Below are 57,500 nucleotides of genomic sequence, written 5' to 3'. Positions count from 1 at the left end.
ACACACACAGAGACACACACAGTGATACACACACACACAGAGACACACACACACAGAGACACACACACACAGAGACACACACAGAGACACACACACACAGAGACACACACAGTGATACACACAGCGACACACACACACAGAGATACACACACACAGAGACACACAGTCTCACACACACACAGTGACACACACACACACAGTGACACACACACACAGAGACACACACAGAGACACACACACACAGAGACACACACAGAGACACACACACACAGAGACACACACAGAGACACACACAGTGATACACACACACAGAGACACACACAGAGATACACACACACAGAGACACACACAGAGATACACACACACAGAGACACACAGTCTCACACACACACAGTGATACACACACACACAGTGACACACACACACACAGTGACACACACACAGTGACACACACACACAGTGACACACACACACAGTGACACACACACACAGTCACACACACACAGTGACACACACAGTGACACACACACACACAGTGACACACACACACAGTGACACACACAGTGACACACACACACACAGTGACACACACACACAGTGACACACACACACACAGTGACACACACACACAGTCACACACACACACACAGTGACACACACAGTGACACACACACACACACACAGTGACACACACACACAGTGACACACACACACACAGTGACACACACACACAGTGATACACACACACACAGTGACAGTCACACACACACAGTCACACACACACACACAGAGACACACACACACACAGAGACACACACACAGTCACACACACACAGAGACACACACACACAGACACACACAGTCACACACACACAGATACACACACACACAGAGACACACACACACAGAGACACACACACACAGACACAGTCACACACACACAGAGACACACACAGTGATACACACAGTCACACACACACACAGAGACAATCACACACACACACAGTGTCACACACACAGACACACACAGTCACACACACACAGAGACACACACACACAGAGACACACAGAGACACACACACACAGATACACACAGACAGAGATACACACAGAGACACAGTACGGCGAGAAGTCCCTATACCCCTGTCCAATGATATCCAATGTGATCACCCGTACACAGGGGTATACGGACTTCTCGACCACCACCAAAACGTTTAGTTTGTTTAACATTTTTCATACACAGGTCGGGCGAGAAGTCCCTATACCCCTGTCCAATGGCATCCAATAGACTTTTACATACACAGCGGTATACGGACTTCTCGACCACCACCAACACAACCGTTTAACATTTTTGATTTCCAGCGTGGGCGAGAAGTCCCTATACCCCTGTCCAATGGCATCCAATACTTTTACATACACAGCGGTATACGGACTTCCCGACCACCACCAACACAACCGTTTAACATTTTTGATTTCCAGCGTGGGCGAGAAGTCCCTATACCCGTGCCCAATGGCATCCAATAGACTTTTACATACACAGCGGTATACGGACTTCTCGACCACCACCAACACAACCGTTTAACATTTTTGATTTCCAGCGTGGGCGAGAAGTCCCTATACCCGTGCCCAATGGCATCCAATAGACTATTACATACACAGCGGTATACGGACTTCTCGACCACCACCAACACAACCGTTTAACATTTTTGATTTCCAGCGTGGGCGAGAAGTCCCTATACCCGTGCCCAATGGCATCCAATAGACTTTTACATACACAGCGGTATACGGACTTCTCGACCACCACCAACACAACCGTTTAACATTTTTGATTTCCAGCGTGGGCGAGAAGTCCCTATACCCGTGCCCAATGGCATCCAATAGACTTTTACATACACAGCGGTATACGGACTTCTCGACCACCACCAACACAACCGTTTAACATTTTTGATTTCCAGCGTGGGCGAGAAGTCCCTATACCCCTGCCCAATGGCATCCAATAGACTTTTACATACACAGCGGTATACGGACTTCTTCCCAGTGGCGACATCACCATCACCATCACCCTCACCACCATCACTCACCATCATCACCACCATCACTCACCACCACCACCCTCACCACTACCATCATCATCACCACCATCACCACCCTAACCACCACCACCCTCACCGCCGTCACCACCCCCCTCACCACCATCACTCACCACCATCACCACTCACCACTCACCATCATCACCACTCACCATCATCACCACCATCACCACTCACCACTCACCATCATCACCACCATTACTCACCATCATCACCACCATCACCACTCACCACCACTCACCATCATCACCACCATCACCACTCACCACCATCACCACTCACCACCACTCACCATCATCACCACCATCACCACTCACCATCATCACCACTCACCACCATCACCACTCACCATCATCACCACTCACCACCATCACCACTCACCACCACTCACCACCACTCACCATCATCACCACCATCACCACTCACCATCATCACCACTCACCACCATCACCACTCACCACCATCACCACCATCAACACCATCACCACTCACCACCATCACCACTCACCACCACTCACCACCACTCACCACCATCACCACCATCACCACTCACCACTCACCACCATCACCACCATCAACACCATCACCACTCACCACCATCACCACTCACCACCACTCACCACCACTCACCATCATCACCACTCACCATCATCACCACCATCACCACTCACCACCATCACCACCATCACCACTCACCACCATCACCACCATCAACACCATCACCACTCACCACCATCACCACTCACCACCACTCACCACCACTCACCATCATCACCACTCACCATCATCACCATCATCACCACCATCACCACTCACCACCATCACCACTCACCATCATCACCACCATCACCACTCACCACCATCACCACTCACCACCATCACCACCATCACCACTCACCACCATCACCACTCACCATCATCACCACTCACCACCATCACCACTCACCACCACTCACCACCACTCACCATCATCACCACCATCACCACTCACCATCATCACCACTCACCATCATCACCACCATCACCACTCACCACCATCACCACTCACCACCACTCACCACCACTCACCATCATCACCACTCACCACCATCACCATCATCACCACCATCACCACTCACCATCATCACCACCATCACCACTCACCACCATCACCACTCACCATCATCACCACCATCACCACTCACCATCATCACCACTCACCATCATCACCACCATCACCACTCACCACCATCACCACTCACCACCACTCACCATCATCACCACTCACCACCATCACCACCATCACCACTCACCACCATCACCACCATCAACACCATCACCACTCACCACCATCACCACTCACCACCACTCACCACCACTCACCACCATCACCACCATCACCACTCACCACTCACCACCATCACCACCATCAACACCATCACCACTCACCACCATCACCACTCACCACCACTCACCACCACTCACCACCATCACCACCATCACCACTCACCACTCACCACCATCACCACCATCAACACCATCACCACTCACCACCATCACCACTCACCACCACTCACCACCACTCACCATCATCACCACTCACCATCATCACCACCATCACCACTCACCACCATCACCACCATCACCACTCACCACCATCACCACCATCAACACCATCACCACTCACCACCATCACCACTCACCACCACTCACCACCACTCACCATCATCACCACTCACCATCATCACCACCATCACCACTCACCACCATCACCACTCACCATCATCACCACCATCACCACTCACCACCATCACCACCATCACCACTCACCACTCACCACCATCACCACCATCAACACCATCACCACTCACCACCATCACCACTCACCACCACTCACCATCATCACCACTCACCATCATCACCACCATCACCACTCACCACCATCACCACTCACCACCACTCACCATCATCACCACCATCACCACTCACCACCATCACCACTCACCACCACTCACCATCATCACCACCATCACCACTCACCACCACCCCCCACCTCCCCTCACCCCACTCACCACCACCCTCACCCCCCTCACCACCCCTCACCTCCACCACCCTCACCACCCCCCTCACCACCCCCTTCACCACCACCACCCTCACCACCCCTCACCACCACCACCCCTCACCACCCTCACCACCACCACCACCATCCCTCACCCCTCACCACCACCCCTCACCACCCTCACCCCTCACCACCCCTCACCACCACCCCTCACCACCACCCCTCACCACCACCCCTCACCCCCCTCACCACCACCACCACCCTCACCACCCCTCACCTCCACCCTCACCACCCCTCACCACCCTCACCACCACCACCACCCTCACCACCCTCACCACCCCTCACCACCACCCCTCACCACCACCCCTCACCCCCCTCACCACCACCACCACCCTCACCACCCCTCACCTCCACCCTCACCACCCCTCACCACCCTCACCACCCTCACCACCACCACCACCCTCACCACCCTCACCACCCTCACCACCACCACCATCATCACCACCATCACCACCCTCACCCTCACCATCATCACCACCATCACTCACCATCATCACCCTCACCACCATCATCACCACCATCACTCACCACCACTACCCTCACCACCACCCCCCCTCACCACCACCACTCACCATCATCACCACCACCACCCTAACCACCACCACCCCCCTCACCACCACCCCCTCACCACCACCCCCTCACCACCACCCCTCACCCCCCTCCTCACCACCCTCCTCACCACCACCCTCACCACCCCTCACCTCCACAACGACCTCACGCGGCTCGACGCTGAACCCGACGGCGGCGGCCGCGTTCGTCACCGCGGCGGCCGCCGTCACGGACCACCATCACTCACCCTCACCACCCCTCACCACCACCACCACCACCCTCACCACCCCTCACCACCACCACCCTCACCACCCCCTCACCACCACCCTCACCACCACCCCTCACCTCCACAACGACCTCACGCGGCTCGACGCTGAACCCGACGGCGGCGGCCGCGTTCGTCACCGCGGCGGCCGCCGTCACGGACCACGCGGACGGGTTCCTGAGGCGCAGCCGGAGCGAGAGGCGCTCGCGGGGCGAGCGGCAGCCGAAGTCGAGGACGGGCCGAGCCGCGAAGTGTGACAGGAGCAACTCGGCGGTCTCGTCCTCCTCCTCCTCGTCGTCGTCCTCGTAGTAGTCCACCATCTCGTCCACCACCACCATCGCGTCGTCCGCCATCGTCGTCATCGGAGGCGTTTGCGACCGTCCCCGTTGTGATCACGGCCGCGACTGGCGACCGTTTGACGTTGGCGCGAGACCCAACGTCGGGGGCCGTTGGCCAATCAGAGGGCGAGAAGGGGGGGGTGGGGTGGGGGGTGGATGAGTAGCCAATCGGAGGAGAGAGCGGGAGGAGGGGGTGGGGTGGAGAGTGGGTGGGTAGCCAATCGGAGGTGGAGGTCGGCTTGTATGTGGGTGGGGGGGGGGAGTTGGTGGCCAATCGGAGGGCGAGAAGCGGTTGGGGTGGGGGTGGGGTGGGGGGTGGATGGGTAGCCAATCGGAGGTGGAGGTCGGCTTGTGTGTGGGCGGGGGGGGGGTTGGGTGGCCAATCGGAAGAGAGAGCGGGAGGAGGGGGTAGATTGTTGATGATTTCAAATTTGGGGCGTTGGCCAATCACAGGGCGAGATCGGTTGGTGTGGGGGAGAGGGGGTGGGGGTGGGTGGTGGCCAATCGGAGGAGAGAGCTGGGAGGAGGGGGGCGTTGTTGATGAGTTCAAATTAGAGCGCATTGACCAATCAGAGGATGAGTCGGTTGGTGGGTGGCCAATCGGAGGGTGAGATCGGTTGGTGGGTGGGGGTGGTGGAGGGGGGTGGGGTGGTGGCCAATCAGAGGGCGAGAGTCGCTTGGTGGGTGGGGGTGGTGGGGGGGGGTGGTGGCCAATCAGAGGAGAGAGCGGGAGGGGGGAGAGAAGAGGTGGGGGGGGGCGAGGAGGTGGGGGGGGGATTGTTGCTGTATTTGAAATTGAGGGCGTTGACCAATCAGAGGAGAGCTCTGTGAGGATGTAGCCAATCAGAGGAGAGTAAGGGGGAGGGGCTAATAAAGGTGGCCAATCAGAGAAGAGCGGGGTGAGTGGGGGATTGTTGATTAATTCAAATTTGATTGGCCAATCAGAGGCGCCACGTGTTCCACAGACAAAGACAAAGATCCCCCGCGTAGCCTCAAGCAAAACAGCTAAAAAAATTAACAAGTAAAACAATTTTTTTTTTAACTATAAATCATTTATATGCGTGGCATCGGTTTTATTTTATTATTCATTTCTGTTTTTTTCTTGAGTAAGAGTTTCATTTTTATCACATTGGTATTTTAAATTAAATATGCAATAAAAAATATTTCCTAAAAAGTGTAATATTTTGGAAAAAAAATTTCACGAAAATCAATTGTCACGCACAACGAGTCTGCGTGCAAAACGTCAGCTCGATTGGATCACGGGAAGTGGGTTAAAAAAAACGAGCGAAAGATTTGCACGGTCGTAAGCGCGCAAGCAAGCGAACTTAATATAAAGGATTTTAAAAAAAGGTGTCAGTTTCAGTTTAAATTTATTCATAAACTCGCTTGTCTAACCCCGGCTTCTCCCGGGACTTGGACGCAGAGATACAGATAGACACGGCTAGAGAAAAAAAGATCCCCCAGGTAGCCTCTAGCAGGGCTGTAGGGGCAAGTGCTGTTCGTAGCACAAAGACAAAGACCCCCCCAGGTAGCCTCTAGCAGGGCTGTAGGGGCAAGTGCTGTTCGTAGCACAAAGACAAAGACCCCCCAGGTAGCCTCTAGCAGGGCTGTAGGGGCAAGTGCTGATAGTAGCACAAAGACAAAGACCCCCCAGGTAGCCTCCAGCAGGGCTGTAGGGGCAAGTGCTGATAGTAGCACAAAGACAAAGACCCCCCCAGGTAGCCTCTGGCAGGGCTGTAGGGGCAAGTGCTGATAGTAGCACAAAGACAAAGACCCCCCAGGTAGCCTCTAGCAGGGCTGTAGGGGCAAGTGCTGATAGTAGCACAAAGACAAAGACCCCCCAGGTAGCCTCTAGCAGGGCTGTAGGGGCAAGTGCTGATAGCAGCACAAAGACAAAGACCCCCCAGGTAGCCTCTAGCAGGGCTTTAGGGGCAAGTGCTGTTCGTAGCACAAAGACAAAGACCCCCCAGGTAGCCTCTAGCAGGGCTGTAGAGGCAAGTGCTAATAGTAGCACAAAGACAAAGACCCCCCAGGTAGCCTCTAGCAGGGCTGTAGGGGCAAGTGCTGATAGTAGCACAAAGACAAAGACCCCCCAGGTAGCCTCTAGCAGGGCTGTAGGGGCAAGTGCTGTTCGTAGCACAAAGACAAAGACCCCCCAGGTAGCCTCTAGCAGGGCTGTAGGGGCAAGTGCTGTTAGTAGCACAAAGACAAAGACCCCCCAGGTAGCCTCTAGCAGGGCTGTAGGGGCAAGTGCTGATAGTAGCACAAAGACAAAGACCCCCCAGGTAGCCTCTAGCAGGGCTGTAGGGGCAAGTGCTGATAGCAGCACAAAGACAAAGACCCCCCAGGTAGCCTCTAGCAGGGCTTTAGGGGCAAGTGCTGTTCGTAGCACAAAGACAAAGACCCCCCAGGTAGCCTCTAGCAGGGCTGTAGGGGCAAGTGCTGATAGTAGCACAAAGACAAAGACCCCCCAGGTAGCCTCTAGCAGGGCTGTAGGGGCAAGTGCTGATAGTAACACAAAGACAAAGACCCCCCAGGTAGCCTCTAGCAGGGCTGTAGGGGCAAGTGCTGTTCGTAGCACAAAGACAAAGACCCCCCAGGTAGCCTCTAGCAGGGCTGTAGGGGCAAGTGCTGTTAGTAGCACAAAGACAAAGACCCCCCAGGTAGCCTCTAGCAGGGCTGTAGGGGCAAGTGCTGATAGTAGCACAAAGACAAAGACCCCCCAGGTAGCCTCTAGCAGGGCTGTAGGGGCAAGTGCTGATAGCAGCACAAAGACAAAGACCCCCCAGGTAGCCTCTAGCAGGGCTTTAGGGGCAAGTGCTGTTAGTAGCACAAAGACAAAGACCCCCCAGGTAGCCTCTAGCAGGGCTGTAGGGGCAAGTGCTGTTCGTAGCACAAAGACAAAGACCCCCCAGGTAGCCTCTAGCAGGGCTGTAGGGGCAAGTGCTGATAGTAGCACAAAGACAAAGACCCCCCAGGTAGCCTCTAGCAGGGCTGTAGGGGCAAGTGCTGTTCGTAGCACAAAGACAAAGACCCCCCAGGTAGCCTCTAGCAGGGCTGTAGGGGCAAGTGCTGTTAGTAGCACAAAGACAAAGACCCCCCAGGTAGCCTCTAGCAGGGCTGTAGGGGCAAGTGCTGATAGTAGCACAAAGACAAAGACCCCCCAGGTAGCCTCTAGCAGGGCTGTAGGGGCAAGTGCTGATAGTAGCACAAAGACAAAAACCCCCCAGGTAGCCTCTAGCAGGGCTGTAGGGGCAAGTGCTGATAGTAACACAAAGACAAAGACCCCCCAGGTAGCCTCTATCAGGGCTGTAGGGGCAAGTGCTGTTCGTAGCACAAAGACAAAGACCCCCCAGGTAGCCTCTAGCAGGGCTGTAGGGGCAAGTGCTGATAGTAGCACAAAGACAAAGACCCCCCAGGTAGCCTCTAGCAGGGCTGTAGGGGCAAGTGCTGATAGCAGCACAAAGACAAAGACCCCCCAGGTAGCCTCTAGCAGGGCTTTAGGGGCAAGTGCTGTTAGTAGCACAAAGACAAAGACCCCCCAGGTAGCCTCTAGCAGGGCTGTAGGGGCAAGTGCTGTTCGTAGCACAAAGACAAAGACCCCCCAGGTAGCCTCTAGCAGGGCTGTAGGGGCAAGTGCTGATAGTAGCACAAAGACAAAGACCCCCCAGGTAGCCTCTAGCAGGGCTGTAGGGGCAAGTGCTGATAGTAGCACAAAGACAAAGACCCCCCAGGTAGCCTCTAGCAGGGCTGTAGGGGCAAGTGCTGATAGCAGCACAAAGACAAAGACCCCCCAGGTAGCCTCTAGCAGGGCTTTAGGGGCAAGTGCTGTTAGTAGCACAAAGACAAAGACCCCCCAGGTAGCCTCTAGCAGGGCTGTAGGGGCAAGTGCTGTTCGTAGCACAAAGACAAAGACCCCCCAGGTAGCCTCTAGCAGGGCTGTAGGGGCAAGTGCTGATAGCAGCACAAAGACAAAGACCCCCCAGGTAGCCTCTAGCAGGGCTGAGGGGCAAGTGCTGATAGTAGCACAAAGAAAAAGACCCCCCAGGTAGCATCTAGCAGGGCTGGAGGGGCAAGTGCTGTTACACACACACACACACAAAGATCCCCCAGGTAGCCTCTAGCAGGGCTGTAGGGGCAAGTGCTGTTCGTAGCACAAAGACAAAGACCCCCCAGGTAGCCTCTAGCAGGGCTGCAGGGGCAAGTGCTGTTAGTAGCAGCAGCGCCTATGAAGGCTACCGGCACTGTGGCTACACACACAGAGGGGCTGGGTGGCCAGCCCCACGCCCGGCCGCCTTTGTCTCCCCAGTGGCTAGCGATGTTCACACACCACAGCGCAGCAGTTACTCGTTTTGAGGCCGAGTCGACCTAGGGGAGGCCCAGGACCCGGTTGAAATAATCGTCACCGGGTGGTGGCCGGGTCTACAACGCGTCACGCTTTCACACGCGCGGGTCACGTGACAGATGTGACGTCACAGCTCACTAGCTGTGCAAAAAACATCAATGCGTTATTGAGCTCCCCCTTTACAGAAAAAAAGACAAAAGTGTATTTTTATAAAGTGTGCATGGTGCACAGTCTGGAAAGCAGCGGCGTTGCAAATTTCAAGTTTTTTGCATGTTGGGAAGTAAGCTAAACATTTTGAACAGACACACATATTACCACACACATCAGTACCACACACACACCACACACACCACACACACCACACACAGCACACACATACACCACACACACCACCACACACACCACACACACCACACACCACACACACACACACACACCACACACACCACACACACACCACACACACCACACACACGACCACACACACACCACACACACCACACACACGACCACACACACACCACACACACACACACCACACACACCACACACACACCACACACACACACACCACACACACCACACACACGACCACACACACACCACACACACCACACACACGACCACACACACACCACACACACACACACCACACACACCACACACACACACACGCACACCACACACACACCACACCCCCCACACACACACACACCACCACACACACCACACACACACACCACACACCACACACACAAACCACACACACACCACACACACACACCACACACACCACACACACTCCACCAGACACACCACACACACACACACCACACACACCAGTACCACACACACACCACCACACACACACCACACACACACACCACACACACACCACACACACACACCACACACACACACACCACACACACCACACACCACACACACACACCACACACACCACACACACCACCACACACACACCACACACACCACACACACACCACACACACCACACACACACACACCAGAACCACACACACACCACACACACACCACCACACATACCACACACACCACACACCACACACACACACACCACACACACCACACACACACCACACACACCACACACACCACACACACACACCACACACACCACCACACATACCACACACACCACACACCACACACACACACCACACACACCACACACACACCACACACACCACACACACCACACACACACACCACACACACCACCACACACCACACACACACCAGTACCACACACACACACCACACACACACCACACACACACACCACACACACACCACACACACACTACACACACACCAGTACCACACACACACACACACCACACAAACACACCACACACACACCACACACACACCACACACACACACACCAGTACCACACACACACCATACACACCACACACACACACCACACACACCAGTACCACACACACACACACACCACACACACCACACCACACACACACCACACACACCACACACACACAACACACACACCACACACACACCACACACACACCACACACACCACACACACACACCACCACACACCACCACACACACCACACACACACCACACACACACCACACACACACCACACACACACCACACACACACACACCAGTACCACACACACACCATACACACCACACACACACACCACACACACCAGTACCACACACACACCACACACACCACCACACACACACCACACACACACACCACACACACACCACACACACCACCACACACACACCACACACACCACACACACCACCACACACACCACACACACACCACACACACACCACACACACCACCACACACACCACACACACACCACACACACCACACACACCACACACATACACCACACACACCACACACACACACACCACACACACACACCACACACTTACACCACACACACACCACACACACCACACACACACCACACACACCACACACACACACCACACACACACACACCACACACCACACACACACACACCAGTACCACACACACACCACACACACACACCACACACACACCAGTACCACACACACCACACACATACACCACACACACCACACACACACACCACACACACCACACACACACACCACACACATCACACACACACACCACCACACACACCACACACACCACACACACCACACACACACACACCACACACCACACACCACCACACACCACCACACTAGGTTACTCATTTGAGGCTGAGTGGACGTAGGAGAGGGACCCGCTGTTTAAAGTGCACCTAGCCTGGCACAAAGCGCCGTGGTGCTGTGACCGCCACCTAGTGGCGGATGAGGGTTGATGCTGCGTGAGTGGGTGAGTGGGTGTGTGAGTGGGTGAGTGGGTGGATGGGTGAGTGGGTGAGTGAGTGGGTGAGTGGGTGAGTGAGTGGGTGAGTGGGTGAGTGAGTGGGTGGGTGGGTGGGTGAGTGGGTGAGTGGGTGGATGGGTGAGTGGGTGAGTGAGTGGGTGAGTGGGTGAGTGAGTGGGTGAGTGGGTGAGTGAGTGGGTGGGTGGGTGAGTGGGTGAGTGGGTGAGTGAGTGGGTGGGTGAGTGGGTGAGTGAGTGGGTGAGTGGGTGAGTCAGTGGGTGAGTGAGTGTGTGGGTGAGTGAGTGTGTGGGTGAGTGGGTGTGTGAGTGGGTGAGTGGGTGGATGGGTGAGTGGGTGAGTGAGTGGGTGAGTGGGTGAGTGAGTGGGTGAGTGTGTGAGTGAGTGGGTGAGTGAGTGGGTGAATGTGTGAGTGAGTGGGTGAGTGAGTGGGTGAGTGGGTGAGTAGGTGAGTGAGTGAGTGAGTGAGTGAGTGAGTGAGTAGGTGAGTAGGTGGGTGGATGGGTGAGTAGGTGAGTAGGTGGGTGGGTGGGTGAGTAGGTGAGTAGGTGGGTGAATGAGTGAGTGGGTGAGTGAGTGAGTGGGTTAGTGAGTGGGTGAGTGAGTATGTGAGTGAGTGAGTGGGTGAGTGAGTAGGTGAGTAGGTGGGTGAGTGGGTGAGTGGGTGGGTGGGTGGGTGAGTGAGTGAGTGAGTGGGTGGGTGGATGGGTGAGTAGGTGAGTAGGTGGGTGGGTGGGTGGGTGAGTGAGTAGGTGAGTAGGTGGGTGGATGAGTGAGTGGGTGAGTGAGTGAGTGGGTGAGTGAGTGGGTGAGTGAGTGTGTGAGTGAGTGAGTGGGTGAGTGAGTAGGAGAGTAGGTGGGTGAGTGGGTGAGTGGGTGGATGAGTGTGTTGGTGAGTGAGTAGGTGAGTAGGTGGGTGGATGGGTGAGTGGGTGAGTGAGTGAGTGAGTGGGTGAGTGAGTGTGTGAGTGAGTGTGTGAGTGGGTGAGTGGGTGAGTGTGTGAGTGGGTGAGTGAGTAGGTGAGTAGGTGGGTGGATGGGTGAGTGGGTGGGAGGATGGGTGAGTGAGTGAGTGGGTGAGTGAGTGGGTGAGTGAGTGTGTGAGTGAGTGTGTGAGTGAGTGAGTGTGTGGGTGAGTGAGTGGGTGAGTGAGTGAGTGAGTGTGTGAGTGGGTGAGTGGGTGAGTGAGTAGGTGAGTAGGTGGGTGGATGGGTGAGTGGGTGGGAGGATGGGTGAGTGAGTGGGTGGATGAGTGTGTGGGTGGGTGAGTGGGTGAGTGAGTGTGTGGTTGAGTGAGTGGGTGGGTGAGTGGCTGAGTGAGTGGGTGAGTAGGTGGGTGGATGGGTGAGTGGGTGGGAGGATGGGTGAGTGAGTGAGTGTGTGAGTGTGTGAGTGGGTGAGTGAGTAGGTGAGTAGGTGGGTGGATGGGTGAGTGGGTGGGAGGATGGGTGAGTGAGTGGGTGAGTGAGTGAGTGGGTGAGTGGGTGAGTGTGTGAGTTAGTGGGTGAGTGTGTGAGTGAGTGAGTGAGTGTGTGAGTGAGTGTGTGAGTGGGTGAGTGAGTGAGTGAGTGTGTGAGTGAGTTAGTGTGTGAGTGGGTGAGTGAGTGGGTGAGTGAGTGAGTGGGTGAGTGTGTGAGTGAGTAGGTGGGTGGGTGGGTGAGTGAGTAGGTGAGTAGGTGGGTGGATGGGTGAGTGGGTGGGAGGATGGTTGAGTGAGTGGGTGAGTGAGTGGGTGAATGAGTGAGTGAGTGGGTGGGTGAGTGAGTGAGTGAGTGAGTGGGTGAGTGAGTGTGTGAGTGAGTGGGTGGGTGGGTGGGTGAGTGGGTGAGTGAGTGGGTGAGTGAGTGAGTGAGTGTGTGAGTGGGTGAGTGAGTGAGTGAGTGGGTGAGTGAGTGGGTGAGTGAGTGAGTGAGTGGGTGAGTGAGTGAGTGAGTGTGTGAGTGAGTGAGTGTGTGAGTGTGTGTGTGAGTGGGTGAGTGAGTAGGTGAGTAGGTGGGTGGATGAGTGAGTGGGTGAGTGAGTGAGTGAGTGTGTGAGTGAGTGAGTGTGTGATTGAGTGAGTGTGTGAGTGGGTGAGTGAGTAGGTGGGTGGATGAGTGAGTGGGTGGGTGGATGAGTGAGTGGGTGAGTAAGTGAGTGAGTGGGTGAGTGAGTGAGTGGGTGGGTGAGTGAGTGAGTGTGTGAGTGAGTGAGTGGGTGGGTGAGTGAGTGAGTGTGTGAGTGAGTGAGTAACTGAGTAAGTGGGTGCCTGAATGGGTGGGTGAATGACTGCGTGTGTGAGTGAGTGGGTAGGTGGGTGTGTGAGTGACTGAGTGGGTGAGTGAGTGGGTGAGTGACTGAGTGAGTGACTGAGTGGTTGAGTGAGTGGGTAGGTGGGTGTGTGAGTGAGTGACTGAGTGGGTGAGTGAGTGGGTGAGTGAGTGACTGTGTGAGTGAGTGGGTGGGTGAGTGTGTGAGTGAGTGAGTAACTGAGTAAGTGTGTGCCTGAATGGGTGGGTGAATGACTGAGTGGGTGAGTGAGTGGGTGAGTGAGTGACTGAGTGGGTGAGTGAGTGGGTGAGTGACTGAGTGAGTGACTGAGTGGTTGAGTGAGTGGGTAGGTGGGTGTGTGAGTGACTGAGTGGGTGAGTGAGTGGGTGAGTGGGTGAGTGAGTGAGTGAGTGTGTGAGTGAGTGAGTGTGTGAGTGGGTGAGTGAGTAGGTTGGTAGGTGGGTGGATGAGTGAGTGGGTGAGTGAGTGAGTGGGTGAGTGAGTGAGTGAGTGGGTGAGTGAGTGGGTGAGTGAGTGGGTGAGTGAGTGGGTGAGTGACTGAGTGGGTGAGTGAGTGGGTGAGTGAGTGGGTGAGTGAGTGAGTGACTGAGTGGTTGAGTGAGTGGGTAGGTGCGTGTGTGAATGACTGAGTGGGTGAGTGAGTAGGTGAGTGAGTGAGTGAGTGGGTGAGTGGGTGACTGAGTGGTTGAGTGAGTGGGTAGGTGGGTGTGTGAGTGACTGAGTGGGTGAGTGAGTGGGTGAGTGAGTGAGTGAGTGACTGAGTGGGTGAGTGAGTGAGTGAGTGACTGAGTGGGTGAGTGAGTGAGTGAGTGACTGAGTGGGTGAGTGAGTGACTGAGTGGGTGAGTGAGTGAGTGACTGAGTGACTGAGTGGGTGAGTGAGTGGGTGAGTAGGTGTATTATTAACCTGTAATTACCCCATGTGACCACGACATCAATTAATGTGTCACTATACCCCGTGTCTCCTACGTCAATTAACCTGTCTCTGTGAGTCTCTGTGGGTCTCTGTGGATCTCTGTGGGTCTCTGTGGATCTCTGTGGGTCTCTGTGGGTCTCTATGAGTATATGTGGGTCTCTATGAGTATATGTGGGTCTCTATGAGTATATGTGGGTCTCTGTGAGTCTCTGTGTGTCTCTGTGGGTCTCTGTGGGTCTTTGTGGGTCTCTGTGCGTCTCTGTGGGTCTCTGTGAATCTCTGTGGGTCTCTGTGGGGCGCTGTGCATCTCTGTGGGTCTCTGTGGGTGTCTGTGGGTCTCTGTGAGTCTCTGTGGGTCTCTGTGAGTCTCTGTGGGTCTCTGTGAGTCTCTGTGGGTCTTTGTGGGTCTCTGTGAGTCTCTGTGGGTCTCTGTGGATATCTGTGGGTCTCTGTGAGTCTCTATGGGTCTCTGTGAGTCTCTGTGGGTCTCTGTGCATCTCTGTGCGTCTCTGTGGGTCTCTGTGAGTCTCTGTGGGTCTCTGTGCGTCTCTGTGGGTCTCTGTGGGTGTCTGTGGGTCTCTGTGAGTTTCTGTGGGTCTCTGTGGATCTCTGTGGATCTCTGTGGGTCTCTGTGCGTCTCTGAGTCTCTTTGGGTCTTTGTGGGTCTCTGTGAGTCTCTGTGGGTCTCTGTGAGTCTCTGTGGGTCTCTGTGAGTCTCTGTGGGTCTCTGTGGGTCTCTGTGAGTCTCTGTGGGTCTCTGTGAGTCTCTGTGGGTCTTTGTGGGTCTCTGTGGGTCTCTGTGAGTCTCTGTGGGTCTCTGTGTGTCTCTGTGCGTCTCTGTGGGTCTCTGTGCGTCTCTGTGTGTCTCTGTGGGTCTCTGTGAGTCTTTGTGTGTCTCTGTGTGTCTATGTGGGTCTCTGTGCGTCTATGTGCGTCTCTGTGCGTCTATGTGGGTCTCTGTGCGTCTCTGTGGGTCTCTGTGCGTCTCTGTGAGTCTCTGTGAGTCTCTGTGAGTCTATGTGGGTCTCTGTGGGTCTCTGTGAGTCTCTGTGGGTCTCTGTGGGTCTCTGTGAGTCTCTGTGAGTCTCTGTGAGTCTCTGTGAGTCTCTGTGGGTCTCTGTGGGTCTCTGTGAGTCTCTGTGGGTCTCTGTGAGTCTCTGTGAGTCTCTGTGTGTCTCTGTGGGTCTCTGTGAGTCTCTGTGGGTCTCTGTGAGTCTCTGTGGGTCTCTGTGTGTCTCTGTGGGTCTCTGTGTGTCTCTGTGGGTCTCTGTGAGTCTCTGTGGGTCTCTGTGTGTCTCTGTGGGTCTCTGTGTGTCTCTGTGGGTCTCTGTGGGTCTCTGTGAGTCTCTGTGGGTCTCTGTGAGTCTCTGTGGGTATCTGTGAGTCTCTGTGAGTCTCTGTGGGTCTCTGTGAGTCTCTGTGGGTCTCTGTGGGTCTCTGTGAGTCTCTGTGAGTCTCTGTGGGTCTCTGTGAGTCTCTGTGGATCTCTGTGAGTCTCTGTGGGTCTCTGTGAGTCTCTGTGAGTCTCTGTGGGTCTCTGTGGGTCTCTGTGAGTCTCTGTGGGTCTCTGTGGGTCTCTGTGGGTCTCTGTGGGTCTCTGTGAGTCTCTGTGGGTCTCTGTGGCTCTCTGTGGGTCTCTGTGAGTCTCTGTGGGTCTTTGTGGGTCTCTGTGAGTCTCTGTGGGTCTCTGTGAGTCTCTGTGAGTCTCTGTGAGTCTCTGTGGGTCTCTGTGAGTCTCTGTGGGTCTCTGTGAGTCTCTGTGAGTCTCTGTGGGTCTCTGTGGGTGTCTGTGGGTGTCTGTGGGTCTATGTGGGTCTCTGTGGGTCTCTGTGAGTCTCTGTGGGTCTCTGTGGGTCTCTGTGAGTCTCTGTGAGTCTCTGTGAGTCTTTGTGAGTCTCTGTGGGTCTCTGTGGGTCTCTGTGAGTCTCTGTGGGTCTCTGTGGGTCTCTGTGGGTCTCCGTGGGTCTTTGTGGGTCTCTGTGAGTCTCTGTGGGTCTCTGTGGGTCTCTGTGGGTGTCTGTGGGTGTCTGTGGATCTCTGTGAGTCTCTGTGAGTCTCTGTGGGTCTCTGTGAGTCTCTGTGGGTGTCTGTGCGTGTCTGTGGGTCTCTGTGAGTCTCTGTGGGTCTCTGTGGGTCTCTGTGGGTGTCTGTGCGTGTCTGTGGGTCTCTGTGGGTCTCTGTGGGTCTTTGTGGGTCTCTGTGAGTCTCTGTGGGTCTCTGTGAGTCTCTGTGGGTCTCTGTGAGTCTCTGTGGGTCTCTGTGAGTCTCTGTGGGTCTCTGTGAGTCTCTGTGGGTCTCTGTGAGTCTCTGTGGGTCTTTGTGAGTCTCTGTGGGTCTCTGTGAGTCTCTGTGGGTCTCTGTGGGTCTCTGTGGATCTCTGTGGGTCTCTGTGAGTCTCTGTGAGTCTCTGTGAGTCTCTGTGGGTCTCTGTGAGTCTCTGTGAGTCTCTGTGGGTCTCTGTGAGTCTATGTGGGTCTCTGTGAGTCTCTGTGGGTCTTTGTGGGTCTCTGTGAGTCTCTGTGAGTCTCTGTGAGTCTCTGTGGGTCTCTGTGGGTGTCTGTGGGTGTCTGTGGATCTCTGTGAGTATGTGGGTCTCTGTGGGTCTCTATGGGTGTCTGTGAGTCTCTGTGAGTCTATGTGGGTCTCTGTGAGTCTCTGTGGGTCTCTGTGAGTCTCTGTGGGTCTTTGTGAGTCTCTGTGGGTCTCTGTGGGTCTTTGTGGGTCTCTGTGAGTCTCTGTGTGTCTCTGTGGGTCTCTGTGCGTGTCTGTGGGTCTCTGTGAGTCTCTGTGGGTCTCTGTGGGTCTCTGTGGGTGTCTGTGCGTGTCTGTGGGTCTCTGTGGGTCTCTGTGGGTCTTTGTGGGTCTCTGTGAGTCTCTGTGGGTCTCTGTGAGTCTCTGTGGGTCTCTGTGAGTCTCTGTGGGTCTCTGTGAGTCTCTGTGGGTCTCTGTGAGTCTCTGTGGGTCTCTGTGAGTCTCTGTGGGTCTCTGTGGGTCTCTGTGGATCTCTGTGGGTCTCTGTGAGTCTCCGTGGGTCTCCGTGAGTCTCTGTGGGTCTCTGTGAGTCTCTGTGGGTCTCTGTGAGTCTCTGTGGGTCTCTGTGAGTCTCTGTGGGTCTCTGTGAGTCTCTGTGGGTCTCTGTGGGTCTCTGTGGATCTCTGTGTGTCTCTGTGAGTCTCTGTGAGTCTCTGTGGGTCTCTGTGAGTCTCTGTGAGTCTCTGTGGGTCTCTGTGAGTCTCTGTGGGTCTCTGTGAGTCTCTGTGGGTCTTTGTGGGTCTCTGTGAGTCTCTGTGAGTCTCTGTGAGTCTCTGTGGGTCTCTGTGGGTGTCTGTGGGTGTTTGTGGATCTCTGTGAGTATGTGGGTCTCTGTGGGTCTCTATGGGTGTCTGTGAGTCTCTGTGAGTCTATGTGGGTCTCTATGAGTCTCTGTGGGTCTCTGTGAGTCTCTGTGGGTCTTTGTGAGTCTCTGTGGGTCTCTGTGGGTCTTTGTGGGTCTCTGTGAGTCTCTGTGTGTCTCTGTGGGTCTCTGTGCGTGTCTGTGGGTCTCTGTGGGTCTCTGTGAGTCTCTGTGGGTCTTTGTGGGTCTCTGTGAGTCTCTGTGTGTCTCTGTGGGTCTCTGTGAGTCTCTGTGGGTCTCTGTGGGTCTCTGTGAGTCTCTGTGGGTCTTTGTGGGTCTCTGTGAGTCTCTGTGAGTCTCTGTGAGTCTCTGTGGGTCTCTGTGGGTGTCTGTGGGTGTCTGTGGATCTCTGTGAGTATGTGGGTCTCTGTGGGTCTCTATGGGTGTCTGTGAGTCTCTGTGGGTCTCTGCAGTCACGAAAACTTCAAATCAATAACTTTAATGGGAGCTTTCGTTTTTCAATGGAAAAAAAAGAACGGATGACGATAATAACAACTCTAAAGTGGTCACGAATGAAATGTCAACAGCTTCAACAAGTCAGCCGGTTGCACATTTCTCGAAAGTGTTAACACGTTATTATTATGATTATCAAAGTTGCTTCTTTGCTCTTTAGACGACTTGTGATGCGGTTATTGCAAACATGATGCCTTGAATAAAGATGTCAGTTTTGTACCAGTTTAAAAGGGTAACAGGACCCAGCGGGGTGGGCTGGTAGGAACGAATAACCAAAGAATAAAAACATAATGTATTATGACACTTGTTTAGCCAGGAAAGCCTCACTGAGTGTAAAGGTTTTTGTAGGGTCCTGCCAAGTGTTTGCAGTAGGGGGCGATGCTGCTACACCGAATCGGACGATACGAAGGGAGAGTTTGAGGCCTAGTTCTAGGCTTTAGGCCTAGCTGTAGGCTTTAGGCCGCTGTGAGTTAATATTTAATTTAAATGTTTTAATTATTAATGTAAAAGCTTTGAATGTAAATGTCTCCATTTAAAAACATCAGGGAATGTAACATTGTTAAACATTAACTCCCTTTCACACACGCGGGGGTACGATACGAAGGGAGAGTTTGAGGCCTAGTTCTAGGCTTTAGGCCTAGCTGTAGGCTTTAGGCCGCTGTGAGTTAATTTTTGATTTAAAAGTTTTAATTAAAAGCCATCTCAGGGGATTATAAGGGAATGTTTCACTTGTTTAGCCAGGAAAGCCTCACTGAGTCTAAGGGTTTTTGTAGGGTCCTGCCAAGTGTTTGCAGTAGGGGGCGATGTTTGTACACCTAATCGGACATCGGACGGACGATACAATCTATTATCGGCTGGTTCACTTCGTTCCCACCAGTATGAGAACGTAAACGGGTTTCGCTGCTGAGCTCTGGTCCAATCACACGGCCCGGGGTATTGGGGGTCGGAGCCTGGTATGGGGGGGGACGTGTGGGAGGGGCCGCCCTTCACCTCGGCTCCAATCGGAAGCGAGGCGAACGGGGGCGGAGCCAGCAGGGCATTATGGGAAGGCCGGATGTGACGATCCGGAAGGGGAGGAGTCAGGATCAGGTGGTGAAGGGGATATAGGTAGGAGCCTGGAAGGGCTCCTCCGGGTCAGTTGCCGGAGTGAAGAAGCTGAACCACGTTGGGTGGACGATCCGCGCCATCGGCCACGTAGCCGGAGGATCTTCGGCACACGCCGTCGGCTAGCTGTGTGCGGAGCGGGGAGAGCGGTAGGAGACGCTGGTCTGCTATCAGGACCAGCGGGGCGCGAGAAGGAAGCTAAATAAAAGAGCAACGGAGACCAGCAGTGTGCCAGACGAAGGTTTTTTTTTTATTACAAACGCATCGCCCGCAATCTTTTCGTTTTCGTTTGGAAGCGCCCTGCGTACCAGCCACACGTTCATCCGAAGGCACTTGGCATTGTCCTTGCACCATCCTCCGTTTTGACGCTGGCCTCTGAGTCTACTAATGTAGCCCTGGTGGTGGTGGTGGTGATGGTGGTGCTGGTGGTGATGGTGGTGGTGCTGGTGATGGTGGTGGTGGTGGTGATGGTGGTGGTGGTGCTGGTGATGGTGGTGGTGGTGGTGCTGGTGGTGGTGGTGATGGTGGTGCTGGTGGTGGTGGTGGTGGTGCTGGTGGTGGTGATGGTGGTGGTGGTGATGGTGGTGCTGGTGGTGGTGGTGGTGCTGGTGGTGATGGTGGTGGTGATGGTGGTGGTGGTGGTGGTGGTGCTGGTGGTGGTGGTGGTGGTGATGGTGGTGGTGGTGCTGGTGGTGATGGTGGTGGTGGTGGTGGTGATGGTGGTGGTGGTGCTGGTGATGGTGGTGGTGGTGGTGGTGCTGGTGGTGGTGGTGATGGTGGTGCTGGTGGTGGTGGTGGTGCTGGTGGTGATGGTGGTGGTGATGGTGGTGGTGGTGGTGCTGGTGGTGGTGCTGGAGTTCACGGGACTGACCCAGCAGGTGCCATGGGTTGCCTGCTGCTACTGTGCCAGGCTAGGTGCATGAGGAGGTCACGGGACAGACCCTGCAGGTGCCACGGGTCGACTGACTGACTGAGATGAATGGCCGATGCACCACCTGTACCCCCTACAGTGCCAGCTTATACGTCCACATATATACATCTAGAAATATCTCTATACACATTTGCTTCTTTGCAGAACTAATGGCACCTTTTTGGCTTGTGGGTCCCATACTGTGGGTGTCTCTGTGGGTGCCTCTGTGTGTGCCTCTGTGTGTGTCTCTGTGTGTGTCTCTGTGGGTCTCTCTGTGTGTCTCTGTGTGTCTCTGTGGGTCTCTCTGTGGGTCTCTGTGGGTCTCTGTGGGTGTCTCTGTGGGTGTCTCTGTGGGTGTCTCTGTGGGTCTCTGTGTGGGTCTCTGTGGGTGTCTCTGTGGGTCTCTGTGGGTGTCTCTGTGGGTGTCTCTGTGGGTCTCTGTGGGTGTCTGTGGGTCTCTCTGTGGGTCTCTCTGTGGGTCTCTCTGTGGGTCTCTCTGTGGGTGTCTTTGTGGGTCTCTGTGGGTGTCTTTGTGGGTCTCTGTGTGGGTCTCTGTGGGTCTCTCTGTGGGTCTCTCTGTGGGTCTCTGTGGGTGTCTTTGTGGGTCTCTGTGGGTGTCTTTGTGGGTCTCTGTGGGTCTGTCTGTGGGTCTCTCTGTGGGTCTCTGTGGGTGTCTCTGTGGGTGTCTCTGTGGGTCTCTCTGTGGGTCTCTCTGTGGGTCTCTCTGTGGGTCTCTCTGTGGGTGTCTTTGTGGGTCTCTGTGGGTGTCTTTGTGGGTCTCTGTGTGGGTCTCTGTGGGTCTCTCTGTGGGTCTCTGTGGGTGTCTTTGTGGGTCTCTGTGGGTGTCTTTGTGGGTCTCTGTGGGTCTGTCTGTGGGTCTCTCTGTGGGTCTCTGTGGGTGTCTCTGTGGGTGTCTCTGTGGATGTCTCTGTGGGTGTCTCTGTGGGTGTCTCTGCGGGTGTCTCTGTGGGTGTCTCTGTGGGTGTCTCTGTGGGTGTCTCTGCGGGTGTCTCTGTGTGTCTTTGTGGGTCTCTGTGGGTCTGTCTGTGGGTCTCTGTGGGTCTCTGTGGGTGTCTCTGTGGGTCTCTGTGGGTGTCTGTGTGTCTCTGTGGGTCTTTGTGGGTCTCTGTGGGTGTCTGTGGGTCTCTCTGTGGGTGTCTCTGTGGGTGTCTCTGTGGGTGTCTCTGTGGGTGTCTCTGCGGGTGTCTCTGTGGGTGTCTCTGTGGGTGTCTCTGCGGGTGTCTCTGTGTGTCTTTGTGGGTCTCTGTGGGTCTGTCTGTGGGTCTCTGTGGGTCTCTGTGGGTGTCTCTGTGGGTCTCTGTGGGTGTCTGTGTGTCTCTGTGGGTCTTTGTGGGTCTCTGTGGGTGTCTGTGGGTCTCTCTGTGGGTGTCTCTGTGGGTGTCTCTGTGGGTCTCTGTGTGTCTCTGTGGGTGTCTCTGCGGGTGTCTCTGTGTGTCACCTCCTCCACCACCGCCACCTCCAGCCTCTCCCAACAACTTCCCGGCGGCACCAACGGCCCAACCCGGACACCGGCTCCGACACCGTGCGGACGAGAACACCGCAACAACAACAACGACGACGACAACAACGACCGAGATGCCGCCAACACCACCGCCACCACCACCGCCACCACCGCCACCACCGCCACCACCTCAGTCTCCTCGCCGCCGCCCCCCGCCACCGCCACCAGCACGGCCACGACGGCCAGCGCCGCGTTGCCGGCGAGCGGCGGGCAGAGCCTCAGCGCGGCCGCCACGTCGCCGGCAAAGCACCTCCATGTCCGGCCGGGGGCCGCTTGGGCCGCCTCGGCCGCGGCCCAAGCGGCCCTCATCTCGGCGGGCCGCAGACCGTGGGCCGTCAGGACGCGGGAGTAAGCGCAGCCCGGGGGGCCGCCGAAGAGGCCGCCGCCGGACGACGGAAGGCCCGCGGAGAAGAGCCGCAGGGAGGCCGGCTCGAGGGGCCGCAGGCCGAGGGCCCGGGCACAGAGGCCCACGTAGGCGTCCTCAGGCCTGACCGGTGGGACCCGGCGGGAGGCCGAGGCCACTGCGGCCGCGGCGTCCCGGGAGAGCAGGTAGCCCGAGCCCGAACAGTAGGGGGGGGTAGCGAGCGGGCGGGTAGAGGGAGGGAGACACGGAGAAGCGGCTAGAGGGTTCGCGGTTCGGGCGGCCGCCTCTCATGGGGAGGCCCGTGTAGACGCGGCGGCGGTAGGAGGCGAAGTGGGGGTCGGGGGGGGGGGTGGGGGGGGGTGACCATCGCCACCACGACCACGTCCACCATCTCCGCCGCCTCCACCACGACCACCATCTCGACCACCATCTCCGCCGCCTCCACCACGACCACCATCTCCACCACCACGACCATCTCCACCACCACCACCACCTCCGCCACCTCCAACACCTCCACCTCCACCACCACCTCCACCACCACCACCACCACCATCACCACCATGACCACCGCCACCACCACCACCATCTCCACCACCACCACCACCACCACCGACCGACGCCACCGAGAGGACCCGCCGTGGCCACCACCACGACGACGACGACCACCACGTCGACCACCACGACGTCGACATCCACGACGGCGCCCACCACGACCTCGACCACGTCTGCGGCGGCGACAGCGCCCGCAGCACCTGCATCAGCAGCGGCACGTTGACCAGCACGTCCGAGTCGGTCTTCATGACGTAGGCGGCCAGGGGGCAGTGCGCAGCCGCCCAGCGGAGACCGCTCACCGTCTTGAGCGTCAGGTTGGCGTACGAGTCCACGTAGGCGCCCACCAGCAAGTCGTCGTGCAGGCTCGACTCCGCCATAAGGGCCTCATCCTCCGCGGTGGTGTCAGTGTCGGTGCCGTCGGCCTTTGCCGAGCCCAGTAAGAAGACGACGCTCACGGTGAGAGGCGGCGGCTGTTGTTGGTAGGGGGAGTGCGACGATAACGGTTGTGGCGGTGGCCTGTGCCGGGAGCCGTGGTGGTTGTGGCGGTCGCTATCGTCGTCGTTATCGCCGTTATCGTCGCTATCGTCGTGGCGTTGAGGCCGAGGTGTCGGAGCCTCCCTTCGCCCCCACGTCTCCCGGACAGCCGTCCTGGCCTCCGCCTCGGAGCGCCGGGACAGCACCAGGATGAGCAGGAACGGCGGCGGGGAGTTGCCGGGGGGGAGGCACGCGGCACGCGGCTCCACCAGGAAGCGGTCGGCCACGCGGCCCACGCCGCGCAGAGGAGGAGGTGGAGGTGGAGGTGGTGGAGAAGGAGGAGAGGGGTCGCTAGCGGAGTTCGCGGCTCCAGCGTCGTTACTATCCAGACCACGATGATGATGCTGCTGATCTTGTTGATGCTGATGCTGATGTTGCTGCTGCTGCTGATGATGATGCTGCTGCGGCTGATGATGTTGCTGATGATGCTGTTGCTGCTGCTGCTGCTGATGATGATGTTGCTGCCCCCGCCGCGGATTCCGCTCCGCTGCCGTCAAAGTTCTCCCATCAGCCCCCACCCCCTCCCCCCCCCCTCCCCCTCCCCCCCCCCCTCCCCCCTCCCCCCCCTCCCCCTCAACCCCCTCCCCACCGTCGATTGCCGGCAAATGGCCGGCGTCTTCGGCGTCTTCGGCGTCTTCGGCGTCTTCGGCGTCTTCGGCGTCTTCGGCGTCTTCGGGGTCTCCGGGGTCTCCGTTGCCTGAGCGAACACGGGGAGGGAGGGTGGGTGAGTGGGTGGGTGAGAGGGTGGGTGAGTGGGTGAGTGGGTGGGTGGGTGGGTGGTTGAGTGAGTGGGTGAGTGAGTGAGTGAGTGGGTGGGTGAGAGGGTGGGTGGGTGGGTGGGTGAGAGGGTGGGTGAGTGGGTGAGTGGGTGGGTGGGTGGGTGGTTGAGTGAGTGGGTGAGTGAGTGAGTGAGTGGGTGGGTGAGAGGGTGGGTGGGTGGGTGAGAGGGTGGGTGGGTGGGTGGGTGAGTGGGTGAGTGGGTGGGTGAGTGGGAGGGTGGGTGGGTGAGTGGGTGGGTGAGAGGGTGGGTGAGTGGGTGAGTGGGTGGGTGGGTGGGTGGTTGAGTGAGTGGGTGAGTGAGTGAGTGGGTGGGTGAGAGGGTGGGTGGGTGGGTGGGTGAGAGGGTGGGTGGGTGGGTGGGTGAGTGGGTGAGTGGGTGGGTGAGTGGGAGGGTGGGTGGGTGAGTGAGTGGGTGGGTGAGTGGGAGGGTGGGTGGGTGGGTGAGTGGGTGGGTGAGAGGGTGAGAGGGTGGGTGGGTGAGTGGGTGGGTGGGTGAGTGGGTGGGTGGGTGGGTGAATGGGTGAGTGGGTGAGTGGGTGAGTGGGTGGGTGGGTGAGTGAGAGGGTGAGTGGGTGAGTGGGTGAGTGGGTGGGTGGGTGGGTGGTTGAGTGAGTGGGTGAGTGAGTGAGTGGGTGGGTTGGTGAGAGGTTGGGTGGGTGAGTGGGTGAGTGGGTGAGTGGGTGGGTGAGTGGGAGGGTGGGTGGGTGGGTGGGTGAGAGGGTCGGTGGGTGAGTGGGTGGGTGAGTGGGAGGGTGGGTGGGTGAGTGGGTGGGTGAGAGGGTGGATGAGTGGGTGGGTGGGTGAGTGGGTGGGTGGGTGGGTGAATGGGTGAGTGGGTGGGTGAGAGGGTGGGTGGGTGCGTGGGTGGGTGAGTCGGTGGGTGAGTGGGTGAATGGGTGGGTGAGTGGGTGAGTGGGTGGATGAGTGGGTGGGTGAGAGGGTGGGAGGGTGGGTGGGTGAGAGGGTGGGTGAGTGGGTGGGTGGGTCGGTGAGAGGGTGGGTGAGAGGGTGGGTGGGTGAGTGGGTGGGTGAGTGGGTGGGTGGGTGAGTGGGTGGGTGGGTGAGTGGGTGAGTGGGTGGGTGAGTGGGTGGGTGGGTGAGTGGGTGGGTGAGTCGGTGGGTGGGTGGGTGGGTGGGTGGGTGAGAGAGTGGGTGGGTGGGTGGGTGAGTGGGTGAGTGGGTGGGTGGGTGAGAGGGTGGGTGGGTGGGTGAGTGGGTGGGTGAGTCGGTGGGTGGGTGGGTGGGTGAGAGGGTGGGTGGGTGAGTGGGTGAGTGGGTGGGTGAAAGGGTGGGTGGGTGAGTGGGTGAGTGGGTGGGTGAGTGGGTGGGTGAGAGGGTGAGAGGGTGGGTGGGTGAGTGGGTGGGTGAGTGGGTGGGTGGGTGAGTGGGTGGGTGGGTGGGTGAATGGGTGAGTGGGTGGGTGAGAGGGTGGGTGGGTGGGTGAGTGGGTGGGTGAGAGGGTGGGTGGGTGGGTGAGTGGGTGGGTGAGTCGGTGGGTGGGTGAGTAGGTGAGTGGGTGGATGAGTGGGTGGGTGAGAGGGTGGGAGGGTGGGTGGGTGAGAGGGTGGGTGAGTGGGTGGGTGGGTCGGTGAGAGGGTGGGTGGGTGGGTGAGTGGGTGAGTGCGTGGGTGAGAGGGTGGGTGGGTGGGTGAGTGGGTGGGTGAGTCGGTGGGTGGGTGGGTGGGTGAGTGGGTGAGTGGGTGGGTGAAAGGGTGGGTGGGTGAGTGGGTGGGTGAGTGGGTGGGTGAGAGGGTGAGAGGGTGGGTGGGTGAGTGGGTGGGTGAGTGGGTGGGTGAGTGAGTGGGTGGGTGGGTGAGTGGGTGAGTGCGTGGGTGAGAGGGTGGGTGGGTGGGTGAGTGGGTGGGTGAGTCGGTGGGTGGGTGGGTGAGAGGTTGGGTGGGTGAGTGGGTGGGTGGGTGAGTGGGTGAGTGGGTGGGTGAGTGGGTGGGTGGGTGGGTGAGAGGTTGGGTGGGTGGGTGGGTGAGTGGGTGAGTGGGTGAGTGAGTGAGTGGGTGAGTGACTGACTGACTGAGTGAGTGACAGGGTGAGTGACTGAGTGAGTGAGTAACTGACTGAGTAACTGACTGAGTGACTGACTGAGTGAGTGACTGACTGAGTGACTGACTGAGTGTGTGAGTGAGTAACTGACTGAGTGACTGACTGAGTGACTGACTGAGTGACTGAGTGAGTGACTGAGTGACTGACTGACTGACTGAGTGAGTGAGTGAGTGACAGGCTGGCTGCTCTCTACACCGAACAGCTCCAACTCTCCCGCGTCTTTCAAATCTCACCCCTCCGACTCGCACGCCGCTCAAGCCACCGGCGATAAAAGTAGTGAATCTCCCTCCTCTGCTCCTGCTGCTGCTGCCCCAGCTGCCCTTGCTGCTGCCCTTGCTGCTGCCACTGCCGCCGCAGCGAGGGGGGCAGCCCACGGGCGAGGAAGCGGTCGACGTCGTCGAAGCGAGAACGCTCCCAGCGCACGAGGAGCAGGGCGAGTGCAATGGCCGCCAGGAAGGCCGAAAAAATGGCGGCAGCCACCAGGAGGGGGCAGCGTGGAGGGTGGTGGTGGTGGGGGGGAGGTGACGTCATCAACACTGTGGGGGGGTGGGAGGGGGTGACGTCACCACTGTGGGTGGGGCAGGGAGTGGGGCAGAGGTGTCATCCGCCCACTCACCCACTCACTCACTCACCGACCCACCCGCTCAGTCATCCGCCCACCCACCCACTCACCCACCCACTCACCCACCCACTCACCCACCCACCCACCCACCCACTCACCCACTCATTCGCTCACTCAGAGGTGACATCAACACTGTGGGTGGGTGAGTAGGTGGGTGGGTGGGTGAGTGAGTGGGTGGGTGGGTGAGTGAGTGGGTGAGTCAGTGGGTGAGTGAGTGGGTGAGTGAGTGGGTGGGTGAGTGGGTGAGTGAGTGAGTGGGTGGGTGGGTGGGTGTCTGAGTGGGTGAGTGAGTGGGTGGGTGGGTGGGTGAGTGAGTGGGTGAGTGAGTGGGTGAGTGAGTGGGTGAGTGGGTGAGTGAGTGGGTGGGTGAGTGGGTGAGTGGGTGTCTGAGTGGGTGAGTGAGTGGGTGGGTGGGTGAGTGAGTGGGTGGGTGGGTGGGTGGGTGAGTGAGTGAGTGGGTGAGTGAGTGGGTGAGTGAGTGGGTGAGTGAGTGGGTGAGTGGGTGAGTGAGTGGGTGGGTGAGTGGGTGAGTGGGTGTCTGAGTGGGTGAGTGAGTGGGTGGGTGGGTGGGTGGGTGGGTGGGTGAGTGAGTGAGTGAGTGGGTGGGTGAGTGGGTGGGTGGGTGAGTGGGTGAGTGGGTGTCTGAGTGGGTGAGTGAGTGGGTGGGTGGGTGAGTAGGTGAGTGAGTGAGTGGGTGGGTGAGTGGGTGGGTGGGTGAGTGGGTGTCTGAGTGAGTGAGTGGGTGGGTGAGTGGGTGAGTGGGTAAGTGGGTGTCTGAGTGGGTGAGTGAGTGGGTGGGTGAGTAGGTGGGTGGGTGAGTGGGTGTCTGAGTGGGTGAGTGAGTGGGTGAGTGAGTGGGTGCGTGAGTGGGTGAGTGGGTGTCTGAGTGGGTGAGTGAGTGGGTGGGTGGGTGAGTGAGTGAGTGGGTGGGTGAGTGAGTGGGTGGGTGAGTGGGTGAGTGGGTGTCTGAGTGGGTGAGTGGGTGGGTGGGTGGGTGGGTGAGTAGGTGGGTGGGTGGGTGAGTGAGTGAGTGTGTGAGTGAGTGGGTGGGTGGGTGAGTGGGTGAGTGGGTGGGTGGGTGAGTGAGTGGGTGGGTGAGTGGGTGGGTGGGTGAGTGGGTGTCTGAGTGAGTGAGTGGGTGGGTGAGTGGGTGAGTGGGTGTCTGAGTGGGTGAGTGGGTGGATGAGTGGGTGGGTGGGTAGGTGAGTGGGTGGGTGAGTGGGTGGGTGGGTGAGTGGGTGAGTGGGTGTCTGAGTGGGTGAGTGAGTGGGTGGGTGGGTGAGTAGGTGAGTGAGTGAGTGGGTGGGTGAGTGGGTGGGTGGGTGAGTGGGTATCTGAGTGAGTGAGTGGGTGGGTGAGTGGGTGAGTGGGTAAGTGGGTGTCTGAGTGGGTGAGTGAGTGGGTGGGTGGGTTAGTAGGTGGGTGGGTGAGTGGGTGTCTGAGTGGGTGAGTGAGTGAGTGGGTGGGTGAGTGGGTGAGTGGGTGTCTGAGTGGGTGAGTGAGTGGGTGGGTGGGTGAGTGAGTGAGTGAGTGGGTGGGTGAGTGGGTGGATGGGTGAGTGGGTGTCTGAGTGAGTGAGTGGGTGGGTGAGTGGGTGAGTGGGTGTCTGAGTGGGTGAGTGGGTGGGTGGGTGGGTGAGTAGGTGGGTGGGTGGGTGAGTGAGTGAGTGTGTGAGTGAGTGGGTGGGATAGTGGGTGAGTGGGTGGGTGGGTGAGTGAGTGGGTGGGTGAGTGGGTGGGTGAGTGGGTGTCTGAGTGAGTGAGTGGGTGGGTGAGTGGGTGAGTGGGTGTCTGAGTGGGTGAGTGGGTGGATGAGTGGGTGGGTTTGTGGGTGAGTGGGTGAAGGTCCACCGAGTGGGCGAGCGAGCGAGCTCATTCACTCACCCACTCACTCACCCACTCACTCACCCATTCACTCAACCACAAAACCACTCACTCAACCACTCACTCACCCACTCACTCAACCACTCACTCACCCACTCACTCAACCACTCACGCACCCACTCACTCACCCACTCACTCACCCATTCACTCAACCACACAGCCACTCACTCAACCACTCACTCACCCACTCACCCACTCATTCACTCAACTACAGAGCCACTCACTCAACCACTCACCCATTCACCCACTCACTCACTCAACCACCCACCCACCCACTCACCCACCCACCCAATCACCCACCCACTCACCGACCCACCCACCCACTCACCCACCCACCCACCCACTCACCCACCCACCCACCCACTCACCCACCCACCCACCCACCCACCCACTCACCCACCCACTCACCCACCCACCCACTCACTCACTCACCCACTCATTCACTCACTCACCCATTCACTCAACCACTCACTCACCCACCTACCCACCCACTCACTCACCCACCCACCCACCCACCCACCCACCCACCCACTCACTCACCCACCCACCCACCCACCCACTCACCCACCCACCCATCCACTCACTCACCCACCCACCCACTCACCCACCCACTCACTCACTCACTCACCCACCCACCCACCCACCCACCCACCCACCCACTCACCCACCCACCCACCCACCCACTCACCCACTCACCCATCCACCCACCCACTCACCCACCCACCCACCCACTCACCCACCCACCCACTCACTCACTCACTCATCCACCCACTCACTCACTCACCCACCGACCCACCCACTCACTCACCCACCCACCCACTCACTCACCCACCCACCCACCCACTCACTCACTCACTCACCCACCCACCCACTCACTCACTCACCCACCCACCCACTCACTCACCCACCCACCCACCCACTCACTCACTCACTCACCCACCCACCCACCCACCCACCCACCCACTCACTCACCCACCCACTTACCCACCCACCCCCCCACTCACCCACCAACCCACCCACTCACCCACCCACCCACCCACTCACTCACTCACCCACCCACCCACCCACCCACCCACTCACTCACTCACTCACCCACCCACCCACCCACCCACTCACTCACCCACCCACCCACTCACCCACCCACCCACTCACTCACTCACCCACCTACCCACCCACTCACTCACCCACCCACCCACCCACTCACTCACCCACCCACCCACCCACTCACTCACTCACCCACCCACCCACCCACTCACCCACCCACCCATCCACTCACTCACCCACCCACCCACTCACCCACCCACCCACTCACTCACTCACTCACCCACCCACTCACTCACTCACTCACCCACCCACCCACTCACTCACCCACCCACCCATCCACTCACTCACCCACCCACCCACCCACTCACCCACCCACTCACTCACTCACCCACCCACTCACTCACCCACTCACCCATCCACCCACCCACTCACTCACCCACCCACCCATCCACTCACTCACCCACCCACCCACTCACCCACCCACCCACTCACTCACTCACTCACCCACCCACTCACTCACTCACCCACCCACCCACTCACTCACCCACCCACCCATCCACTCACTCACCCACCCACCCACCCACTCACCCACCCACTCACTCACTCACCCACCCACTCACTCACCCACTCACCCATCCACCCACCCACTCACTCACCCACCCACCCACTCACCCATCCACCCACCCACCCACTCACCCACCCACCCACCCACTCACCCACTCACCCACCCACCCACCCACTCACCCATCCACCCACCAACCAAAAAGAATCGATTCCATATGGAAATAAAATCCGGCAAAAGATTCTGCGGGAATCGATCCATCCTTTCGGACGTCAACGCAAGAATCGAACATCTGGAATCGAATTACTTCCCCATAACTCATAACGATTTCACATTTCCCATTGACCTCAACGTGGGAATCGATTCATATTAAATCGACACCTATCAACACCACCGCGGCAAAGACAAAGATCCCCCAGGTAGCCTCTAGCAGAGCTGAAGGGGCAAGTGCTGTTAGTAGCACAAAGACAAATATCCCCCAGGTAGCCTCTAGCAGGGCTGTAGGGGCAAGTGCTGATAGTAGCAAAGATCCCCCAGGTAGCCTCTAGCAGGCTGTAGGGGCAAGTGCTGTTAGTAGCACAAAGACAAAGATCCCCCAGGTAGCCTCTAGCAGGGCTGCAGGGGCAAGTGCTGTTAGTAGCACAAAGACAAAGATCCCCCAGGTAGCCTCTAGCAGGGCTGTAGGGGCAAGTGCTGATAGTAGCAAAGATCCCCCAGGTAGCCTCTAGCAGGGCTGTAGGGGCAAGTGCTGTTACACATTCACACACACACAGGCAAAGATCCCCCAGGTAGCCTCTAGCAGGCTGTAGGGGCAAGTGCTGATAGTAGCACAAAGACAAAGACCCCCCAGGTAGCCTCTAGCAGGGCTGTAGGGGCAAGTGCTGATAGTAGCAAAGATCCCCCAGGTAGCCATCACAACCATCACCACCAACACCAGCATCACCATCATCACCACCACCATCATCACCACCATCACCACCATCACCAGCATCCCCATCATCACCATCATCACCACCATCATCACCACCACCATCACAACCATCACCATCATCCCCATCATCACCATCATCACCACCACCATCACAACCATCACCATCATCACCACCATCACCACCATCACAACAACCATCACCACCACCACCATCACAATCATCACAATCATCATCACAATCATCATCACCACCACCATCATCACCACCATCATCACCATCATCACCACCATCACCAGCATCCCCATCATCACCATCATCACCACCACCATCACCACCATCACAACCATCACCACCACCATCACCAGCATCCCCATCATCACCATCATCACCACAACCATCACCACCATCACCACCACCATCACAACCATCACCACCATCACCACAACCATCACCATCATCACCACCATCACCACAACCATCACAACAACCATCACAACAACCATCAACACAACAACCATCATCAACTTACTTCAATACTGAGGATCCGAGTCGATTGGAAAGAGACAGACACACACAGAGACACAGAGAGAGAGACACACACAGAGTCACAGAGACAGACACAGAGACAGACACAGAGTCACACACAGAGACACAGAGACACACACAGAGAGACACACACAGAGACACAGAGACACACACAGACACACACACACACACAGAGACACAGAGAGAGAGAGAGAGAGACACACACAGAGACACACACACACAGACACACAGAGAGAGACACACAGAGAAAGAGACACACACACAGAGACACACACAGAGAGACACACACAGAGACACACACAGAGACACAGAGACACACACAGAGAGACACACACAGAGACACAGAGACACACACAGACACACACACACACACAGAGACACAGAGAGAGAGAGAGAGAGACACACACAGAGACACACACACACAGACACACAGAGAGAGACACACAGAGAAAGAGACACACACACAGAGACACACACAGAGAGACACACACAGAGACACACACAGAGACACAGAGACACACACAGAGAGACACACACAGAGACACAGAGACACACACAGACACACACACACACACAGAGACACAGAGAGAGAGAGAGAGAGACACACACAGAGACACACACACACAGACACACAGAGAGAGACACACAGAGAAAGAGACACACACACAGAGACACACACAGAGAGACACACACAGAGACACACAGAGAGATACACACACAGAGAGAGAGACACACACACACACAGAGACACACACAGAGAGACACACACAGAGAGACACACACAGAGACACACACAGAGACACAGAGACACACACACACAGAGAGAGAGACACACACAGAGAGACACACACACACACAGAGACACACACAGAGAGACACACACACAGAGACACACACAGAGACACACACAGAGACACAGAGACACACACAGAGAGACACACACAGAGACACACACACACAGAGAGACAGAGACACAGAGAGACAGAGACACAGAGACACAGAGACTCACACAGAGACACACACAGAGACACACACAGACACACAGAGACACACACAGACACACACACACACAGAGACACACACACAGACACACACACAGACACACACACAGAGACACACACAGACACACACAGAGACACACACAGAGACACACACAGAGACACACACAGAGACACAGAGACACACACACACAGACACACACAGAGACACACACAGAGACACACACACAGAGAGAGACACAGAGACACACACAGAGAGACACACACAGAGACACACACACACAGACACACACAGAGAGACACACACACAGAGACACACACAGAGACACAGAGACACACACAGAGACACACACACAGAGACACAGAGACACACACAGAGACACAGAGACACACACAGAGACACACACACAGAGAGAGACACAGAGACACACACACAGACACACACAGAGACACACACAGAGACACACACACACAGAGAGACACAGAGACACACACAGAGACACAGAGACACACACAGAGACACACACACACAGAGAGACACAGAGACACACACACAGACACACACAGAGACACACACAGAGACACACACACAGAGAGAGACACAGAGACACACACAGAGACACAGAGACACACACAGAGAGACACAGAGACGCAGGTCGCAGTCTGCGTTTCGTGAGAAGTGCGCGCCGAGTGAGAATGCACCACTTCAACTCGCCCCCCGCGGCCTTTTAAAAATGGCCGCGGCGTCGCGGTGCATGGAGGAAGAGACATGCACCGCGACCACCACCATAGACACACACACAGAGACCCATAGAGACTCATAGAGACCCATAGAGACTCATAGAGACCCATAGAGACTCATAGAGACCCATAGAGACACACAGAGACACACAGAGACCCATAGAGACCCATAGAGACTCATAGAGACACACAGAGACACACAGAGACCCATAGAGACCCATAGAGACCCACAGAGACCCATAGAGACCCATAGAGACCCATAGAGACTCATAGAGACACACAGAGACTCATAGAGACCCATAGAGACCCATAGAGACACACAGAGACCCATAGAGACTCATAGAGACTCATAGAGACACACAGAGACCCATAGAGACCCATAGAGACTCATAGAGACCCATAGAGACACACAGAGACCCATAGAGACCCACAGAGACCCATAGAGACTCATAGAGACCCATAGAGACACACAGAGACCCATAGAGACTCATAGAGACCCATAGAGACACACAGAGACACACAGAGACTCATAGAGACTCATAGAGACTCATAGAGACACACAGAGACTCATAGAGACCCATAGAGACTCATAGAGACCCATAGAGACACACAGAGACCCATAGAGACCCATAGAGACCCATAGAGACTCATAGAGACACACAGAGACCCATAGAGACCCATAGAGACTCATAGAGACCCATAGAGACACATAGAGACCCATAGAGACCCACAGAGACACACAGAGACCCATAGAGACTCATAGAGACCCATAGAGACCCATAGAGACCCATAGAGACTCATAGAGACTCATAGAGACACATAGAGACCCATAGAGACCCATAGAGACTCATAGAGACTCATAGAGACACATAGAGACCCATAGAGACCCACAGAGACACACAGAGACCCATAGAGACCCATAGAGACCCATAGAGACTCATAGAGACACACAGAGACCCATAGAGACTCATAGAGACCCATAGAGACACACAGAGACCCATAGAGACTCATAGAGACACACAGAGACCCATAGAGACTCATAGAGACCCATAGAGACACACAGAGACCCATAGAGACACACAGAGACCCATAGAGACTCATAGAGACCCATAGAGACTCATAGAGACACACAGAGACCCATAGAGACTCATAGAGACCCATAGAGACCCATAGAGACCCATAGAGACTCATAGAGACTCATAGAGACACATAGAGACCCATAGAGACCCATAGAGACTCATAGAGACTCATAGAGACACATAGAGACCCATAGAGACCCACAGAGACACACAGAGACCCATAGAGACCCATAGAGACCCATAGAGACTCATAGAGACACACAGAGACCCATAGAGACTCATAGAGACCCATAGAGACACACAGAGACCCATAGAGACTCATAGAGACACACAGAGACCCATAGAGACTCATAGAGACCCATAGAGACACACAGAGACCCATAGAGACACACAGAGACCCATAGAGACCCATAGAGACCCATAGAGACCCATAGAGACCCATAGAGATACACAGAGACCCATAGAGACTCATAGAGACCCATAGAGACACACAGAGACCCATAGAGACACACAGAGACCCATAGAGACCCATAGAGACCCATAGAGACTCATAGAGACACACAGAGACCCATAGAGACTCATAGAGACCCATAGAGACACACAGAGACCCATAGAGACACACAGAGACCCATAGAGACCCATAGAGACCCATAGAGACCCATAGAGATACACAGAGACCCATAGAGACTCATAGAGACCCATAGAGACACACAGAGACCCATAGAGACACACAGAGACCCATAGAGACCCATATAGACCCATAGAGACCCATAGAGACTCATAGAGACACACAGAGACCCATAGAGACTCATAGAGACCCATAGAGACACACATAGACCCATAGAGACACACAGAGACCCATAGAGACCCATAGAGACCCATAGAGACCCATAGAGACCCATAGAGACACACAGAGACCCATAGAGACACATAGAGACTCATAGAGACCCATAGAGATACACAGAGACCCATAGAGACTCATAGAGACTCATAGAGACCCATAGAGACACACAGAGACCCATAGAGACCCATAGAGATACACAGAGACCCATAGAGACACACAGAGACTCATAGAGACACACAGAGACACACAGAGACCCATAGAGACACATAGAGACTCATAGAGACCCATAGAGACACATAGAGACTCATAGAGACTCATAGAGACCCATAGAGACACATAGAGACCCATAGAGACTCATAGAGACCCATAGAGACACACAGAGACACACAGAGACCCATAGAGACTCATAGAGACCCATAGAGACACACAGAGACCCATAGAGACACACAGAGACACATACAGACACACAGAGACCCATAGAGACCCATAGAGACACACAGAGACCCATAGAGACACACAGAGACCCATAGAGACACACAGAGACACATAGAGACACACAGAGACTCATAGAGACCCATAGAGACACACAGAGACCCATAGAGACACACAGAGACCCATAGAGACACACAGAGACACATAGAGACACACAGAGACACATACAGACACACAGAGACCCATAGAGACCCATAGAGACACACAGAGACCCATAGAGACACATAGAGACCCATAGAGACACATAGAGACTCATAGAGACTCATAGAGACACACAGAGACCCATAGAGACACATAGAGACCCATAGAGACCCATAGAGACTCATAGAGACACACAGAGACCCATAGAGACACATAGAGACCCATAGAGACCCATAGAGACTCATAGAGACACACAGAGACCCATAGAGACCCATAGAGACACACAGAGACCCATAGAGACCCATAGAGACACACAGAGACCCATAAAGACACACAGAGACTCATAGAGACACACAGAGACCCATAGAGACCCATAGAGACACACAGAGACCCATAAAGACACACAGAGACTCATAGAGACACACAGAGACCCATAGAGACTCATAGAGACTCATAGAGACCCATAGAGACTCATAGAGACTCATAGAGACACACAGAGACCCATAGAGACCCATAGAGACTCATAGAGACCCATAGAGACTCATAGAGACACACAGAGACCCATAGAGACCCATAGAGACACACAGAGACCCATAGAGACCCATAGAGACACACAGAGACCCATAGAGACCCATAGAGACACACAGAGACCCATAGAGACCCATAGAGACCCATAGAGACTCATAGAGACACACAGAGACCCATAGAGACCCATAGAGACACACAGAGACCCATAGAGACCCATAGAGACACACAGAGACCCATAAAGACACACAGAGACTCATAGAGACACACAGAGACCCATAGAGACTCATAGAGACTCATAGAGACACACAGAGACCCATAGAGACACATAGAGACACACAGAGACCCATAGAGACCCATAGAGACACACAGAGACCCATAGAGACCCATAGAGACACACAGAGACCCATAAAGACACACAGAGACTCATAGAGACACACAGAGACCCATAGAGACTCATAGAGACCCATAGAGACTCATAGAGACTCATAGAGACACACAGAGACCCATAGAAACCCATAGAGACTCATAGAGACCCATAGAGACACACAGAGACCCATAGAGACACACAGAGACCCATAGAGACCCATAGAGACCCATAGAGACCCATAGAGACACATAGAGACTCATAGAGACTCATAGAGACACACAGAGACCCATAGAGACACATAGAGACACACAGAGACCCATAGAGACCCATAGAGACCCATAGAGACCCATAGAGACACACAGAGACCCATAGAGACACACAGAGACTCATAGAGATACACAGAGACCCATAGAGATACACAGAGACCGATAGAGACCCATAGAGACTCATAGAGACACACAGAGACTCATAGAGACACACAGATACCCATAGAGACACACAGAGACTCATAGAGACACACAGAGACCCATAGAGACTCATAGAGACTCATAGAGACACACAGAGACTCATAGAGACACACAGAGACTCATAGAGACCCACAGAGACCCATAGAGACTCATAGAGACTCATAGAGACACACAGAGACCCATAGAGACTCATAGAGACTCATAGAGACACACAGAGACTCATAGAGACTCATAGAGACTCATAGAGACACACAGAGACTCATAGAGACACACAGAGACTCATAGAGACCCACAGAGACCCATAGAGATACACAGAGACCCATAGAGATACACAGAGACCCATAGAGATACACAGAGACCCATAGAGACACACAGACACACAGAGACCCATAGAGACACACAGAGACCCATAGAGACACACAGAGACTCATAGAGACACACAGAGACCCATAGAGACACACAGAGACCCATAGAGACCCATAGAGACACACAGAGACCCACAGAGACACACAGAGACCCACAGAGACCCACAGAGACCCATAGAGACACACAGAGACCCATAGAGACACACAGAGACCCACAGAGACCCATAGAGACACACAGAGACCCACAGAGACCCATAGAGACACACAGAGACCCACAGAGACCCATAGAGATACACAGAGACCCATAGAGACCCATAGAGACACACAGAGACACACAGAGACCCATAGAGACCCATAGAGACACACAGAGACCCACAGAGACACACAGAGACCCACAGAGACCCACAGAGACCCATAGAGACCCATAGAGATACACAGAGACCCACAGAGACAGACAGAGACCCACAGAGACCCACAGAGACACATAGAGACACATAGAGACCCATAGAGACCCATAGAGACACACAGAGACCCACAGAGACACATAGAGACCCACAGAGACCCATAGAGACCCATAGAGATACACAGAGACCCATAGAGACCCATAGAGACCCACAGAGACCCATAGAGACCCATAGAGACCCACAGAGACCCATAGAGACCCATAGAGACACACAGAGACACACAGAGACCCACAGCGACCCATATAGACCCATAGAGACACACAGAGACCCACAGAGACACACAGAGACTCATAGAGACCCACAGAGACACACAGAGACACACAGAGACTCATAGAGACCCACAGAGACACACAGAGACACACAGAGACCCATAGAGACACACAGAGACCCACAGCGACCCATATAGACCCATAGAGACACACAGAGACCCACAGAGACACACAGAGACTCATAGAGACCCACAGAGACACACAGAGACACACAGAGACTCATAGAGACCCACAGAGACACACAGAGACACACAGAGACCCATAGAGACACACTCCCCTTAATAAATGTGGTGTACCGGGTACTGCTCGCTGTGCAGTGAGTGATCAACACCGTCACGGCCACGTGACATTCAAAGCCAGTCACTCAGTCAGTCACTCAGTCACTCAGTCAGTCAGTCAGTCACTCACTCAGTTACTCACTCAGTCAGTCACTCAGTCAGTCACTCAGTCAGTCACTCAGTTAGTCAGTCACTCACTCAGTCACTCACTCAGTCAGTCACTCAATCAGTCACTCAGTCATTCACTCACTCACTCAGTCACTCAGTCACTCAGTCAGTCAGTCACTCAGTCAGTCAGTCACTCAGTCAGTCAGTCAGTCACTCACTCAGTCACTCAGTCAGTCAGTCACTCAGTCAGTCATTCACTCAGTCACTCAGTCAACCACTCACTCAGTCAGTCAGTCAGTCACTCAGTCACTCAGTCAGTCAGTCACTCAGTCAGTCACTCACTCAGTCACGCAGTCACTCAGTCAGTCACTCACTCACTCAGTCACTCAGTCACTCACTCAGTCAGTCACTCACTCAATCAGTAACTCAGTCACTCATTTACTTCCTTACTCACTAACCCACACATCCACCCACTCACTCACCCACTCACTCACTCACGCACCCACCCTTCCATTCACCCACTCACCTCCCACTCACCTCCCACTCACCCACCCACTCACTCACCCACCCACTCACTCACCCACCCACTCATGCACTCACCCATCCACTCACTCACCCATCCACTCACTCACCCACCCACTCACTCACCAACCCACTCACCACTCACCCACTCACCCACCCACTCACCCACCCACTCACCCACTCACCCACTCACTCACTCACCCACCCACTCACTCACTCACTCACCCACCCACCCACTCACCCACCCACTCACCCACCCATCCACCCACCCACTCACTCACCCACCCACCCACCCCCTCACCCACTCAGGAGGAGCTCAGTGTGCCCCCAGATCTCTCCACCATCGGCATGCGAAGACCTCTCTCACCCCCAGGCTACGTGCAGGTGGCATCATTGAGTCGGGAGAGAGAGAAGCCGAGCAAGAATGCATCCCGCAAAATGACCCTGATGAGATGTTGACTACCTCGCCTGGTGTACAGGAGGTCGTGGGTTCGAGGCTGAGATGTTGACTACCTCGCCTGGTGTACAGGAGGTCGTGGGTTCGATCCTGTGACCCTGATGAGATGTTGACTACCTCGCCTGGTGTACAGGAGGTCGTGGGATCGATCCTGTGACCCTGATGAGATGTTGACTACCTCGCCTGGTGTACAGGAGGTCGTGGGTTCGAGGCTGAGATGTTGACTACCTCGCCTGGTGTACAGGAGGTCGTGGGTTCGATCCTGTGACCCTGATGAGATGTTGACTACCTCGCCTGGTGTACAGGAGGTCGTGGGTTCGATCCTGTGACCCTGATGAGATGTTGACTACCTCGCCTGGTGTACAGGAGGTCGTGGGTTCGAGGCTGAGATGTTGACTACCTCGCCTGGTGTACAGGAAGTCGTGGGTTCGATCCTGTGACCCTGATGAGATGTTGACTACCTCGCCTGGTGTACAGGAGGTCGTGGGATCGATCCTGTGACCCTGATGAGATGTTGACTACCTCGCCTGGTGTACAGGAGGTCGTGGGTTCGAGGCTGAGATGTTGACTACCTCGCCTGGTGTACAGGAGGTCGTGGGTTCGATCCTGTGACCCTGATGAGATGTTGACTACCTCGCCTGGTGTACAGGAGGTCGTGGGTTCGATCCTGTGACCCTGATGAGATGTTGACTACCTCGCCTGGTGTACAGGAGGTCGTGGGTTCGATCCTGTGACCCTGATGAGATGTTGACTACCTCGCCTGGTGTACAGGAGGTCGTGGGTTCGAGGCTGAGATGTTGACTACCTCGCCTGGTGTACAGGAGGTCGTGGGTTCGATCCTGTGACCCTGATGAGATGTTGACTACCTCGCCTGGTGTACAGGAGGTCGTGGGTTCGATCCTGTGACCCTGATGAGATGTTGACTACCTCGCCTGGTGTACAGGAGGTCGTGGGTTCGATCCTGTGACCCTGATGAGATGTTGACTACCTCGCCTGGTGTACAGGAGGTCGTGGGTTCGATCCTGTGACCCTGATGAGATGTTGACTACCTCGCCTGGTGTACAGGAGGTCGTGGGTTCGATCCTGTGACCCTGATGAGATGTTGACTACCTCGCCTGGTGTACAGGAGGTCGTGGGTTCGATCCTGTGACCCTGATGAGATGTTGACTACCTCGCCTGGTGTACAGGAGGTCGTGGGTTCGAGGCTGAGATGTTGACTACCTCGCCTGGTGTACAGGAGGTCGTGGGTTCGATCCTGTGACCCTGATGAGATGTTGACTACCTCGCCTGGTGTACAGGAGGTCGTGGGTTCGATCCTGTGACCCTGATGAGATGTTGACTACCTCGCCTGGTGTACAGGAGGTCGTGGGATCGATCCTGTGACCCTGACTACCTCGCCTGGTGTACAGGAGGTCGTGGGTTCGATCCTGTGACCCTGATGAGATGTTGACTACCTCGCCTGGTGTACAGGAGGTCGTGGGTTCGATCCTGTGACCCTGATGAGATGTTGACTACCTCGCCTGGTGTACAGGAGGTCGTGGGTTCGATCCTGTGACCCTGATGAGATGTTGACTACCTCGCCTGGTGTACAGGAGGTCGTGGGTTCGATCCTGTGACCCTGATGAGATGTTGACTACCTCGCCTGGTGTACAGGAGGTCGTGGGTTCGAGGCTGAGATGTTGACTACCTCGCCTGGTGTACAGGAGGTCGTGGGTTCAATCCTGTGACCCTGATGAGATGTTGACTACCTCGCCTGGTGTACAGGAGGTCGTGGGTTCGATCCCAGAAATTGCCTATGTCTATGGGTCTCTGTGTGTCTCTGTGGGTCTCTGTGTGTATCTATGGGTTTCTGTTTATCTCTATGGGTCTCTGTGTGTATCTGTGTGTCTCTATGGGTCTCTGTGTGTCTCTATGGGTCTCTGTGTGTCTCTATGGGTCTCTGTGTGCCTCTATGGGTCTCTGTGTGTCTCTATGGGTCTCTGTGTGTCTCTATGGGTCTCTATGGGTCTCTATGGGTCTCTGTGTATCTCTATGGGTCTCTGTGTGTCTCTATGGGTCTCTGTGTGTCTCTATGGGTTTCTGTTTATCTCTATGGGTCTCTGTGTGTATCTGTGTGTCTCTATGGGTCTCTGTGTGTCTCTATGGGTCTCTGTGTGTCTCTATGGGTCTCTGTGTATCTCTATGAGTCTCTATGTGTCTCTATGGGTCTCTGTGTGTCTCTATGGGTCTCTATGGGTCTCTGTGTGTCTCTATGAGTCTCTATGTGTCTCTATGGGTCTCTGTGTGTCTCTATGGGTCTCTATGGGTCTCTGTGTATCTCTATGGGTCTCTGTGTGTCTCTATGGGTTTCTGTTTATCTCTATGGGTCTCTGTGTGTCTCTATGGGTCTCTGTGTGTCTCTATGGGTCTCTGTGTGTCTCTATGGGTCTCTGTGTGCCTCTATGGGTCTCTGTGTGCCTCTATGGGTCTCTGTGTGCCTCTATGGGTCTCTGTGTGCCTCTATGGGTCTCTGTGTGTCTCTATGGGCCTCTGTGTGTCTCTATGGGTCTCTGTGTGTCTCTATGGGTCTCTGTGTGCCTCTATGGGTCTCTGTGTGTCTCTATGGGCCTCTGTGTGTCTCTATGGGTCTCTGTGTGTCTCTATGGGCCTCTGTGTGTCTCTATGGGTCTCTATGGGTCTCTATGGGTCTCTGTGTGTCTCTATGAGTCTCTATGTGTCTCTATGGGTCTCTGTGTGTCTCTGTGTGCCTCTATGGGTCTCTGTGTGTCTCTATGGGTCTCTGTGTGTCTCTATGTGCCTCTATGGGTCTCTGTGTGCCTCTATGGGTCTCTGTGTATCTCTATGGGCCTCTGATCGAGTTATAATGCAGTTTTAGTGCCCTTAAGTGCGAGTTTTATGGCTGGGGGTTTCGTTTATGCCACAGAAGCAACTTCCAACCCGTCCGAGATTCGTCGCCTTCACAGGGAACTATTTAAAGGCCCCGTTTGTACTTTGGCCATCGGCCTGTCAGAGGAGGAGAAGTTGCAGATCTGATCGATGATTGAGCTTCGAATCGATGCGATTCGATTTGATGGCGGATTCTGTGAGTAGATCTGTGTGTGTGTGTGTGTGTACAGGTGTGTGTGTGTGTGTGTCAGTGTGTGTGTGTGTGTGTACAGGTGTGTGTGTCAGTGTGTGTGTGTGTCAGTGTGTGTGTGTCAGTGTGTGTGTGTGTACAGGTGTGTGTGTACAGGTGTGTGTGTGTGTGTGTGTCAGTGTGTGTGTGTGTGTGTACAGGTGTGTGTGTCAGTGTGTGTGTGTGTCAGTGTGTGTGTGTCAGTGTGTGTGTGTGTACAGGTGTGTGTGTACAGGTGTGTGTGTGTGTGTGTGTCAGTGTGTGTGTGTGTACAGGTGTGTGTGTGTGTCAGTGTGTGTGTGTGTACAGGTGTGTGTGTGTCAGTGTGTGTGTGTGTACAGGTGTGTGTGTGTCAGTGTGTGTATGTGTGTGTCAGTGTGTGTGTGTGTACAGGTATGTGTGTGTGTCAGTGTGTGTGTGTGTCAGTGTATGTGTACAGGTGTGTGTGTCAGTGTGTGTGTGTACAGGTGTGTGTGTGTACAGGTGTGTGTGTGTGTGTCAGTGTGTGTGTGTGTGTCAGTGTGTGTGTGTGTGTGTACAGGTGTGTGTGTGTGTCAGTGTGTGTGTGTGTCAGTGTGTGTGTGTGTACAGGTGTGTGTGTGTCAGTGTGTGTGTGTACAGGTGTGTGTGTCAGTGTGTGTGTGTGTGTGTCAGTGTGTCAGTGTGTGTGTGTGTACAGGTGTGTGTGTGTGTCAGTGTGTGTGTGTGTGTCAGTGTGTGTGTGTGTCAGTGTGTGTGTGTGTACAGGTGTGTGTGTGTCAGTGTGTGTGTGTACAGGTGTGTGTGTGTGTGTCAGTGTGTGTATGTGTGTGTCAGTGTGTGTGTGTGTACAGGTATGTGTGTGTGTCAGTGTGTGTGTGTGTCAGTGTGTGTGTACAGGTGTGTGTGTCAGTGTGTGTGTGTACAGGTGTGTGTGTGTACAGGTGTGTGTGTGTGTGTGTCAGTGTGTGTGTGTGTACAGGTGTGTGTGTACAGGTGTGTGTGTGTGTGTGTGTCAGTGTGTGTGTGTGTACAGGTGTGTGTGTGTCAGTGTGTGTGTGTGTACAGGTGTGTGTGTGTGTCAGTGTGTGTGTGTGTACAGGTGTGTGTGTGTGTGTACAGGTGTGTGTGTGTGTGTGTCAGTGTGTGTATGTGTGTGTCAGTGTGTGTGTGTGTACAGGTATGTGTGTGTGTCAGTGTGTGTGTGTGTCAGTGTGTGTGTACAGGTGTGTGTGTCAGTGTGTGTGTGTACAGGTGTGTGTGTGTACAGGTGTGTGTGTGTGTGTGTGTCAGTGTGTGTGTGTGTACAGGTGTGTGTGTGTGTGTGTACAGGTGTGTGTGTGTGTGAGTGTACAGGTGTGTGTGTCAGTGTGTGTGTGTTAGTGTGTCAGTGTGTGTGTGTGTACAGGTGTGTGTGTGTACAGGTGTGTGTGTGTACAGGTGTGTGTGTGTCAGTGTGTGTGTGTGTCTGTGTGTGTGTCTGTATGTGTGTGTGTCAGTGTGTGTGTGTGTACAGGTGTATGTGTGTGTCAGTGTGTCAGTGTGTGTGTACAGGTGTGTGTGTGTGTGTCTGTGTGTGTGTCTGTGTGTGTGTGTGTCAGTGTGTGTGTGTGTGTACAGGTGTGTGTGTGTGTGTACAGGTGTGTGTGTGTGTGTACAGGTGTGTGTGTACAGGTGTGTGTGTGTGTCTGTGTGTGTTTCTGTATGTGTGTGTGTCAGTGTGTGTGTGTGTACAGGTGTATGTGTGTGTCAGTGTGTCAGTGTGTGTGTGTGTGTACAGGTGTGTGTGTGTACAGGTGTGTGTGTGTACAGGTGTGTGTGTGTCAGTGTGTCAGTGTGTGTGTGTGTGTACAGGTGTGTGTGTCAGTGTGTGTGTGTCAGTGTGTGTGTGTTAGTGTGTGTCAGTGTGTGTGTGTCAGCGTGTGTGTGTGTGAGTGTACAGGTGTGTGTGTCAGTGTGTGTGTGTGTGTAGAGGTGTGTGTGTGTCAGTGTGTGTGTGTGTACAGGTGTGTGTGTGTACAGGTGTGTGTGTGAGAGTGTGGGTGTGTAAGTGTGTGTGTGTACAGGTGTGTGTGTGTGTACAGGTGTGTGTGTGTGTGTAAGTGTGTGTCAGTGTGTGTGTGTGTGTCTGTGTGTGTGTGTCTGTGTGTGTGTGTCAGTGTCTGTGTGTGTGTGTGTGTGTCTGTGTGTGTGTGTGTCTGTGTGTGTGTGTGTGTGTCTGTGTGTGTGTGTGTCTGTGTGTGTGTGTCTGTGTGTGTGTGTCTGTGTGTGTGGGGGGAGCGGTGGTGTAGCGGTTACGAACCCGGCGACCCGAGTTCGATTCCCGCTCCCGACCAACACCGTCAGGGACGATTATCTGAACGGGTCCTGGGCCTCCCCTAGGTCGACTCAGCCTCAGATGAGTACCTGGTGTAGTGGTGTGTAGTAAACACCGCTAGCACTGGGGAGACAAAGGCGGCCGGGCGTGGTGCTGGCCACCCAGCCCCTCTGTGTGTGTAGCCACAGTGCCGGTAGCCTTCATAGGCGCTGCTGCTACTAACAGCACTTGCCCCTACAGCCCTGCCAGAGGCTACCTGGGGGGTCTTTGTCTTTGCTACTATCAGCACTTGCCCCTACAGCCCTGCCAGAGGCTACCTGGGGGGTCTTTGTCTTTGCTACTATCAGCACTTGCCCCTACAGCCCTGCCAGAGGCTACCTGGGGGGTCTTTGTCTTTGCTACTATCAGCACTTGCCCCTACAGCCCTGCTAGAGGCTACCTGGGGGATCTTTGTCTTTGCTACTCGCTAACAGCACTTGCCCCTACAGCCTGCTAGAGGCTACCTGGGGGATCTTTGTCTTTGTGCTACTAACAGCACTTGCCCCTACAGCCTGCTAGAGGCTACCTGGGGGATCTTTGTCTTTGTGCTACTAACAGCACTTGCCCCTACAGCCCTGCTAGAGGCTACCTGGGGGACCTTTGTCTTTGTGCTACTAACAGCACTTGCCCCTACAGCCTGCTAGAGGCTACCTGGGGGATCTTTGTCTTTGTGCTACTAACAGCACTTGCCCCTACAGCCTGCTAGAGGCTACCTGGGGGACCTTTGTCTGTGTGCTACTAACAGCACTTGCCCCTACAGCCTGCTAGAGGCTACCTGGGGGATCTTTGTCTTTGTGCTACTAACAGCACTTGCCCCTACAGCCTGCTAGAGGCTACCTGGGGGACCTTTGTCTGTGTTGTGTAGCAGTGGAATGAGCCTGGGGCACAGAACTCGCCCATTCAGAGACTGGTTCTCCACAGGAATGCAGATCAACAAACACACAGACACACACACACACAGACACACAGACACACTACACACACACAGATACACACACACACACACTACTACACACACACAGACACACACAGACACACACACACAGACACACAGACACACACAGACACACTACACACACACAGATACACACACACACTACTACACACACACAGACACACACAGACACACACACACACACACAGACACACACACAGACACACACACACACAGACACACACACACAGACACACACACAGACACACAGACACACACACAGACACACACAGACACACACACACACACACAGACACACACACAGACACACACAGACACACACACACACACAGACACACACAGACACACACAGACACACTACACACACACAGATACACACACACACTACTACACACACACAGACACACACAGACACACACACACACACACACAGACACACACACAGACACACACACACACACAGACACACACACACACAGACACACACACAGACACACACACACACACAGATACACACACACACTACTACACACACAGACACACACACAGACACACACACAGACACACACACACAGACACACACTACACACACACACAGATACACACACACACACTACTACACACACACACTACACACACACACTACTACACACACTACACACACACTATCATAATCACACACCCCATTATCTCGCTCTGTGCGTCTCGGGGTGAGGCGATCTGAGGGGTCACTGCTGATTGACACACTGGAGGCTGACGTCTGTGCAAGGCCAGGTGAGTGAGTGGGTGAGTGGGTGGGTGAGTGGGTGAGTGGGTGGGTGGGTGAGTGGGTGAGTGAGTGGGTGAGTGAGTGGGTGGGTGGGTGGGTGAGTGGGTGAGTGAGTGGGTGAGTGAGTGGGTGAGTGGGTGGGTGGGTGGGTGAGTGGGTGAGTGGGTGAGTGAGTGGGTGAGTGAGTGGGTGGGTGGGTGAGTGGGTGGGTGAGTGGGTGGGTGAGTGGGTGAGTGGGTGGGTGAGTGGGTGAGTGGGTGAGTGGGTGAGTGAGTGGGTGAGTGAGTGGGTGAGTGGGTGGGTGAGTGGGTGGGTGGGTGAGTGGGTGAGTGAGTGGGTGAGTGAGTGGGTGGGTGGGTGGGTGAGTGGGTGAGTGGGTGGGTGGGTGGGTGAGTGAGTGGGTGAGTGGGTGGGTGAGTGGGTGGGTGAGTGAGTGGGTGGGTGAGTGGGTGGGTGAGTGGGTGGGTGAGTGGGTGAGTGGGTGGGTGAGTGGGTGAGTGGGTGGGTGAGTGGGTGGGTGAGTGGGTGAGTGAGTGAGTGGGTGAGTGAGTGGGTGAGTGGGTGAGTGAGTGGGTGGGTGAGTGGGTGAGTGAGTGAGTGGGTGAGTGAGTGGGTGAGTGGGTGAGTGAGTGGGTGGGTGGGGTGGTGAGTGAGTGGGTGAGTGAGTGGGTGGGTGGGTGGGTGAGTGGGTGAGTGGGTGGGTGGGTGAGTGGGTGAGTGAGTGGGTGAGTGAGTGGGTGGGTGGGTGGGTGGGTGAGTGGGTGAGTGAGTGGGTGAGTGAGTGGGTGAGTGGGTGGGTGGGTGGGTGAGTGGGTGAGTGGGTGAGTGAGTGGGTGAGTGAGTGGGTGGGTGGGTGAGTGGGTGGGTGAGTGGGTGGGTGAGTGGGTGAGTGGGTGGGTGAGTGGGTGAGTGGGTGAGTGGGTGAGTGAGTGGGTGAGTGAGTGGGTGAGTGGGTGGGTGAGTGGGTGGGTGGGTGAGTGGGTGAGTGAGTGGGTGAGTGAGTGGGTGGGTGGGTGGGTGAGTGGGTGAGTGGGTGGGTGGGTGGGTGAGTGAGTGGGTGAGTGGGTGGGTGAGTGGGTGGGTGAGTGAGTGGGTGGGTGAGTGGGTGGGTGAGTGGGTGGGTGAGTGGGTGAGTGGGTGGGTGAGTGGGTGAGTGGGTGGGTGAGTGGGTGGGTGAGTGGGTGAGTGAGTGAGTGGGTGAGTGAGTGGGTGAGTGGGTGAGTGAGTGGGTGGGTGAGTGGGTGAGTGAGTGAGTGGGTGAGTGAGTGGGTGAGTGGGTGAGTGAGTGGGTGGGTGGGTGGGTGGGTGGGTGAGTGGGTGGGTGAGTGGGTGGGTGAGTGGGTGGGTGAGTGGGTGAGTGGGTGGGTGAGTGAGTGAGTGGGTGGGTGAGTGAGTGAGTGGGTGAGTGAGTGGGTGGGTGGGTGGGTGGGTGAGTGGGTGAGTGGGTGGGTGGGTGGGTGAGTGAGTGGGTGAGTGGGTGGGTGAGTGGGTGGGTGAGTGAGTGGGTGGGTGAGTGGGTGGGTGAGTGGGTGGGTGAGTGGGTGAGTGGGTGGGTGAGTGGGTGAGTGGGTGGGTGGGTGAGTGGGTGAGTGGGTGGTGGGTGGGTGGTGGGTGAGTGAGTGGATGAGTGAGTGGGTGAGTGGGTGAGTGGGTGGGTGGGTGAGTGAGTGGGTGAGTGGGTGGGTGAGTGGGTGGGTGAATGAGTGAGTGAGTGGGTGGGTGAGTGGGTGAGTGGGTGGGTGAGTGGGTGGGTGAGTGGGTGGGTGGGTGGGTGGGTGGGTGAGTGGGTGGGTGAGTGGGTGGGTGGGTGGCTGAGTGGGTGGGTGGGTGGGTGAGTGGGTGGCTGAGTGGGTGGGTGGGTGAGTGGGTGAGTGGGTGGGTGAGTGGGTGGGTGGGTGAGTGGGTGAGTGGGTGGGTGAGTGGGTGGGTGGGTGAGTGGGTGGGTGAGTGGGTGGGTGAGTGGGTGAGTGGGTGGGTGAGTGGGTGGGTGAGTGGGTGGCTGAGTGGGTGGGTGGGTGAGTGGGTGAGTGGGTGGGTGAGTGGGTGGGTGGGTGAGTGGGTGGGTGAGTGAGTGGGTGGGTGGGTGAGTGAGTGAGTGGGTGGGTGAGTGGGTGAGTGGGTGGGTGAGTGGGTGGGTGAGTGAGTGGGTGGGTGAGTGGGTGGGTGAGTGGGTGAGTGGGTGAGTGGGTGGGTGAGTGGGTGGGTGGGTGAGTGGGTGAGTGGGTGAGTGGGTGGCTGAGTGGGTGGGTGGGTGAGTGGGTGAGTGGGTGGGTGAGTGGGTGGGTGGGTGAGTGGGTGGGTGAGTGAGTGAGTGGGTGGGTGGGTGAGTAAGTGAGTATAGGTGGGTGAGTGGGTGAGTGGGTGGGTGAGTGAGTGGGTGGGTGAGTGGGTGGGTGAGTGGGTGAGTGGGTGAGTGAGTGGGTGGGTGGGTGGGTGAGTGGGTGGGTGAGTGAGTGAGTGGGTGGGTGGGTGGGTGGGTGAGTAAGTGAGTGAGTGAGTGGGTGGGTGAGTGAGTGAGTGGGTGGGTGAGTGGGTGGGTGGGTGGGTGGGTGGGTGGGTGAGTGGGTGGGTGAGTGGGTGGGTGAGTGGGTGGGTGGGTGGCTGAGTGGGTGGGTGGGTGAGTGGGTGGCTGAGTGGGTGGGTGGGTGGGTGAGTGGGTGAGTGGGTGGGTGAGTGGGTGGGTGGGTGGGTGGGTGAGTGGGTGAGTGGGTGGGTGAGTGGGTGGGTGGGTGGGTGAGTGGGTGAGTGGGTGGGTGAGTGGGTGGGTGAGTGGGTGGGTGAGTGGGTGAGTGGGTGGGTGAGTGGGTGGGTGAGTGGGTGGCTGAGTGGGTGGGTGGGTGAGTGGGTGAGTGGGTGGGTGAGTGGGTGAGTGGGTGGGTGGGTGAGTGGGTGGGTGAGTGAGTGAGTGAGTGGGTGGGTGAGTGAGTGAGTGGGTGGGTGAGTCGGTGAGTGGGTGGGTGAGTGGGTGGGTGAGTGAGTGGGTGGGTGAGTGGGTGGGTGAGTGGGTGAGTGGGTGAGTGGGTGGGTGAGTGGGTGAGTGGGTGAGTGGGTGGCTGAGTGGGTGGGTGGGTGAGTGGGTGAGTGGGTGGGTGAGTGGGTGGGTGGGTGAGTGGGTGGGTGAGTGGGTGGGTGGGTGGGTGGGTGAGTGGGTGAGTGGGTGGGTGAGTGGGTGGGTGGGTGAGTGGGTGGGTGAGTGGGTGAGTGAGTGGGTGGGTGAGTGGGTGGGTGAGTGGGTGGGTGAGTGGGTGGGTGAGTGGGTGAGTGGGTGGGTGAGTGGGTGAGTGGGTGGGTGAGTGGGTGGGTGGGTGAGTGAGTGAGTGGGTGGGTGAGTGAGTGGGTGAGTGAGTGGGTGGGTGGGTGGGTGAGTGGGTGAGTGGGTGGGTGGGTGGGTGAGTGAGTGGGTGAGTGGGTGGGTGAGTGGGTGGGTGAGTGAGTGGGTGGGTGAGTGGGTGGGTGAGTGGGTGGGTGAGTGGGTGAGTGGGTGGGTGAGTGGGTGAGTGGGTGGGTGAGTGGGTGGGTGAGTGGGTGAGTGGGTGGGTGGGTGAGTGAGTGGGTGAGTGAGTGGGTGGTGGGTGAGTGGGTGGGTGAGTGGGTGGGTGGGTGGGTGAGTGAGTGGGTGAGTGGGTGGGTGAGTGGGTGGGTGAGTGGGTGGGTGAGTGAGTGAGTGGGTGGGTGAGTGGGTGAGTGGGTGGGTGAGTGGGTGGGTGAGTGGGTGGGTGGGTGGGTGGGTGGGTGAGTGGGTGGGTGAGTGGGTGGGTGAGTGGGTGGGTGGGTGGCTGAGTGGGTGGGTGGGTGGGTGAGTGGGTGGCTGAGTGGGTGGGTGGGTGGGTGAGTGGGGTGAGTGGGTGGGTGAGTGGGTGGGTGGTGAGTGGGTGAGTGGGTGGGTGAGTGAGTGGGTGGGTGGGTGAGTGGGTGGGTGAGTGGGTGGGTGAGTGGGTGAGTGGGTGGGTGAGTGGGTGGGTGAGTGGGTGGCTGAGTGGGTGGGTGGGTGAGTGGGTGAGTGGGTGGGTGAGTGGGTGGGTGGGTGAGTGGGTGGGTGAGTGAGTGGGTGGGTGGGTGAGTGAGTGAGTGGGTGGGTGAGTGGGTGAGTGGGTGGGTGAGTGGGTGGGTGAGTGAGTGGGTGGGTGAGTGGGTGGGTGAGTGGGTGAGTGGGTGAGTGGGTGGGTGAGTGGGTGGGTGGGTGAGTGGGTGAGTGGGTGAGTGGGTGGCTGAGTGGGTGGGTGGGTGAGTGGGTGAGTGGGTGGGTGAGTGGGTGGGTGGGTGAGTGGGTGGGTGAGTGAGTGAGTGGGTGGGTGGGTGAGTAAGTGAGTATAGGTGGGTGAGTGGGTGAGTGGGTGGGTGAGTGAGTGGGTGGGTGAGTGGGTGGGTGAGTGGGTGAGTGGGTGAGTGAGTGGGTGGGTGGGTGAGTGGGTGGGTGAGTGAGTGAGTGAGTGGGTGGGTGGGTGGGTGGGTGAGTAAGTGAGTGAGTGAGTGGGTGGGTGAGTGGGTGAGTGGGTGGGTGAGTGGGTGGGTGAGTGGGTGGGTGGGTGGGTGAGTGGGTGGGTGAGTGGGTGGGTGAGTGGGTGGGTGGGTGGCTGAGTGGGTGGGTGGGTGGGTGAGTGGGTGGCTGAGTGGGTGGGTGGGTGGGTGAGTGGGTGAGTGGGTGGGTGAGTGGGTGGGTGGGTGAGTGGGTGAGTGGGTGGGTGAGTGGGTGGGTGGGTGGGTGAGTGGGTGAGTGGGTGGGTGAGTGGGTGGGTGAGTGGGTGGGTGAGTGGGTGAGTGGGTGGGTGAGTGGGTGGGTGAGTGGGTGGCTGAGTGGGTGGGTGGGTGAGTGGGTGAGTGGGTGGGTGAGTGGGTGAGTGGGTGGGTGGGTGGGTGGGTGGGTGAGTGGGTGGGTGAGTGAGTGGGTGGGTGGGTGGGTGAGTGAGTGGGTGGGTGAGTGGGTGAGTGGGTGGGTGAGTGGGTGGGTGAGTGAGTGGGTGGGTGAGTGGGTGGGTGAGTGGGTGAGTGGGTGGGTGAGTGGGTGGGTGGGTGAATGGGTGAGTGGGTGAGTGGGTGGCTGAGTGGGTGGGTGGGTGAGTGGGTGAGTGGGTGGGTGAGTGGGTGGGTGGGTGAGTGGGTGGGTGAGTGAGTGAGTGGGTGGGTGGGTGAGTAAGTGAGTATAGGTGGGTGAGTGGGTGAGTGGGTGGGTGAGTGAGTGGGTGGGTGAGTGGGTGGGTGAGTGGGTGAGTGAGTGGGTGGGTGAGTGAGTGAGTGGGTGGGTGAGTGAGTGGGTGAGTGAGTGGGTGGGTGGGTGAGTGGGTGAGTGGGTGGGTGAGTGGGTGGGTGAGTGAGTGGGTGAGTGGGTGAGTGGGTGGCAGTGGGTGGGTGGGTGAGTGGGTGAGTGGGTGGGTGGTGGGTGGGTGAGTGGGTGGGTGAGTGGGTGGGTGAGTGGGTGAGTGAGTGAGTGGGTGGGTGAGTGGGTGAGTGAGTGGGTGAGTGGGTGGGTGAGTGGGTGGGTGGGTGAGTGGGTGAGTGAGTGGGTGAGTGAGTGGGTGAGTGGGTGAGTGGGTGGGTGGGTGAGTGAGTGAGTGGGTGAGTGAGTGGGTGGGTGGGTGAGTGAGTGGGTGAGTGGGTGGGTGAGTGGGTGAGTGAGTGGGTGGGTGGGTGAGTGGGTGAGTGAGTGAGTGAGTGGTGAGTGGTTAACATCTCGCCCAGAGCGTGATGACGTCGGCTGAGCGTGATGACGTCATCACGTAAGCAACTTCTCACGGCACGGCCCGAACGCGATGACGTCATCCTGCACCCAACCCCGCCCACCGCGTGATGCAGCCGTCTTTGACGTGATGACGTCACCGCGCACCTGACGTCATCACGCAATCCAAACACCGCACCGTCGCGCGTCACCAGAACCCCTTGAAACGTGATGACGTCACCACGCACACGACGTCATCACGCAACTCACGCCGCACCGTCGCGCGTGACCCAACGTCCTGAAACGTGGTGACGTCACCGCGCTGCTGACGTCATCACGCAATCCCCTCAGTCCCTCCCTCCACCGCGTAATGCAACGCTTCGTACGTGCCGACGTCACCGCGTAAGGCGAGCGCTTGAAACGTGATGACGTCAGCACGCTGGCGACGTCATCACGCAATCCCCGCCGCACCGCCGCGCGGAACCAAACCTCCTGAAACGTCATGACGTCACCACGTTGTTCACGTCATCACGCACCCACGCCGCACCGCCGCGGGTGACCCAACGTCTTCAAGCGTGATGACGTCACCACGCTGTCGACGTCATCACGCAACCCAAACACCGCACCGTTGCGCGTCACCCGAACCTCTTGAAACGTGATGACGTCACAGCGCTGTCGACGTCATCACGCACCCCACACCGCACCGCCGCGCGTCACCCGTCTTCAAGCGTGATGACGTCACCGCGCTGTCGACGTCATCACGCAACCCAAACACCGCACCGCCGCGCGTCACCCGTCTTCAAGCGTGATGACGTCATCACGCTGCCGACGTCATCACGCAACCCAAACACCGCACCGCCCGCGTCACCCGTCTTAAAACGTGATGACGTCACCACGCTGCTGACGTCATCACGTAGCCCAAACACCGCACCGCCGCGCGTCACCCGTCTTAAAACGTGATGACGTCACCACGCTGCTGACGTCATCACGTAGCCCAAACACCGCACCGCCGCGCGTCACCCGTCTTCAAGCGTGATGACGTCACCACGCTGTCGACGTCATCACGTAGCCCCGCCCCACCAAGTGGTCCCAGCGCCGTTGAGCAGTGAACGTGCAAGAATTGTGCGCTCGTGACGGTAATTCTTTTATAATTCTATTATAATTATAATACAACAACTACTGCTGCTGCTGCTGCTCTTACACTAATATAACAAACATCACACACACACACACAGAGAGAGATAGAGAGCTTGTTGTGTACACACACATCGCCTTTGTGTGTGTGTGTACACGCGCCGTCAGGCTAACTATTGTAACGTTATACACCGCACTGTACACACGCACAAGGCTCTACCGTAGTTACACACTTATACACTTATACTATTATATACTATTATATATTACTAATATATATTACTTATAATACTTGTACACACAAACACACACACTTATAGATCTATTACACTTATATATTACTAATATTAGCGTAGTTACTGCAATAGACGCGTCAACTTTACCGTACTTACACACTTATACACTTATACTATTATATACTATTATATATTACTAATATATATTACTTATAATACTTATACACACAAACACACACTTATAGATCTATTACACTTATATTTTACTAATATTAGCGTAGTTACTGCAATAGACGCGTCAACAATGTACCGTACTTACACACACACACTTAATATTATACACTTATACTATTATATACTATTATATATTACTAATATATATTACTTATGATACTTGTACACACAAACACACACTTATAGATCTATTACACTTATATATTACTAATATTAGCGTAGTTACTGCAATAGACGCGTCAACAATGTACCGTACTTACACACACACTTAATATTATACACTTATACTATTATATACTATTATATATTACTAATATATATTACTTATAATACTTGTGCACACAAACACACACTTATAGATCTATTACACTTATATATTACTAATATTAGCGTAGTTACTGCAATAGACGCGTCAACAATGTACCGTACTTACACACACACACACTTATATTATACACTTATACTATTATATACTATTATATATTACTAATATATATTACTTATGATACTTGTACACACAAACACACACTTATAGATCTATTACACTTATATTTTACTAATATTAGCGTAGTTACTGCAATAGACGCGTCAAAAATGTACCGTACTTACACACTTATACACTTAATATTATACACTTATACTATTATATACTATTATATATTACTAATATATATTACTTATGATACTTATACACACAAACACACACTTATAGATCTATTACACTTATATATTACGAATATTACCGTAGTTACTGCAATAGACGCGTCAACAATGTACCGTACTTACACACTTATACACTTAATATTATACACTTATACTATTATATACTATTATATATTACTAATATATATTACTTATGATACTTATACACACAAACACACACTTATAGATCTATTCTAATATTAGCGTAGTTACTGCAATAGACGCGTCAACAATGTACCGTACTTACACACACACACTTAATATTATACACTTATACTATTATATACTATTATATATTACTAATATATATTACTTATAATACTTATACACACACATATACATCACACACACGCGCGCGTGTGTGTCTGTATTACAGTGTGTGTGTGTATTATAATATACAAAAAATAGCTCCATATTTATAAAAGTGCAAAGTTGTGAGTGTGTGCGTCTGTTCTAAATGTTTAACGCACTTCCCGACATGCACCAAACTTGAAATCTGCCACGCGGCTGCTTTCCAGACGGTACACCATGCACACTTTATAAAAATACACTTTTTATTTTGTTTTGGTGGGTGGGGGACCTCAATAATGCATCGATTTTGCACGGCAAGTGAGCTGTGACGTCACATCTTTGTCACGTGACCCCCGCGCGCGGCAGCGTGACGCGGTGTTGCCTGCTGACGTCACGCGGTGTTGCCTGCTGACGTCACGCGGTGTTGCCTGCTGACGTCACGCGGTGTTGCCTGCCGACGTGTCTGTGTGTGTACTCATACCCTTAGTTCTTTCGGTAAAGTCATCACGTAGAAGGGAAGTAATAAAGTAATAAAAATGAAACATAATAAAATAATAAAAATAAAACTTGATAAAATAATAAAAATAAAACTTAATAAAATTATAAAAATAAAACTTAATAAAATAATAAAAATGAAACTTAATAAAATTATCAAAATGAAACATAATCAAATAATAAAAATAAAACTGAATAAAATAATAAAAATAAAACTTAATAAAATTATCAAAATGAAACTTAATAAATAATAAAAATGAAACTTACTAAAATTTGGATTTAAAGCTTTCGTGACTGCAGGGATTCATCGTCACGTAGAAGGGAAATAATAAAATAATAAAAATGAAACATAATGAAATAATTCTCACGACGTTTCGGCCACAACGCAAGCAGCCGTCCTCAGGTGAAGAATGAAACACCACCAAGCTTAAATATACGCTCCAAGCCTGGTGGTGTTTCATTCTTCACCTGAGGACGGCTGCTTGCGTTGTGGCCGAAACGTCGTGAGAATTATTTTATTATGTTTTATTTTTATTATTTTATTACTTCCCATCTACGCGATGACTTTACCGAAAGAACCAAGAAGATGAATCCCTGCAGTCACGAAAGCTTTAAATCGAAATTGTATTATGTTTTATTTTTATTATTTTATTACTTCCCATCTACGCGATGACTTTACCGAAAGAACCAAGAAGATGAATCCCTGCAGTCACGAAAGCTTTACATCGAAAATCTTTCGGTAAAGTCACGTAGGTAACAAGTATAACCCGTAAAAACAACGTTTTGTCACTATAAATCCTTTACGTGCGTGGCGGCTAGAGTCCTCTCGTCCTCTGGCTTGAGATGGCTGCCACCTATGGGACAGATGATTGCCTGCCACCATTAAGCAATTGGTAATTAC

General features: G+C 55.2%; 1 pseudogene across 1 annotated transcript; it reads right to left on the bottom strand.

The window, feature by feature from the left end:
- Positions 1-4,902: 4,902 nt before the first annotated feature.
- On the bottom strand, positions 4,903-33,518 carry LOC144955679 (uncharacterized; annotated as a pseudogene). The gene is made up of 5 exons (XR_013641773.1): positions 32,544-33,518; positions 27,205-27,539; positions 22,813-24,830; positions 5,083-5,289; positions 4,903-4,917 (listed from the first exon to the last, which is right to left on the bottom strand). The product of XR_013641773.1 is annotated as an uncharacterized LOC144955679 (transcript).
- Positions 33,519-57,500: the final 23,982 nt, after the last annotated feature.

This window comes from Lampetra fluviatilis, unplaced genomic scaffold (genome assembly GCF_964198595.1).
Source record: "Lampetra fluviatilis unplaced genomic scaffold, kcLamFluv1.1 SCAFFOLD_369, whole genome shotgun sequence".
Lineage (NCBI taxonomy): Eukaryota > Metazoa > Chordata > Hyperoartia > Petromyzontiformes > Petromyzontidae > Lampetra > Lampetra fluviatilis.
The sequence above is the reverse complement of the archived record's forward strand: the minus strand, read 5'-3'. Positions and strand labels throughout refer to the sequence as shown.